General features: G+C 37.5%; 5 protein-coding genes and 1 long non-coding RNA gene across 9 annotated transcripts; 1 reads left to right on the top strand and 5 right to left on the bottom strand.

The window, feature by feature from the left end:
- On the bottom strand, positions 18,274 to 19,248 carry LOC18792731. The gene is made up of 3 exons (XR_002269756.1): positions 19,096 to 19,248; positions 18,510 to 18,556; positions 18,274 to 18,340 (listed from the first exon to the last, which is right to left on the bottom strand). It is a non-coding gene; the product is annotated as an uncharacterized LOC18792731 (long non-coding RNA).
- LOC18790319 (protein NRT1/ PTR FAMILY 6.1) lies at positions 30,989 to 36,392 on the top strand. 3 transcript variants are annotated; one of them, XM_020565564.1, is made up of 6 exons: positions 30,990 to 31,534; positions 33,150 to 33,212; positions 33,767 to 34,015; positions 34,162 to 34,379; positions 34,549 to 35,129; positions 35,297 to 36,392. In XM_020565564.1, exons 3-6 carry the CDS (start codon positions 33,778 to 33,780, stop codon positions 36,171 to 36,173), a joined length of 1,914 nt encoding a protein of 637 aa, XP_020421153.1. In that variant the 5' UTR covers positions 30,990 to 31,534; positions 33,150 to 33,212; positions 33,767 to 33,777; the 3' UTR covers positions 36,174 to 36,392. The 3 variants fall into 3 exon arrangements, with proteins under 3 accessions (XP_020421160.1, XP_020421153.1, XP_007227293.1); XM_020565571.1 differs by lacking the exon at positions 33,150 to 33,212 and having other exon boundaries at positions 30,989 to 31,534; XM_007227231.2 differs by having other exon boundaries at positions 30,990 to 33,212.
- Positions 36,837 to 38,993, bottom strand: LOC18792454 (E3 ubiquitin-protein ligase At3g02290). The gene is made up of 4 exons (XM_007223846.2): positions 38,710 to 38,993; positions 37,639 to 38,294; positions 37,355 to 37,464; positions 36,837 to 37,209 (listed from the first exon to the last, which is right to left on the bottom strand). Exons 2-4 carry the CDS (start codon positions 38,189 to 38,191, stop codon positions 37,183 to 37,185), a joined length of 690 nt encoding a protein of 229 aa, XP_007223908.1. The 5' UTR covers positions 38,192 to 38,294; positions 38,710 to 38,993; the 3' UTR covers positions 36,837 to 37,182.
- On the bottom strand, positions 39,599 to 41,224 carry LOC18788402 (uncharacterized protein At4g14100). The gene is made up of 2 exons (XM_007226043.2): positions 40,549 to 41,224; positions 39,599 to 40,036 (listed from the first exon to the last, which is right to left on the bottom strand). The coding sequence occupies exons 1-2, from the start codon at positions 41,036 to 41,038 to the stop codon at positions 39,834 to 39,836; spliced, it is 693 nt and encodes a 230-aa protein (XP_007226105.1). The 5' UTR covers positions 41,039 to 41,224; the 3' UTR covers positions 39,599 to 39,833.
- Positions 41,747 to 47,039, bottom strand: LOC18788560. The gene is made up of 4 exons (XM_007221814.2): positions 45,485 to 47,039; positions 44,322 to 44,893; positions 44,013 to 44,232; positions 41,747 to 43,636 (listed from the first exon to the last, which is right to left on the bottom strand). Exons 1-4 carry the CDS (start codon positions 46,709 to 46,711, stop codon positions 42,287 to 42,289), a joined length of 3,369 nt encoding a protein of 1,122 aa, XP_007221876.1. The 5' UTR covers positions 46,712 to 47,039; the 3' UTR covers positions 41,747 to 42,286.
- Positions 50,620 to 53,370, bottom strand: LOC18790645 (indole-3-acetic acid-amido synthetase GH3.17). 2 transcript variants are annotated; one of them, XM_020562147.1, is made up of 5 exons: positions 53,275 to 53,370; positions 52,729 to 53,097; positions 52,531 to 52,632; positions 51,565 to 52,409; positions 50,620 to 51,413 (listed from the first exon to the last, which is right to left on the bottom strand). In XM_020562147.1, the coding sequence occupies exons 2-5, from the start codon at positions 53,028 to 53,030 to the stop codon at positions 50,827 to 50,829; spliced, it is 1,836 nt and encodes a 611-aa protein (XP_020417736.1). In that variant the 5' UTR covers positions 53,031 to 53,097; positions 53,275 to 53,370; the 3' UTR covers positions 50,620 to 50,826. The 2 variants fall into 2 exon arrangements, with proteins under 2 accessions (XP_020417736.1, XP_007222041.2); XM_007221979.2 differs by having other exon boundaries at positions 52,729 to 53,370.

Here is a 71,578-nt window from a genome sequence, read left to right as displayed (position 1 = left end):
CAAAGATTTTGAGTCTGTGCATTCTCAACATGCACAGATTATGGAGAAACTTGAGTACAATCATCGATTGTCTCGAAAAGGATATGCTGGTTTGGAGGATCAATTGGAGGAAACCATGCCTGGGGTAGAAATTGATCGATCTACCTTATGAAAGAGAGCTAGACAGGACAAACATGGTAACATCCCGGATCCAAAGGTGGCAGAGAAAGCAAAATTAATTGTAAGCCTACTCACTCTGTTTTAAATTTTTATTAAACTGTGAATAATTCTTATTACGTCTTATGTTATATTTTGCGTCGTGTGAATGATATTACCACGTCGAAATTTTTTAAAAAACGTCGTTAAAGGTCTAAATCAAGAATCACTACTCTGTTTTCTGTAATTATAGCATAAGATGTCAGAGGTTCATTTTCGCGTCGTTTGTATTAAATTACTACGTCGAAATGTTTTAAACAAGGTCGTTAAAGGTGTGAATATTGAATCATCCCTCTGTTATCTGTAAATAAAGCATAAGACGTCGGTGGTTTATTCATTTCATCGTTTTAAAAAACTAACCACGTCGGCATAACTACCGTCGTGATAAATTATAATAACGTCGATTTATATGTTACTGCGTCGTCTGAAATTATATAATACGTCGTTTGTATATAAATAACCGTCGTGTGTTTTTTGTTCTTACTTTTTTATATATCTTTGTTTTAGGATGAATTGCAAAAGCAAGTCTCGGAAGGCAAAGTCACTGTATCTGGCAGCAATGATGTGCTGACCATGGCTTTGGGCCCCGAGCATCCAGGCAGAGTGAGAGGGGTAGGTGCTGGGATTTCTCCAAGGCAGTATTTCAATTTACCCAAACCACAGAGGATGAGCTTTGACGACCGTTTAAAGGACAGTTTAAGAGTTCTCCTTCAAGAAGAGAATAAAAAGATGGAGGCTAAGGCAAGGGAAAAGGCTTTAAGGAAGGAGGCTAGAACCAAGCAATTGGTAGAGGCTGAGAGGGAGCATTTCCTGAGTCAGCTTTCCCAATTAATTCCCAATTTTGATCCAAGCATGCTTAAACCAAGAATTAGCCAAAGTCCCAAAAATCCAATGTCTGACAAAGCAAGCTGCTCTGGAGGTGATGTGAGATCCCTACGTTTTGAGGATGATACTGCCAAAAATGGGAAACATCAGGAAAAAAAGGTAACATATCTGAACTTTGAATTCTCTGTTTTTTTAAAAACTATTAGATGTCGTTATTTTTAATAAAACCGTCGTTTAAAATACATACCACGACGTTTTAAAAATAAACCGTCGTTTGTATTTCAATACCACGTCGTATTTAGTTTACTTGTTTTACACGCCATTAAACGTCGTTATTCTTAAAACTTTGTGGTTTTTAGACGACGGGGTTAGTCATTCCCGACGTAATAGATGAAGAGAAGAAAGAAGAAAAAAAAGATGAAAAGGAGAAAGAAGATGAAGAAAAGCATGACGACCAGGTATGTTCACAAAACTTTGCCTGTTTTATTTGTTTTTCAAAATTTCAGACGTCGATATTTTTCTTTAAACCGTCGTTTGTTTACAACTTAGACGGCGGAATTTTGTTTAAGACGTAATAAATTATTCACCACGACAGTTTTTTCGCCGTCGTTTAAATTCTTTTCAGACGACGTTTTGTTCCTTAAACCGTCGTTTTTATTGAATTACCACGTCTTTTTTTTATTTCTTTAAACAGGTTTTTGAAGTTGTTGATTATTCAAATATGGAGGCGCCATCTTCTTTAAAATCCCTTTGTCGTTATGTGGAAACAACACTCGTGCCTCAGGATAAGACCCTGAACTTTACAATTGATAAGGAGGTGTTTGGTCTAGAGCGCGATACCTTCCTCCTGCCTGAAAATATTACACAATTTGCAGGCATGGAAGAAATAGGAGCTACGGTCATTGCTGTATATATGAGGTTTGTCATTCTAAAATAACCACGTCGTTAGTATGTACCGTCGTTATTGCGTCGTCTTAACTAACTAACCACGTCGTTAGTATTTACCGTCGTGATAAATACATTATAACGTCGTTGTCTATTTAAGTACGTCGTGTGAAATTTTATAATACGTCGTTTTGTTATACATAACCGTCGTGTGTTTTTTTGTGCTGACTTGTTTATATTATTTTATATATTTAGGTACTTACACGATGTTTTGAAACAAGCAAATATGTGCAGCATGGTAGGCTTTATCGACCCTGCTACAGTTTGTGCCAACTCTGGCACAATAGCTGACAGATCACGCCTGGTAGCAGCTCGACTTCAGAGGACTGACGGTGAACAGATTTTCATGATGCCTTACAATCCAGGGTTAGTCTCCTTAACAGGATTTTGTTTTTATGATTTTCAATAAATGACAGCGTATAAACTAACCACGTCGGTGTTTTATTTTATTGAGTCGTTTGAAACTACTAACCACGTCGGTAGTTATTTATCGTCGTGATAAATATATAATGTCGTTGATTGCTACTTTATTTCGTCGTGTGAAATATTATAATACGTCGTTTTTGTAAATAACCGTTGTTTTTATATTAATTTTGTGCAGCCGTCATTGGATCTTGCTGATTGTGAGACCAAAGAGGGAAACCGTCTATTTTCTGGATCCTCTGCCAGGAAATCGTGTGGTCGATGAAGAGGCCAAAAACATCGTGAACAGTGCTATAAAAATTTATAATTCTCACATTGCCAGATCAGGCCGTAAGGCAGTAATTTGGAAAACTCTGTCTGGCACACCAAAGCAACCCAGCAGTGTCGAATGCGGGTATTATGTGATGCGCTTCATGAGGGACATCATCATGGATCCTTCCTTGGGGTTTGAGAAGAAGGTAAGAAGAAATTACCTTCATACATTTTACGTCGTTTTTTGTATTATCAACGACGGTCATGTAAAATTACCGTCGTTGAATAGATATACTACGTCGGTTATGAAAAATATCGTCGTCTGTGATTGAATTTCTTTTTATTTATAAACCCTAATAGTCATTGTTTATGCAGTATGCCAAGGGAAAACAGGAAGCGCCATACCCCCAAGAAGCAATTGATGAAGTCCGGAATGAATGGGCAGAGTTTGTTTGCCTTCACCTGGAATAGGGGAATTATTGAACACTTGATATTTATGTATAATGCACAAATTTTGTCTATAATATATAATGTAAAAATTTGTTGAGGTTTTCTTAAATTAAAAAAAAAAACAAACATACAAATTGCGTAACCGACGTGTAATACATTTCCAACGACCTAATAAAGTCAAAAACCGTCGTTTTTTGTTGTTTCGTTTTAAACAAATCCGACGTAAAATGATATTTAGACGACGTTCTTTGAACAATTGAGTCGTTTATGGTTTACAACGTCTTCAATTTCTTAAGGGTTCAGGGTAGTACTTTGTAACAACAGCGGTTAAGTCGTGCAATATATATTTTACGTCGGATAGTTAAATATCCGCCATGGTTTCTCATTTAAACGACGTCATTTTAACAACTTAGTAATCTATTAAAATTTACAGCGTCTACAATTTATTAACACCGACGTGGTTTGTTGTTGTGATAAGAATATTTTATTATTTTTATATCAAAATATTCAAAATAAATTTAAAATAAATCAGAAAAATGCAAAGTCAACTCCTATGAAGTCATTGATATATTTTCTTCCCCCTAAACCTTGAAAAAATTCATTTTGAATAACAAAAATTTAAAATGACCATCCAAAACAAAATTGTTTTGATGAGTCATAAAATCACTTCTAGTTTTATGGTTTAGGGTTTAGAGTCTAGGGTTTAGAGATTAGGGTTGTTATTTATTGGGGTTTATTTTTAAAGTATAATTTTTGGGTAGTCTAGGGTATATATTAGGCTGTAAAACCATAAACCCTTTTGTAAACTTAATTTTTAAAATTATATAATTTAGTTTTAAGGGTTTAGGGTATTAATTTTTAACGACGGTGGTTGAGTCGTGGAATACATATGTTACGTCGTGCAGTAAAATATCCAACATGGTTTATTCTTTAAACGACGTCATTTTAATATGTAAGTCGTCTATTATAATTTACAACGTTTTCAATTTCTTAACCCCGACGTGGTTTTTCAGTCGTCTTTATATCAAAATATTCAAAATAAATTTAAAATTAATCCGAAAAATGAAGCGTCAAAATAAACGGCGTTACGTTCAGTGTTTCCGTCGTGGAATATTACATTTATGTCGGTTCTTGTAGAACTTTCGCCATGATTTTTCTTTCGACGTTTTAAAAAGCGCGCTCTCTAAAAATTTTCGCGCGCCCTAAATTTTTTAGATTTGCTCTTATTCTTATACTTCTAACCCTGAACCCTAAAATTTTCAGATTTCGCGCAACATAACATTTCGCTCTCTCACTTCTGCTCTAATTAAAAGTTGCACTCTGCAGGCTCCGTCGAATCTGTGAGCTCGTCCATCCTGTAAGTACAAACCCTATCTTCCCCTTGTAAATTCATTGAATGATATTAGGTTGTTTTGTTAAAGGGTTTTAGGTATATGCTTTGCGATCTGTTAATAATGTGCTTATAGGTATGGGTTCATGGATTTTCTGTTTAATGGGTTCATGGATTACATTATCTGTTATGTTGAATTGGGAATGGATTTAATTTTGTCGGATCTTTTAATCACCCTATGTTATGTTGAATTGGGAATGGATTTATTGTTTTCATGCTTGGTTTCATGTATATGTTGGTTTCTTGCTTGGTTTCATATATATATGTTGTGTTCTTAATGGGTTTTGGGTTCTTGAAAATAAACTGAGACACGACGCCTTTTTAGGCATACGACGACGATTACACGACTGTTTATGAAAAAACCGTCGTTGTATTACTTATACACGACGGTTTTTTCATAAACCGTCGTTTGTATTACTTATATTAGACGACGTCTGTTGAAAATCCGTCGTCTATATATGCCAAATACGTCTGTTTTTGTTTAAAACCCGTCGTCTCTGTTATGTATTACTTGCTATTAGATCTTTGTATAATCTGCTATAGTGATGGTTATTGCCTGTATTTTTACTTTATTATAGATAATAGGTTATAGTGTCGGAGATGGATAAGTCATGGATGCACTCGGATAGAAGATCGAAGGCATATGAGTTTGGGGTGGAAGCATTTTTGAACTTTGCTGTAGAAAATCTTCTAACTACAACACATATCCGTTGTCCATGTGTTAAATGTGTTAATTTGAAGTTGTTTGGGGTTGGAATTATAAGGGATCACTTATACTTTAATGGAATTGACCAAAGCTATAAGAATTGGACATTTCACGGAGAACCTTGGGAAGCAACTACTAATGCTAGTAGAAATGTTGAAGAAGATGATGGCCATAGTAGGTACAGTTTTGTGTCTGAAGAAATTGATATGGATGATAATGATTTTGGTGATTTTGGTTCCGATCCGTATGAGTTTGCCAATGTGATTGGGGATGGAGATCAACCAGTGTACCCTGGTTGTAGAAAGTACACAAAGTTATCGGCATTAGTGAAGTTGTATAATTTGAAGGCAAAACATAGGATGAGTGATGTCTGTTTTACAGAATTATTGATACTTCAAGGCGATTTGCTTCCAGAAGGAAATACAATACCAACCTCTATGTATGAGGCTAAAAAGACTTTGTGTGCATTGGGGCTGAGTTATGAGAAAATGCACGCATGCCCCAATGATTGCATCTTGTATAGGAAGGAGTATGAGGATTCAACTAATTGTCCTCCTTGTGGTATCTCAAGGTGGAAGGAAGGCAAAGATTCAATCTTGAAAGAGGGTGTGCCAGCGAATTTTTCCTCCAATTCCAAGGTTTAAAAGGATGTTTCAATCACATGAGACAGTTAAGAGTTTGACTTGGCATGCTGCTAGAAAATCAATTGACGGTCAGATGTCTCATCCGGCGGATTCCCCGTCTTGGAAACTTCTTGATGATAAATTACCTGAGTTTGGTAATGAGCCGAGAAACTTGAGATTGGCTCTTTCATCTGATGGATTCAATCCCCACAGTTCTCTAAGTAGCAGATATAGTTGTTGGCCGGTTATCTTAGTTACATATAATCTCCCTCCATGGCTGCGCATGAAACGAAAGTTCATGATGTTAACCTTATTGATTTCCGGTCCTAAACAACCTGGAAATGATATAGACGTCTACTTGGAGCCTTTGATTGATGATTTAAAATCTTTGTGGGATGAGATTAGAGGAGTGTATGATGCACATAATGGAGAATACTTTACACTCAGAGCTGCATTAATGTGGACAATTAATGATTTTCCCGCCTATGGAAACTTATCTGGTTGTGTTGTTAAAGGATATAAAGCTTGTCCAATATGCGGCGATGATACACCTAGTCACAGGTTGAAAAATGGCCACAAAATTTGTTACATTGGGCATAGAAAATGGTTACCAATCAATCATCCATATAGGAGGCAACGTGCAGCTTTTAATGGGAAACCTGAATATGGCATACCTCCCGAGCCATTAACCGGAGAAGAAGTGCTGCATATGGTTGAAAATGGTGACAGAGTTTGTTGGAAGAAGAAATCAATATTCTTTGATCTCGAGTATTGGAAATACCTTCCTGTGAGGCATGCCCTAGATGTTATGCACATTGAGAAGAATGTTTGCGATAGTATCATTGGTACATTGCTGGAGATCCCTGGAAAAAATAAAGATGGGATTGCTGCTCGATTAGATTTATTGAACATGGGGGCCAAAACTGATTTGCAACCCGAGTATGGAGAAAGACGTACTCGTTTGCCTCCTGGGCCTTGGAATTTGTCAAGAGCAGAGAAGAGAGAGGTTTACAATTCTTTCTATGGTATGAAGGTCCCTGAAGGTTATTTTTCAAATATTAAAAATCTTGTATCTTTACAAGATTCAAGACTTCTTGGCCTTAAATCACATGATTGTCATACCTTAATGCAACAATTGCTCCCTGTGGCAATTCGTTCTGTTTTGGAGAAGCCTGCAAGGTATGCAATAACTCGTTTGTGCTTCTTCTTCAATGCTATATGTGCAAAGACTGTTGATGTTTCCAAGCTAGATAAGTTGGAAGAAGATGTAGTAGTTACTCTGTGTTTGCTTGAGAAGTACTTTCCCCCTTCATTTTTTTATATCATGGTTCATCTAGTAGTACATCTTGTCAGAGAAGTTCGTCTATGTGGGCCAGTATATTTTAGGTGGATGTATCCGTTTGAAAGATATATGAAAGTGCTGAAGGGGTATGTTCAGAATCGTACTCGTCCCGAATGTTGCATTGCTGAGCGGTATATAGCTGAAGAAGCGGTAGAGTTTTGTACTCAGCATTTATCTGATGTTAGTAGAGTTGGAGTGCCTTCAAGCCAAAAGATGGGACTTTCAAAGCCATTATCAGGTTGCACAGTGAGCGTAGTTGATCAGGACCTGTTGAATCAAACACATCTATATGTCTTGGAGAATACGGAGGAAGTCCTACCTTATATCGAGTACGTATGAGTTTTATTCTTTAAGTTTCCATTTTAAATTATTTCTTATGTTTATCTTCTATATTTGGGACCGTCATGCTTGAATTTTTCGTGTCATGTAGGCAACATATGATCCACATCAAGACTGCTTATCCAAAATTTAGAAAGAGAACAAAGTGGCTGCAGGATAAGCACAATAGCACTTTCATTCAATGGCTACGCTTCAAGGTATATGTTGTTGAATAACATATTTCTCTTTTAATTTTCTTCTTATTTCTATGTTAGATTGAATTAAGATATATGATTAATTTGCAGGTTCAAAGTGAACTTGAGGAAGACAATCATGGCGTATCAGAAAATTTAAGGTGGCTAGCAGCTGGTCCAAACATGGCAGTGCCATTATATAGGAGCTATCTTATTAAAGGTATTAAATTCAATATCAAGGCACAAGATGATGTGCGGACAACTCAAAATAATGGAGTTTATTTACTTGCACATACCATGCAAGTTGCTAGTGCCAAGGATAAAAACCCAATTCTCTCAAATATGGGTTTCTATGGTGTCATTCAAGAAATTTGGGACCTTGACTACCAAAAGTTTACAATCCCAGTCTTTAGGTGTGATTGGATAGATAGTTTTGGTCTTGTAGTCGACGAACTTGGATTTACCCTTGTAGATTTGAGTAAAATTGGACATAGGAATGACCAATTTGTTTTGGCTTCTCAAGTCAAACAAATATTTTTTGTTGACGACCCGATGCATCGTGGTTGGTCGGTAGTGTTATCAATGCCTAATAGAGAATATAATGATGTTATTGGTGATGAAGTCTTAGGTGATGTGATAATTGAGTGTGAGCCATTTACTAGAGGGATGCCAAATGTTGACACATTTGATGAACTGGTGGGTGAGTTAGGTGGTCAAAATATTCGAGATGGGTGTGAAGATATATGGATTGAATGATGCTTATGTAATTGGCAGTGTATGACATTAATTTTGTAATATATTGTAATGTGATTTCTTCACTTTCTACGTTCAAATAAAACACGACGTTATTGTGAACCAGTTATTCAGCATATTTACCGACGTCTTAAAGCAACGTAACAATGAAGAACCACGACGCTATTGTGAAGCAATTATTCAGGATATCAAGTCGGGGAAGGATTAAGAACCGTCACGTAATTCAAAATAACACGACTCCAATCCCATAATACCGACGTCTAAAAAACGAGATATATAATCTGAACGTTAAAAAATACGACGTCATCATACATTTTCCACGTCGCAAGTTCTTTTATAAACGAAGAGGAACGAAATGAATTCCGACGGTAATTCATTATAACCGCCGTCTAATATCAATTAAACGACGTTATTTGTAATACGGCTCTCATCATAATCAACGCCGTCTATATGTTCTGTAATACGGCTCTCATTTATTTGGAACCGACTTTGTTTAGAAGTTCAACGTCGTCTATATTAATAAGTGCGTCGTGAGTAATGAATACATATAAATACAACGTCGACTATATAAATGCCACCGACGTTGTTTCGCATTTCAACGTCAACTATATAAATACGTACGTCGTAAATAATGACACTGACAACTATTTCCACGTCATCTTTTTTAGAAAAATCGAAGTGGAAAATTTATTTCACGACGGTTGTTTGTAAATAAGAGACGTAGTAGATTTCAATAACGTCGTCTTCTCATGTATTTAAAGACGTCATATTTTTTCTTGTCGTAAAAATTATATTTCACGGCGTAGTGTTTTAGTTGTCGTCGTTGTATGTCTATCTTGCGGCCTTGTTCTTTTAATATGTGCCATATTTTTCTCTTTTAACGACGGTGATTTGTTTGAGTTGGTCGTCTATTCTCATCCTCGACTATTTTTTAGAACTTTAGCAGACTAAACACGTCTGTTTTTATTTGTTTTCGACGTTGTTTTATTTAACAACGTCTAATATTTATCGTCGTTGTTTGTTTCTGAAAATAGGACGTATAAATTTTGTAATACGACTCTCATATATTTGTAACCGACGTTGTTTCGTTGTTCAACGTCTACTCTATAAATACATACGTCGTAAATAATGACACTGACAACTATTTCCACGTCATCTTTTATAGAAAAATCGAAGTGGAAAATTTATTTTACGACGGTTGTTTTTATATAGGCGACGTAGTAGGTATCAATAACGTCGTCTTCTAATGTATTTAAAGACGTCATATTTTTTATTGTCGTGAAAATGATATTTAACGGCGTCTTGTTTTAATTTTCGTTGTTGTATGTCTATCTTGCGGCCTTGTTCTGTTAATATGTGTCATATTTTTCCTTTTTAACGACGGTGTTTTTAGAGAGTTGGTCGTCTATTCTCATCCTCGACTGCTTTTTTAGATCTTTTTGCAGTACAAAGACGTCGTTTTGTATTTGTTGATGACGTTGTATATTTTAACAACGACGGTGATTTAGCGTCGTGGTTTATGAGGGAAAAGATGACGGTGGATTCCACGACCATTGAAAAACCGAATACACGACGGTGATTTACCGTCGTCTTTTTTCCTTTTTGTAGTAGTGTATATTTGGAAAAGCTTGTACAATGGCTTTTGTCATTGTTGGATCTTAATCAGTAATAATCATTTTAGGGGAACCTCCAGGCATGGCTTTCTTAAATTGCTCAAATAGCCAAAGAAAAGAATTAGTTGTCTCATCACTTAGGAATGCACAAGCAAACACTGTTGTTTGACCATGATTATTGACCCCTACAAATGGTGCAAATATCATACCATACTGATTAGTGTTATAAGTACTATCAAACACAACCACATCTCCAAAAAACGTGTACGCCTTCCTTGATTTTGTGTCAGCCCAAAAACAATGAGTAGTTCTATCTTCTTCATCTGACTCAATCTTAAAAGTGAAGGACGGATTCTTTTCGTGCTCTAGCTGGAAATGCTTATACAACATATCTGCATCATGTCCCTTCAACCCATTACGCAAATTCCTTTCGTTATTGTAAATATCCTTCTCTAGACATCCAACATTTTCTATCCCCCCAACTTGCATTTCAAGAAGGCTAAATTGTTGATGTGTAGGTATATTTGCTACTGAAAATAGTTGGGTTATACACTTATGAGAATTTGAAACTATACGATGAGACCTTAAAAAGTGTACTCTTTTAGGACTTGTTAATAGGTGGTTGTGACCCTCCACAAACAGGCTGACCACATAGGTTCCTGATTTCGACTTCACCACAGCTAGCTTTGCCTTACAACCCTCTCAAGTAATACCTCTACGCCTTTTTTTCTCACCAACTCCTTTAGCGGGCACTCCTTTTTTAGAACACACATACTCTTTTCGTAGGATTTCATTAGTTTCTTTATTCTTCCTACTAGAATTGATTCTGACACTGAAATCAGCTTCCTTGGCATAATTATTGTAGAACTCATGAGCATCATCTAATGACTCAAATCCTTGGCCTGATTTGGCTTGTGGTCATCTTTTAGTTGCGGTATGTAAATTTTGTCACACGAATCTGAATCTAAATTTAATCTATATTGCCCAACCCCTTCAGAATGGCCATCTAATTCTTTGGTCATGTAATCCATCTTCATGATACAATTACAGTGAAAACAATAATAATAAGAATCATAAAAACCATAGAATAATATTTCTAGAAGAAGAGACAAAGAAAAAAAACTAAGAAAATAAATAAACAATTGTCTGCTGTATAATGAAAAACGTTGATCAAGAAATCATGATAGGCAAATTGATATACGAGTAAAAAAACATAGAAATTGTAACAAAAAAAAACATAGAAATCATGGTGGCCAAGATATTAAATATTATAATCTGAGTTAAAAAAATAAAATAAATTAAAATAACACTTACTTGAATTTCGAAGTTGGAAGGATCAGTTGAGTTGTAAGGTTATGGTCTGATGTGATGGGGCTGTCAATATCAGGAAGATGTTGAGAAGATGGAGGCGTTGAACAATTAATTAAAGTAAACCTTTGGGTTGCCCTAAGCTGCCTACCTTTTCAGGTTTACAAAGAAGAAAGAGAAGGGAAAGTGTGAGGGAATCGAGAGAAAGAAGGAGAGAGAAACGTATGATAAGTTTGGTATAATATTAAATTAATTCAATAATCATTAAAGTGGCTGCCATTTGCGTGTGAAAAAAAATACCACAGCGTTGATCTGCGCGTGGTTTTAAGTTTTGTCAATTAATACATATCAAAGCTTCAATACTATTGGATTGATCTGACGTTTCACATTTAATGTCCAGATTTTAATTAAAATCCAGTCATCCTGATGTGAGCAAAATTGTATATATAGATTAAATAATAATTATTTCAAGAGATTTCATCAATTTCAATGATGCATAATCTCCAAATATCGAAAATAATATTTAGGTATACCATCACATACTATAATACACTTTCAAATAACAAAATAATGGAAATATGCACAATTTAGCGATGTAGATATAAATATATATACGCATTCTATAATCATATAAATTCATAAAATACCGTATCCCACAATTAAAACATTATACTTCCATATACTTTATTTATAATCATAATAATATCAATTAATGAAAAGTAATAACCTTTAAAGAAAATTCCATAACTTCAATTATCAATGTAATATCCAAGAATTTCTATAAGGTACTATAAAACAATCTTCTAATCCTAACACGGTTAGAATAAACTTTCGGTTAAGACTTGTTTACATGGTCATTCTAGTACTTCTTGAAGGGTAAAACTACCTCAGAAGACTCACGGTCAACCAAGGGGTCAAACTGCCCAAATTTGGTCAACCGGGCTCGTGGGGCCCATGACCTCCATTTCCAGATCCGAAAGTTCCTACGAGTTCAACTAGGTTTAATAAGCATGTCCTGCAAATTTGGTCCGAATCGAACGGTCGGATTAATCACGATCTTGCAATCGGATGGTTATCATTTAATTAAACTTCGAATTATTGAATCAGAATATTCTAGACTCCGATTCTCGATCCGCGAAGTGTCTAGATTAACATATTTGAAAAGAAAGTCGATCCAACGGTCCTAACATATCGAACCCGGATAACGTCTAATATGCGATATCCAATCAACGATCAAACAGTAACCAAATTAAAATCCGAGCATACCGTTGTGCTCGGGACGACGTGGGGAATATTCTAGGATTAAAACCCAACCTTGACACCCCGCTGATGAGCTGCCACGTGCCGCCACCACCGGTGGGTGTATTGAGTAATTTTTCGACGATCGGAAAACTCCAAACCGCCTGCCAAAACTTATACCTACGTGATCAACACATCAAGGGGAGTAACTTTATACCTTGGCTCGACGATCAATTCCACCTTTAAAATCCTCGAACGAAGCTTTCTGTCTCTTGAAAAACCTAGAAATTCTAGGTTTGGATTCGACGGTTTTGGGATGAAATCAAGTCGGGTCTTCGAGGGAAAACACAAAGGGAAGGTAGGGAAGTCTTTTGGAAGTGATTAGGTTGCTGGTGTGGTCAGAGTTAGCCGGAGATTGCGGTGGAAGTCGCTGAAAATTTTGACAAATATTTTTGGCTCTGTTTTCGATCAATTTTCTGGTTTTCTTGCTTGAATTTGGGTCTGGAAATTGGTATGTATGGAAAGAGGAGAGAGAGACGAAGAGTTAGCAAGTTGTGGCACCCGATTTGGTGGCTAGACGGAGGGGAAATTAGAGTTTGAAAATGGATGTTCGTTAAATTCGCGAGAGAGAAGAAATCTGGGTTTAAAAATCTGAACTTCGAAAAAGTTACAATTATGCCACTGAACTTCTTTGGATCCTAACCTCTTTGTTACAATTTCAATTTGAGCCCACTCAATGTCTACAAACTCATTTGGGCGTGCTTGTATCCATGCCCATGGTTTCCCGATCCTTCTTCTCAATGTCTTATTTGCATACATACTCCCTTTCTCTTGCATATTCTTCATCGTTACCTTCTCGTCAACATCTTTTTTCATGTCTAATTCAATTCTCAGGCAGACGTTTCTTGCAATTTCCGGAAGTACTCCCTCTCTTCGCCTTCGCTGCCTTTTGACCAATAGGGAATCTAAAGGCGAATCCGATGACGTTGAATCAAAGAGTGGCGTTTCGTTCAACACAATGGTCAAACCCATGGGAATAATTGTGAATTGTTTACAATTTTTCACTACTTTCCAACATTGTTGATGATTGAATGATTTTTTGCCTTGCCCAATGGCACCGAACCACATTTGTGCTTGCATAATCTTGTAAATGCAAGTAACATTACAAAAATATTGGAAATGCAAGTAACATTACAAAAATATTGAAAATGCAAGAAACATTAAAAAGAATATTGGAAATGCAAGAAACATTAAAAAGAATATTGAAAATGCAAGAAAAATTAAATATAAAAAAAAAGGAAATGCAAGAAACATTATAAAAAAAAGATTAGGAATGAAATTTAATAAAATGGAAATTACAAATAATTTACCTCATTGCCAAGATTTTCACCGTTTCTTTGGTTGTCCCTCGCTTTTGTCAACGTATCTCTCCATTTCCCCAACTCTTTATTCAAAAAATTTCACCTACTACCCAAGGCCATTTCCGTACGACCAGAACCCGATCTTTCACAAAATTGGGCATGAATTTTTCCCCAAATGCTCTAATATCATTTTTGTCTACTAACTAAAATTTTCATTTCAATGGTCCTTCAACTCTTCATTTGGTATCAAAATGATCATTCTATAACATTTTTTGTTAAATTGGATCACATAAACAGCACATGCTCCAAATTTAAAGATAAATTGGACTTCTTACCAAAAAAATAAAAACCCCCAATTCCCTCATCAAACCCCCCCCCCCCTATCTGTCCCACCCCACATTAATAGCCCTCACAAAAAACCCTAGCCACCACACACGCCGATTTGCCTAACTTGTAGCCGCACCTCCACCTCTCTCTCTCTCTCTCTCTCTCTCTCTCTCTCTCGATGAAGGGCAGGATAAGTAATGGCAGCCCACAAATTGCACAGCACTTGAGGTGAATAAAATTTGAAGGCTAATTAGCATTAGCTTTTGCAAATACATTAACTCTCCATCAATAAATAAATAACGAAAACAAATGTAAGCTTGCTACTGCATTGTGCCAAATTCCAGCACAATAAATTCGAAGAGCAGCAAGCAAGACAATGATAGCAAAGACTCAGAATCAAAAGCCACCAGAGCACCAGGAAACAGAAACGCAACAAACATGACAACATACTCCATTTGCACGCACTCACTGCTTTTAATCAAGCCTACGGTTTTGGGAGTGGGTTCTGCCGAAATGGAAGAGGGGGTTGGTTGAAAGCCAGGAATTGAAGAAATCACAATAGCAGCAAGAGATGGTGGTAGAGAGACGAGGAGGCGAACATGGGTTTGATTTGAGTGGGAGTGAATAGGTAGAAGACTGTGATGGGTTTGAGTTAGATTTTTTTGTGTGGAAGCCATGGAAGCCATTGTGCGTGCTTGCTGAGGAAGGGAAAGTCAGATATTTTTATTTTATTTTTTTATTTTTTTTTTGGGTTTTAGATAATTGGGCCTTTCAGTTTTTAATTTTTTAAAATAATATTTTACTTTTTTGCCCCTCAATTTAACGGAATATTTGACAAACTTTGACGGTAAGATCGTTTTGATACCAAACGAAGAGATGAAGGACCATTGAAACTGGGGCAATAATTGTGGGACCATTTCAATTAATAACCCACAATTAAATATATTTATTTATTTATTTATTACCCAAATATATATATTCCAAGTCCAAACCATGATGAGGCTCAACTTTGCCTTCACTAAGCTCATACCCTATTTAGTATTTTTAAAGTATTAGTGCTTATAAACAATGAAAGAAAACAACTGCATTTCAATGTAGAACTAAATGCAAGTCTATACAAACTCTAACAAAAACCCTATTCATATAATAAAAATATCAAAATGGGGATAAAAAAAAAAGCTAGAAATTAAGTACAAATATATTCAAATGACACGGTTTCTCATTCATTTCTTTTGAAGTCACACATTTACCAAAACCTATTGACCCAATACTGAAAAAAAGGTCCAACACGCTTGTGCACAAATTAGCCCCAACGTTATATGCAAGGACAAAAAATTGAATATAAAGGAAAGTTTGAGGAATAAAAAATCTTATGTTTTCAAGCCATCAGGGTTGCATTGACAATGAAAGGGGTCGAGCACCACCACATCCACACACATACAAACTTATGTTTTCAAGCCATCTGGTTCTTTTGAGTTATCTTCAAAGTTGGATAAGTGTCCTTCTGATTTCTTGGTTGTCGACATCATTTGTGAAACTTCCTTTATGACTTACTTCTTTTTTTCCAATTTTGTACGCTCTTAGTTTTATGTGGGTTATTTTTTGCAATTTTGTTTTCAACAATTTAATTGAAAAAATTGATTATTAGTATTTTATCCTCGGGATTTTGAAATGTGATTTCTTAGAAATTTAGCAAACTCAAGCTATTCGAAGGCGGTTTGAGATATTTAGTCATATACCCATTTTTAGCACTAAAATTATAAACAAACCCTACACCATTTAACTTCTATAAACAAACCCAGAAAAAATTCAAAAAATGATAGCTGGTCCTATTGAATTTAATTTTGATTATTAAATTACTTTGATGTCATATTCAGTGTTTTGGGTTTTTTTATGAGGTTTTGGGGTTGAGTTTGTTTTAAGAAATCAATGCCAGTTTTGTAATTTAAAAGAAGTTAAAAGTCTTTTTGTTATGTTGTGAATGAACTTTGGGTGTGTTTCTAAAGTCCATTTTATATAGGTTTTTTTTTATAATATAGGCTCATATATTGGGTATAATAGTGAATCTCCCTTATGAAGTTTGTGGAAGGCATCCTAATAATTTAATACTTATATTTTTTAGTTTTACTTATATTTTTAAAGCTTTTAGATACACAGGCAAGAAACATTGGAAGACTTTTGCATGGCTTAATAGTTGGGGGTCCTAACTTAATTGGTCTCTATTGGGCAAGGATTTCCTATTTAACTTGGGCTTAGGCTAGCATTTCTTTATTAGGCTTGGGTTAGCTAACCAACCATTTGTTCAGAGTTTTTGTCTGACCAAAAAAAAAAACTCAAAATTTTATTAGCCTATAATTAAGTGCTAAAATCATTGAACTTGATAAAAGAAAAACAAAAAGGTAAAATAATATTACAGTATAAATTACATGTTTAATAGTAACTTCAAGTTGCTTTAAGAGATGGGAAAAGCTCTAATTTTGTTAATCTTATAAGTTTGCAGCAAAAATAGTAGATTTAATTAAAAGCTTCTGAATTTGTTACTGTTTTCTTCCTTGATTGTCAAGAGTCAAGAGAGAATAATTATGCGTTTGAGTCTTCAAAAGAAAGTATCATTTGTCCAAGTATAGCTCACAAACCAACTTTTGCATTTCAATTAGGGCCTATTTGGTTTTATGGATTTTCAGTGGGTGGATTTGGATTTGAAGAGACCAAATTACTTTAAGTAAGTGGACTAGTATTTGGGCTAAATTCACATAGAATTTGACGAGCTAAAATTTTCCATATTTAGTCAATAAGGTTTAGTCCGATGAAAAATGCCTTGATTTTGCAGACCAATGGTCTAAAGTTCAAGTGTATGTGTGAGAAACAACCTACTCCTTGTAGTTTAGACTATCGCTTTTAAAATATAAAAATTATTTAGTAATAATTGACCTTATATTAATATATATATATATATATTTGTAAACAAAATAAATATAATTGTTATCTTCCACATTATTAAAGTTTTTATTTACTTAAAAAAAGAGCATACAAATTTTTTAATTATATTTATAATTAATTTATTTTATTTTGATTTTTCGTGTCGTACCACATAAGTGAATTCACACGAACTCATTCATTGTCACGTCACAAGTTAACACACTTCTCAAGTGTAAAAATTACGACGTATATAAAATTATAAAGAAATCAAAATTTGGGTGCGAATTTGACGCGACGAAAATCTTAGGTAATAAATGTTGAAACTCAGTAAATTTTCAGATAATAAAGTGAAATTTATCATAATTTTAATTAATCTCTCCTAATATTTTCTGATCAAGAGAAACGAGTGTAATTTACAAAATAAACTTTTTTTTTTTTTGGCCGGACAGAAGACACTATTTTGAAATTGAATGGAAGTGTTAGGTAGAAGAAAAGTTTTGTTGTAATTGGAATGATCACCTTCCCAATTTTGGAAGTGGAGGGTCAAAACCCAACTCCTTACAACAAGTATCTCGAGAGAAACACAGAACAGACCTCATCTAAGTGGAGGGTCAAACCCAATAATTTTTCTAAAATAAAAAGATGAACTCAAAGTCAACTTTGGTTGCAGCAACACTAGCTGTAGCGTCCAAGTGTTGGCACTGAACCCACTTTATTTGTTGAAGCTTTTTGGTAATGGAGTAGCTCCTATTTCAGGGTCCCATGACCTCCTCCACACTGCACAATTAATCCAGGTACCCGGAGCCCTTGGCCCAGAGAGCCTTGCCTTCGACCCCAACGGTACTATCAGTATTTCAATTCACTTGCAAAGTTGAAGTGACTTCTGTTATGTAGACGCCTACACCTTTTGAAGGTTCTTTGTTTTTTCCCGTGGTCTATGGGGCTTGGGGACTTCGGCAGAATTGACCTTCGGGCATTTTCAAGCATTTCCCTCTTTACACATAACACGGGCGCTTCAAAAGAGTCTCAAATCTTCAGCGTATCAACATAAATACCTCCTTGACAAAATGTCAAACGTTTTGTTTCTGGACAGGCCAGCAACTCACGAAATCGTAACATGCATTTCATCGCCAACTTCCACAAATATTTCATCCACCCTTTTCAAAGAGAAGCAATTAATCAAACCTTTAAAACATGAATTTGCATCATGGTATTTCATTTTTGTGCGACTTAAGAAACAATTTACGGTACGCAACTGCGCAGATGTTATCAAAATAGAAATAGAATGCTGAAATGACCTTAGAAAGTAACCAAGTTCATTCTAACCTTTCAGAATCTATGTTCACCTCTGCAAGCCATGTTGTTAGATAAACCTGCAAAATCAAATTGGTTTAGAGGTACTGAAATCCATAGCAAATACTAGGACTAAATGATATTGTCATCTCTCCAGGCAGCATATGCAGCTGCATTTAAAGTAAACATACATTCCCCATCTATATGATATTTCCCATCTTAATCATTTTAGTTACTCTCCAAAATGCTTAGGTACTGCTAAGTTTTACTGATGATGTAAGGGATGTTTTGCATTTCAGAATGTGAGGCCTAGTGCTGATGAGAACCCCCCAGGGGAACTGAATATCATCCTAACTTTTCTTGTTCGACTATAATGGGCAATTTTCTATTTCACTTAGGTAAACAACTATTTGAAAGCGAATAAGAAAACATTTTGAATCTGCATCGCTCTCAATTCTTAAGATCCATACTGGAAATTCTTTCCATCCGAGAAAACTGATTCCATATTGTATATCCTGACTAGAAAATTCCATATGTACTAGGTAAATACGAAAATAGAGGAGAACCCATTCGAGCACAAACATATTTTACCAATAGCTTAAATCAATGGCAACCATACCTGCAAAACATCATGATCTGGCTGCTGGTTAAATCGTGCAGCTGGCATTTCAGATTTCTGATCATTCAATCTTGGATAGACTGGCTTACAAGTTTCCTCAGAGTATAAGTTACATATACTCAAATCACTAAATTCTCCCGGATAAAGCTCATCTGACCAAGGCAAACTGTTTAAAGGTGGAACTTTGCAACTAATGGATAGTAAGTAGTAACTCCACCACAAGCAAACGCTGCACAAACAAAACAGCACAAACAAGTAATAAAGTGACCAAAAAAAAAATTATAACTAAGAACATGCTGAAATTACCATAGAAGCAAATATGCAGCAACTTACCTTCAAATTTAACTCCAATATAAACATCTGGACAAGCTCCTCTGCCACTTCTTCTGAGATTGTTCAAGATTCACAGTTCACAATCATGTGGAACTTATATGACAGTAGCTTTATACATATACAGATTTTTTACTTTGATGCAAAGTACCACAATCACTCTTTTGCTGACTCTTTTACTAACCGCACAGTACCAAGGGACAAATGTTGCTAGTAAGGAAAAGTTTGAATAGAGACCCCCTCATATACTATATGTTGAAGGAAAATGTGATCCTCCTAATATAATTTCACCACCACTAATTAAATAACGGGGTTTTATTATTTTTAGGTTCGACCCATTCGAGACGCAAGTCTCTTAATTACAATCCCTTGCTTCAAGGGAACACCCTTTGATTCCATCATAAAGAAACAGAACGTGTGTGTTTGATTTTGCAACTGCTCCCAAGTTCAACCTCAGGATGCCTACGTATCCCTTGCGGGAATCAAGCCACTCGTAGTTCAAAGATTCACAATGAATAAATGACTCATCGCAAAATGAGGAATTTGAATGAATTTGATTAAGGAGTGTTTGGGTGAATTTAGCTAAATAAACTAGGGATTCGATATGAAATTGTGTTTGGGATGGTTGCATCTAGATTGAATCTCTAGGTTGCCTACGTACCCTTTCAAAGGGATCAAACCAACGTAGTTCGAAATTTGGAAATTAACGGGTAAGTGCGGCCCACTAATTGAGAATTTCTGTTTGAGAAACTTGGATTTAATCTCATTAGAGTTTTCATGGGTAGATGACCCGTGGAAAATTGGGTGGTTTTGTACTACTTTCGTTGTTGTCAATGTCCAAGAAAAATAATGAGTAATTTTAATTATCCCATTAATTTTTCCTAAACATTGACAATTGCGTTTGGGAAAGTGTTTTGGCAAAATTTGGTTAAGATAAACCAGATATTTAAATTTGATTGCGGTTGCGTCTATTGGGATGTTAGACTGCCTACGTACCCCTGACGGGATCAAACCGACGTAGTTCCAAAATTTAGAAATTAATGGGTAAGTGTGGCCCACTAATTGAGAATTTGTGTCTTTGGGACAATTTGGAGGTTTCCATAGGTAGATGACCTATGGGAAAAATTGAAAATTAATGTTTAAGTGTGGCCCACTAATTGAGAATTTGTGTTTAAGAGATTTGAATTTAATCTCAATGAAATTTGCATGGGTAGATGACCCATGGGAAATATTGGATGGTTTTGTACCCTTTTTCTTTTTTCCAATGTCCAAGAAAAATAATGAGCAATTTTGATGAACCCACTAATTCTCTACAATTGACATTTGCATTTGTATACATGCATGATTTGGAGGATTTGAGATTAATGGGCTATTGTGGTTGATAAGCCTGTTAATCCATATTAATGCTCCTTTTGGTATCTTTTGAGAGTGAGCTCAATGCTCATAGCACGACCAATCATTTATTTGGAATGGAGTCTTCGACACAGTATGGTTGAGTCGCTTGACACTCCTTTCTGAATAGCTTCTTTGCCACAGTGATTGATTCCCATATTTCTTGTTGAGATTTTGTGGGCATGTTTGGTAGCCATCTTGCATTTGAATTGAGGTAGATAGACCCGAATGCCGTAAGCATTTTATTGAGCCTTCTTGACCGTCAATTGATTTAGTTCTCGTGAACCCTTGCTGACACTTTTGTGCACTTGCTTGCATAGCTTGGTACTGCAAGTAGTGAACTCATGTCTTCGTCCCTTGGAATACAAGGGAGCACAAGTGCCTGGACACTTTGTTTTCATTTGTTGCAGTCACCAAAAGTGATGTGAGGGACTTGAAAGACTTCATGAGTCTTGGTCCAAGTAGGACTTGCACAATGACAGTTGAGGATAAAACTTGGAGCAAATCATTGGTCCTTTTTAAGTGGACTTGTAAGCAAAGCGTGAGGCACTTCTGTTTTGCCTTGAGCTTTTATGCTTTCTTCGTCACTAAACTCCTTCTTGAGCATTTGGTTTGTTCTGTTTCACAAGCCCCCTTTTTTTTTCACAGCCTCACGGCTGCCTTTCCCCTTTTATTGTCCTTTCGTTGTTGTTGCTATGTATTGCTGAAGGCATCCTGGGATGGAAGCATTCGAGCAGCCAAGCCATATGACAATCTTTCTTGCCGTTTGAGATGCTTGAAGGCATAGTAGAGAGACCCAATGGTCTTGCTTGCTGTTTGGAATGATGCAACCGTGAAGGGAAAGTGGCCCTGCTTTGCTCCAGCTGGTCCCTCATAGCTTGGTGCCATTAACAAGTGTCTTCTAATTTGATTAAGACACCCAAGGATAAAAGTCCTGTCCAAGTAAAATCTGAATTGACCTCCTTCATGATTTGGAACCCCTGGATCTTCCAGGAAAGCAAACCCCTTGTCCATATAGGATTGGGCTATATGTATTTCTTTTATATAAAGAAAGACATGTGCCCCACAAATTAAGATCACCAGCAAAAAGAATGCTTTTGATATTCTTTCTTTGTTTGCTTCTCCAGACCAACACATAGCCTTGCTCAAAGCCACCTGTTGCACCATCAAAGAGAAGAGGATTTCACGTGGTAACCTGCATGCCATTCCTTAGTTCTTCTCTTTTATCTTACTTATTTTATTTATTGATTGAACTAACTAGGATTTTTTTTGGCATGGGCAGCAATAGCAGTAGCAATTGAAGAGCCTCCAATTAATTGGATGCTTCCGGGCTGACTTGGAACCAAAAGAGACAACTTCTCTTATTGTCCTTTGTGTGCTGTAACCTTCCCAAGGTCAATAACCCGAGACAAAGGGAAAGAGAAATCATCTTGCCTTTCACGTGGTAACCCACCCCATGAACTCCTTTTTTTTTTCTTTTGATTTTTCTTTTGTCTGTTTCCATGCTTCTGACCTCTTGTCTTCTCTTTTGTATGTAGAGACTGTGCTGCCAGCTTGAAGGTTTTGGAGATTTCTCTATTTGGTGGAGGAAACCACCTGTCATTTTGCTTCAGAAACCCAAGAGAGAACTTGTGGTACTTGCCTTGCCAGCTCCCTTTTTTTTTGTTTGCTGTTGCTGTACCATTGCCCATGTCCTTTTCTTTTACTCAATTCTCAGTCAGAATAAACCAAAGAAATATTCAAGAGAGGGAGGAGGGGCTGTGCGATACAACCCCCCTTTTTTTTATTTCATTACTTTTTTTACGTCCATTGTTTTTTCTTTTACAAACAAAACCCAACACACATAACCACTTTTTCTTTTGCTCCATTCTTCCTCTGTTGGCTTTTTTCGTTGCCTTGCAGGCAGCTAACACTCATGAGGAGGCAATTCAATTTCCATGCGCCCCTTTTGGTTTCGGATGCTTCATACATAGATTTTACACAGGGACTTGTAATTACAAGCTTTCGCTCTTTTGATTTTGATCCCATGGTGGGTTCATCTCTACATCCATGATTTGAGGGATTCTTTGCTCCTGGAAGAGCTTATTTGGTGGTGCATGATGGAATAGACTATGCCATAAAACATGATGATTGAAATCATCATGGAAGGCAAACTTGAAAACACTGCTGGAGTTCTTTGAGCGGAGCCAAGCCTCGGAGAGATTCTTAACCTTGGTTATGATGATTTCAATCATCATAGCCAAGAATTTCTGTGGATTGATCAAACAAACTGCTAGGTGCCGATCGTATCCTCGGAATTATTACTTGAGCGGAGCTGTCCCTTAGAGAGATTACTGACCCTTTTTATGATGATAGAAATCATCATGGCCAGGAACCCTTGAGCAAAAAAAATCAGAAAATTTGTGCCATGAAACTAATCTTTTTACCTTGAAATGGCTCTTTCCTTTCTCAAGTCTGCTTGCTAATTTTTCTTCTTGCTATGACTGTTCTCCTTTCTGCTCTTTTTCTGTCCTCCTGCTGTTTTCCCCTCCTCTTCGTCCCCTCGTGTCATGCCTCTTATATAGAGGCTATCTTATGATGAGTTTGAATTCAAGCTGATGACCACTTCTCAACCGAGATACTTATCTCTTGGTGTTTCAAAACCACTGAAATACATCTATTTTATTTTTATATGTTTTTCTTGATAAGATTGCAGGGACAAAACAAATTCAATTCTAACCCAAGTCAAATTCTTGGCTAATTGCTTTTGTGAAAATTTTCCGTTCAACACTATATTCCCTTTTTTTGTCCTAATCCGTATTGTCTTTTGTCAGTTGAGATTATTCCCTAACCTCTCAAATTAGTTATTAACAAAATGACGAGAAACTCATCACAAAATTTGAACCTCTGTACCATGCACGTGTTCATGTAACTACACAAGGTGGATTGGAATCTGAAAATTTTCAAGCAACAAAAAACCTTCCACATTGTGACAAGATAAACATAATCTTTCATAATGACAGAGCATAATTTTGTATTTTACTTGCATAATATCATCTAATGCTATTGTCATAAATCAAGATTTAGTTCTTGATTTTCTGCAACCACATGGCGATTGTGTGTATTATTCCTAAAAACTAACAAAGATAACTAATTTGGTAGGTGCATAACGGACCTAAGGAAAGCCATTTTGAATCAAATGTGTTTCCATGACCCAATTAATAATAACTAAAAATTAATTTAAAGTGAACCCAAAATTAAACTGGGTTTATTCCAGTTGAGATTGTATGAATAAGAACAAAACATACAGATACAGGCATGATCAATCAATATCATATAGAAAGACGCAGTATAGATGATCTTTAATTTAACTAACCGAAGCAAGAGATCGTCCAAAATGTAAAGACTAGAATTTCACCACCATCCCCAGGATCATTCTTATCTTTGGAATAGCCAGAAAAGTGTACAAGTGGACTACTGCTTGCGCCTTTGAGAAAGCATTTCATGGATCTACTAATGCTAACCATGTGAATTACAACTGAGACCTGGAGATTAAACAATGCTACGTCATAAAGATCCTTGCTTATTATTTAATATATAACTCTACGTCATAAAGATGATAATCACCAGAGAAGTCAAACCAAACTTATCATTCAGTAACTTTTAGGTCCAAAGTGCTTATCTGAATCATTTTGACATGATCCTGAAAGAACATTTGATGTACCAATGTGTTATTCTAAAATTAATATCCTCAATGTTGTCAAAACAAGCACTATGTGCTGTCTACTTTTAGATTAGATAATACAACTCGCTGATTATATAAACAATAAGAAGTCATATTATCAAGTAGCAGCTAGATTCTAGTTTGTTATAGTCTGAGGTTGTGAACAAGTCCAACACCAGAACCAGACTTACTGTATTCTTTGAAAATGTGGTCACATGATGTAAGTCCCACTCTAAAATAAGAACAGAATATTTTCCTCCTGCCAGGAGTTAAGCACTTGACAATTTGAAGACATGATAAACTAAGACGAAAAATGTTTCTAGTTCCTCATCCAATCTAAGTTTTCCCGAAAAAGAAAACGAAAATAAAGATGTGTAAATTCTAATAAAACAAGAAAAGAAAATAAGACTGTAAAAGAAGAAGATGAGTACCATGTGTTTATATGATGCTAAAAGTTTGCCTCGATGAAGCACCTGAAACAAAATTAAGTAAAGTAGCATAAGTTGTACACTAATCACGATACAAGAGTTGTAAAAGCAGTCAAGTAAGTAAAAGCTTGCTTGTTACTGTTACCTGCTGCTTAAACAATTTCTGAGAAGCTTTCTTTTTTATATTAGGAATATCCCTCAAGGGCCCCAACTCCATGGAAGGCATGTATCTGAAAAAATCAGTAAATATGAAGCTTTTATGCAAAATTATGGATTTTTAAGCATGAAATTGAATTCCAACCATGCCCTAGAACAGCACATGGTCTCCATGACAAAAAGACATGTATAAGAGCAAGTCCAGCGGTAGAGGCTGGCCCAGGCAAAAGGCAAAAAGGAGTCCGAGTCCAGCTCCAGCGCAAGCAATCCAGCCCGGGCAAGCTGCGGGTCCCACGAGCCCGGGCAGGCCCAAGGGCGAAATCAGACTGGGCTCGAGCCCGAGTTGAGCTGACGTCAGCGATGACGTCAGCGCACTAAAATCAAATTTTTTTACTGTTGGCGCGTGTAATACACGCGCCAACGGTAAAAAAAATTTGACTGAAGTGCGCTGGCGTCATCGTGACGTCATCGATGATGTCAGCTCCAACGGCTACTGCCACGTGTCGTCACCGGGTGGCTCCGATTGGATTTTTTTCAGAAATCCTACGGTTCTCATTTTTTTGGCCAAAAAAATTTTAAAAAATCCAAAAAAATTCGAAAAAATTCTGAAATTTTTTTAAAAAAAATACCAAAAATGTATGTATTTTTTCCCTATAAATACCTAACCATTTTATCTACTTTCAACACCAAATCTTCATACAATTTCTTCTCCATACAATATTTTCTACTCTCCACTCACATAATTCATTTTTCACACCAAATCTTTTTATCTGGAATAAGACACGTGGCAACCGAGATTCACATCCGAAAATCTTATCCAAAAATTTAATTAAAAAGATTATCAAAATTAATGATTTAAAGTATAAAAAAATAGGAAATAAAGTACAATGAATAGTAATTGCCCTAGACTTGCCCTAGACTTTGCCCTTGTGGGTGGAACCACAAATGGCAAGGCTAACACTATTCACGTGAATAGTGTCAGCCCTTGCTTGCCCTAGCTTGCCCTTGCCTTAGACTTTGCCCTAAGGGGTGGAGTTGCTCTAAGTAGAGACTGGACAGTAGTACTTCTGGACAGTATTATTACTATTAATGATAGAACTATAAACCCTAATACTAATAATACATAGGTTTAGCCACGTAGATCGCTTCCCCAACAAAGGACGCATGCTCACGCGCATTGGAAATTGACAAGTCATTTTCACAACCATCTTGCATATTTTCATTTTTTAAAGAAAAAAAAAACCAATATTTTAATTAACAAATGCTGAGATGAATCATGAAAACGACGGTGTTTGTATATATAGATGACATGATCATCTCACTTTCTAAGAAAATTTGGCCAATACGCAGCCCCAAATTAACTGATCATCACATCATGCTAGCTTTATCTCCTCCCTTGTTTTCAACCATTGCATGGCCTTCAGAGGATCTCTTAAGTCGTGATCAGAACTACTTCTACAGAGACAGTTCTATTGATCAAAGTGCAGAGTCCTTCCTTCATATCCTTCCGTCTCATCAGCCACACGTTGACCTCGATCGTTCCACTACTATTGGCGGCGATTACTCCGGCGTTTCCACAATGACGAAGAAGCTTAACCATAATGCTAGCGAGCGTGACCGTCGCAAGAAGATGAACAGCTTGTATTCCTCACTGCGTTCACTGCTTCCTGTCGATCAAGGGGTACGTACAAAATGATAATTTTATTAACATCGAACTGCATCAGTGTTTCCTCATTTCTTGAGCTTAGACCCATAAAATTCATTTTAAATCACCTACAACCCTTTCTTTTAGTTTTTTATTTAAAATACCCAATTTTTTCAAATAATACCCGATGATTAGGATCCAACTAAATAAGTTACCTAATATAACTTAAAATCTAATTTATTGTATTTTTCGGATTCCAAAACTACCCCTTTTTATGACTTAATGTGTTATGGGAGGTGTAACTAATGACACACGTTGAATTTGGAAAAATCTTCAAATGGTTGTAATGAATGTATTAATTAATTTAGAAACTTATTTGAAATTAAATATTAAATTCAACATTAACGTATTAGTAATCTATTTTAGTAATCTATATTTGGTTAGTTGTGGCACTTTGTAAACAAATTAGTTAGATCGAAGCAAGCTAAACATATGTTGTACAAAATTAACATTCCTGAAGATGTATATTATAGATCTAGAAGACCCTCCCTCCAGATGACTGGAAGGAAGAAGCATTTAGAACTTGAAGCCCCTCCTCCTCCAAATTTAGCAATATCTCAGATAATAGATTGTTGTGAGTCTTCAAGGTAGATATTTGAATTGCTACTGCTCCATCACTAAGCCGATAGGTTGAAATGGCAGATAATGAGCTCCGAGCTGTGCTTTTTATTCGCTTCTCCTCATGCATTGCAGCTTCTTGCTTATAAGCTCTTGATAAGAGCTCCCCCCTCTTTCGAATTAATCCCTCCACCTGCTTTTGAAGCTCTAGTATATATTTCAATACGCGTGCGAAATTGTATTCGGAATGCTTAATTTTTTCTGTAACAATCACTTGGAATTAAAGAAAGTTACGCCGTGTTCATAACTTTCTTGTGTTTAAAATTGAAAGTTACTAATACTCCAAAAGTTTTCCTCGTCATATAGTTACATATATTGTCAGACTGTTAATTCCGACTGCACATGCAGATTTGAATCTGCAGTCCAAACTCAGTCTACCCTGCCGATATATTATAATTTACTATATATTATATACAGGTGGAAAAAGCTGACAGATTAGAATGTGAGAATTTAAGCGAGAAGCTCATGTCCATCTATGCGTGAGAAAAGGCAAGAGAGCTATTTCCATAGGAATTTTGCATGTAAAGTACTGGTTGAAAGTACCCAACCTTCATTGGTGAACAGGTCAAAAATGGGTAGACAATTTGTTATGTCGATAGGAACTCACCGGTATCGTCTCCACATCTATAAAGAACATATGTATAAGTGTATGATTTATAAGTAATGTGTTATACATTTTAATCTAACAAAGTTCACTTGATAATTATCCTGGATCAAATTAAAGAAAAAATTAATCTATTATTAGTAATCTATATAAGAGAGCATAACCTGCACTCACATATCAGTAATTTGTCATAAAAATGTCACTGCTGACAACACCATAAAGGGAAAAGTAATAAGTTCATGACAAAAGCTGGCCTACCACTACTACGATTTACTATTTGCGCGACGGAAGTTTGCGCGACGAACATTTTTTCGTCGCGCAAAAAGCACTATTGCGACGGGAAAAAAATTCCGTCGCGCAAATAACAGAAAACTAGCGCGACAAAAAGATTCGTCGCGCAAACAATCTATGCGCGACATAAATTAATTTCGTCGCGCAAAGGTAGTGGATAAAAACCCGGTTTTTTTTTTGGCGCCAAAATCTTGCGCGACGACAAAAATCGTCGCGCATGACAATATTGAGCGACAATTCTAAGCTTTCGTCGCGCAAAGATGGATAGAAAATTGGCTCTTTTTTTTTGCGGTAAAAAAGTTTGCGCGACGAGAGTTTTCGTCTCAAAAGACAACTTAGCGCGACGAAAAAATGTACCGTCGCGTAAGAAAACGAGGAATACTTATTTTTGGCGCCAAAATGGAGGGTGGATCCATACCTTGATTGTCCGATTTGGTGGCCAGAATACGGAGATCGACGGCTATGAAATTTCGAACTAAACCGGCCGGATTTTTCCATTTTTCCGACGAAACCGTCACAGCCTAGTGGCAGGGAAGGTTGGGCTTGGCGGCGGAGCTGACTCCAATGCGATTGGGTCCGGTCCGGCGGGTCGGGGCGAGGTGTAGCGGTGGCTGGGTGGTTATGGAGGTTCGGCTGGGGGGGTTTTCGAACCAGAGGAAGAAGAGATCGCAGGGAGAGAGAGAGAGAGACTGAGGGAGAAGAGAGAGAATTGGGGTTTTAAAATTCAAACTTTTCAAATTACCATTTTGCCCCTCTACGTACTTTGACCATATTTTCTTCGTTATAACTCCGATTCGAGCCCACTTCATGTCTACGGACTCGTCTCGTCGTGCTCTACACAACGGTGTGTGTGGAATCATCAAATTCTTTCTCGGTCAAAAAGTCAATTTTTTTTTAAATAAATTATTCCAAAGGCAAAATTGTATTTTCCTCTTAATAAATTAATAATTAACTATTATTTAAGGTTTGGGTTGTTACATTAGATATGACATTCAGTGGCTAGCGGGTAATAGAATGACAAATTTATAAACTAGTGTATATAATACAATTCAAAACTTAAACTAGCTCGGTCGGTTTGTGGTTCACTATTTTTCTATTTTGGCTATAATAAATGAGCTCACCATACAATAATCAGATTTAACCAGTTTGCAAAAAGCCTTACAAGCTTGCATATTACTACATCCTAGACATAAAAATAACAAGAGGTTATGAGAAGCACCTTTAGGTACTTCAGAACTTCTGAGTGCCTTATTCGAAGGGTGAATTCCCTATTGCTCAGAGATATTTTGAATACGTTTGGCAACTCTTGCGCTCTATTCTGCAACCAACTTTTGCACCTAAGACAATTGCAATAGAGTAGGGCTCTAAAAATAATTAATCAAGGACACCTTATGGTAACAATAGTAACAAGAATATCATGGTATTATACTACAATAAAAGTAAAGGAAGAGAGAGTGAATGAAATGTGCAACCTCAGTCCATTTCACAATCGGTTTCCCAGCACGACCGGCGGAGTGACTGCATAAGCATAAGAAGCCAAAGCAAGACTTAGAGTAGGGACAAAAATTTATCCGAAAGAAGAATCAGTACAATATGAAATTCTAACCATGAAATGAAACTCACTTAAAACATTTTCCAATATTTTGACAAAATTGTCACTCCAACACTTGTTCTCCTAATTCCCTTAGCAATCTCTCCATTTTTTGAGTCTGTTCATAATGGTGGCGGAAAAAACCAAATAAAAGCAAAGCCAAATTAATTTCAACACATAATCTCTCCATTTTCTAAGTCTGTTCAACAGACATTTATTATTTACAAAACCAATAAGGACCAAGAAGAAAAAATTGATAAAAAAAACTTGAAAAAGCCAGTCAATCCAGCTTTGCAAACCGACCTTGTATGCTTAATTGTTTCATAAAGTTGTTATATGTCAAAGACGGGGAGAATCTGAAAATTTCTCGAGCACTTAAGCGGCCTTTTTTTAGCGTTTTAAAAAAATTAAGTGGCCTTTTTTTTGTTCAGCATGTTTTAAAAGACTACGCTTGTTAGTGACAACTGTCGTCTTTTAAAAATCAATCTAACACTAGTAGTGTATAAGATGATATATCATGACGGTTTTAAAAACACCGTCGTCTTTTTAAACATAACGACGGTTTTAAGATGCACCGTCGTCTATTTTGTGTCGTGGTTTAACTATTTTGTAGTAATGACTTGTGCTTTTAATCTATTTTGTGTTTGTTATTCAGTTCATTGAGCTCTAGGTACCACTTGAGGCATTTGAAGCAAAATGGTGCAAAAACGGGCAAAAACTAGAGACTGAGTTAGAAATTCGTTTCGTACTTATCTTCTTCATACGAGCTTGGATTGGGCCAAATTACATGTAGTTGGAAAGAAGACATTCTGAACTTGAAGATGGTGGGCTCAAAGTCGTTATTTGATTAAGAGAAGCCCAATTCGTGAGCCTAAAAATTTGTTCTTCATTCTGACCCTAGCATGACATAATTGATGCTTGGTCATGATGAGCTATGCATGAGGTATTGCTTCTAGTGGGATTTGTTGGTGAAGTGCAGCAGCTAAGAAACTGATTTTCAATTGTAAGTGCTGTAGGTAGAAGTCATATTGAAATCAGGTGTCCCATTTCCTTCTCCCTATAAATACCACTTCCATTCCAAACACTTTCATCAATCACATCCTGGGATTCACAATCCTTCTTCCAATTCCTACCAGATCACCTATCCCAGCACAATTCTCACTCAAACATTCATCAACCACAACCTCATACACCTCTCCCAGAAACCACTCCGTCCTTCACATTCCCATCATTTCCCAAACACAATCCACACATCCACACCATTCTTCATCTCTGACTGCAAGCATACATGGTGGAAGCTGTGAGGAACTCTTCAACAACATAATTCGTTCTTCACGGGTTTTTTCTTACCTTCTCCATGTTTTTATTATGATTCAAATGTATCACTATAAGAAAAAAAAAAAAAAAAAAAAAAAAAAAAAAAAAAAAAGGGCTACACCCAACAAGACTTAATATTACTTTTGCAGCAAAGCTAGCTCTTGGGACGCAGGGCAATTTGAACCAGTGTATGATGTGAGCATTTTGAAGGTTTTCAACCCCTTTGTCTTTCAACCAAACCAAATCCATAGCATGATCTTGTCATTTTGGATTTTGTAATCCGAAGTTTGTCATCTGCTTCTTGGTAAGCCAATAGTAAAGTTTTAGTTTTGGCTTATGGACTATGTTTCCATGGGTATCTTTGAAGTTTGAGGATCAAAACAAAAAGTTGGCTTATTTGGTGGCAGCGTTTGTTTCTTGGGTGAGTTGGAGTGCAATTGAGACAATGTTGTTGGACCAGCATGGTTGTCGCACATGATGTAAACTTGATATTACCATATCTTATTTTTATTTGGCCAAAAAAGAAAAAATTTCTGGAGTATCATCTCTGATTTTGAGTTAACCTCCTAAACACTTTTTTGGTTTTTAGATTTATGTGGGTTTTAGTTTTGAGGGCATTTGAGTCTATTTAACTGAGTTTTTGGCTATTTTTGATTTTTTTTTATAAAAATTAATATTTATAAAAATAGAGAATAAATTTTGGTTAGTTTTGATAAAAACTTTTTTTTTATTGAGGCGAAAGCAGTATGTAACTTAACGTGACACAAATTATCATATTGGGGACTATCTTACAATGTAAATTCACGATATTAAAAAAATCATCATTAATATGAGAAATCAATCATCTATTTGATTATCATCATAATCTTTTGTAGTATTTTTATCAAATTAATCGTGTGTATCTATTTATTCAATTATAATTAGATGATTTCTTCATTTATGATTTGGCTCATTTTTGTTATAAATGATCTTAGGTAGGGCATTGAAAAATAAATAATTTGAAATATAAATTACATTCTTGAGTCTGTCTGAAAAAGAATTCGAATTGTGTTAAGTCACATTTAAAATGTATTTGAAAATTTCTTACAGGGATGATGATGACTTCTTACCTAAGTATTTATTTAGCGGTAGATAGAAACTCAATTAGATTAGGTCCAATTCCAAACTTTCATAATTTGATCACCCTAGTGGAGAGCTCGATCGATCCCATTTTGAGTGCTCTAGATAGTAGAGAGATTAAAATAAAAGGAATGAGTTATTTGCATTTTTATTTTTTTTTTTGCTTGGAATTTATATTTGATTCATTGTTGATGTCACATCAAACCCTATCCTCAACTTCCATCTTCCTTTACAAAGACTCGGTTGAATTGAGTTGAAACTTGACCCACAACCTGGCCACTCTTAAATCCTGTTTGGTGGACCAGAAAGTGAACTAGGAAAAAGCAGCTTAACAGAGCAGACCATCCGGCATTTAACCATACATCAACACCTTCGAACGATATCGATGGCTACCCATATTTTTCACGTTCAAATGCCAGATAGTACAGCTCAAAGCTATGGGGGTGGTGATCAAATTCAAAACCAAGCTAACTAGGCTAGTTGGGTTTAATTGATATGGAGAAAATGAAGCTGTACGTCCTCTCATTCAGCAGCAATTGCAGTGTGGCTGTTTCACCCACAACCACCAACACAGTTGGCCATTAAATGCATCCTCTAATCTCTCTCTCTCTCTCTCTCTCTCTCTCTCTCTCTCTCTGTAATTTTATTTCAAATCTTTTTAGTACCATTTATTGCCTTTGGATCCATTTCTATAGATCTTCACGTGTTGGTTGGATCTCCTTTATTATTGCCGCTTCCCTTTTTGGTCTAAAATCTCATCACTCGCAAACCCACAAGGTTAATTCTTTCTATCTACACAGTTTCAAGCTTCAATCTTTCAGACAGTTCCTCATGTGCGCATAAGGGTGGGAATTAAAATCAGGGTATGATTCTTATGAGCATGTGTGGGGGGTGTGTTCTTTTCTGTTTTTAAATTGGTTGTTCATGAAATATGTAGGACTTTGCAAGCTCAACAGTTCAGAGATCATGCATAACATGCCCTCTGTATGACAATGAATCAGCCGTATATGATTTTTTTATAGTAGTACTTTGTTTGTTCTTTGTCGTTCCATTTGTTTGTGAGTAGAATTGATGATTAGTTTCAAAGGGTTTGGAGACCATGCGTCACATATTCACATGTTCTGTCCCTTCTCTGTAATCCACTCCCCTAGAAAATGGAAAAGATTTCAGAGTGTTCCCAAAACTCTGTATTTTCAAGTTACCATAGATTGCTTGCTTCTCTAAGTGGAGGATTATAGTATTTTAGGTGTGAAGAAATTGCTCTGTTCTAAGCTCTAGAGTTTCATGATTTCATCTTTGTTGTTCACAAGAAACTCTTCATTTTTTTTTGTTGTGTAAACCTACTTTAGAGTTTTGATACTCATTGTATATAAAGCATATACCATAAAAATATTGTGGTTGTTGGGGATTCCTGCAGGGAGTTATAAAATGGGAACCAGAGAAATTAAGTCACCTGAAGGAGGGCTAGTGACACCAGCTAGTTTAGATGGAAATCCTGACTCAAATCACAGAAAGAAGCTTGGACTTTACTTCATTGAATCCGATGACAGACGGACGGCTTTCGGACGGGGTTATACTGGAGGAACTACACCAGTTAATATCCATGGCAAACCTATTGCTGATCTTTCAAAAACGGGTGGTTGGATTGCTGCCTTCTTCATATTCGGTAAATAAGCATAATTTTCATATTTTGTTTCTGTATAGTTCTTAATTCGGTTGCTTCCAAAGTTGAGGAAAAGAAATCAGTATCCTCTTCCAGCTTAGTCCAATAGATTGCATTGATCACAATCAAAGTACTTTTAATTTGTCCAGGAAATGAAATGGCAGAGAGAATGGCTTATTTCGGTCTCTCAGTTAACATGGTGGCCTTCATGATCTATGTTATGCATAGGCCCTTCAGCAGTTCATCAAATGCGGTTAACAATTTCCTTGGAATATCACAAGCTTCCTCTGTCCTTGGTGGGTTTCTGGCTGATGCATATCTTGGCCGATATCGGACAATAGCAATCTTCACAACCATATACCTTGCGGTAGGTAGCCATATATGAACATATGAAATGTTAACAAGTTAATTACTTTTCCAATCATATGCTGAAGCTACAGAGTTCTATATACTGGTCTTGCTATGTTGTCTTCAATTAAACTCAATAGTGAGCTGATAATTTCCACATTTTTCTTTCTCTATTTGTTTTCATGGAGGGCTTGACAGGAATAACCTTATGTGCTACAATGGACATTTTGGCGCCAAAACAAGACCATTGTGATCAGCTGGCCCTCCTTTTGGGCGAGTGTGAGCCTGCAAAACCATGGCAGATGACGTACCTCTACACTGTTCTCTACATAACTGGATTTGGAGCTGCTGGTATAAGGCCATGCGTTTCTTCTTTTGGGGCAGACCAGTTTGATGAAAGAAGTAAAGATTATAAGTCTCACCTGGATAGGTTTTTCAACTTCTTTTACCTTTCTGTCACCACTGGGGCAATTGTGGCCTTTACTGCGGTAGTCTATATCCAAATCAAACTTGGTTGGGGATTTGCCTTTGGGTCACTGGCATTAGCTATGGGCATATCAAACTTGGTATTCTTTGTTGGTACCCCTCTATACAGGCATAGACTTCCAGGAGGCAGCCCTCTAACGCGCGTTGCTCAAGTTCTGGTGGCTGCATACAGGAAAAGGAACGCGCCTTTTTCTAGCAGTGAGTTGATAGGCTTGTATGAGGTTCCTGGAAAACAATCTGCTATAAAGGGCAGTGGAAAGATAGCTCACACCAACGATTTTAGGTATCTTTTCGTTTACTTTTTACTACTCTTTCTGAGTTAGATATGTGAGATCATTTTAATTCCTTGTTTGTTCCACACTAAATCCTACTTTTGGCTTTTCAAAGCAAAACTTATTATTATGTTCCGTCACCTCTGTTGTATAACATCTGATGTTTTCTGTGTTGCAGATGTTTGGACAAAGCAGCTCTGCAGTTGAAGGAGGATGGTGTAGACCCAAGTCCTTGGAGGCTTTGCACTGTGACTCAAGTAGAGGAAGTCAAGATCCTTTTGAAACTTATTCCAATACCAGCTTGCACAATAATGCTGAGTGCAGTCTTGACAGAGTATCTGACTCTCTCAGTCCAGCAGGCATACACTTTAAACACCCATATGGGTCAACTTAAACTCCCAGTAACATGCATGCCAGTGTTTCCTGGCCTCAGCATATTTCTTATACTGTCCCTCTATTACTCTACATTTGTCCCGCTGTCCCGGCGCATCACCGGTCACCCTCATGGAGCTTCTCAGCTTCAGAGAGTGGGCATAGGCTTGGCAGTCTCAATCCTATCTGTGGCATGGGCTGCAATTTTCGAAAGGTACCGAAGAAATTATGCAATAGAGCATGGATATGAGGGTAGTTTCTTAAGTGCAATGTCAGACTTCAGTGCATTCTGGTTGTTGATCCAATATTGCCTCATTGGCATAGCTGAAGTGTTTTGCGTAGTGGGGCTGCTAGAATTTCTATATGAAGAAGCCCCAGATGCCATGAAAAGTATAGGCTCCGCTTACGCTGCTCTAGCCGGGGGTTTAGGTTGCTTCGCAGCCAGTATATTGAACAGCATCATCAAATCTGTCACAGGAAGCTCAGAGAAGCCATCTTGGCTGTCCCAGAACATTAACACTGGCAGATTTGATTATTTTTACTGGCTGCTCACAGTTTTGAGTGTCATCAATTTCTGCGTTTTTCTATATTGCGCACGTAGGTACAAGTACAGGACAGAGCAGGGGGTTAAGATGGAGAAGCAGATTCTAGCCAACATAAAAGAACAATCCCTCAGTGGATAGATAGCATTAATGGGATGAAATGTCATTTTCCCACTATATTCCTAGCTTTTAATTTTGCTGCTTGTAAGAAAAAAAAACTCAGATTTACATGTAAGCAAGTGTTTAAGCAAGCAGGAATTACAGTTTGTGTTTAGCATCATAGGTTGGTTATTTGGCAACAAGTTGTACTTGCATCTATTTGTCACTATGTCACCAAAAGGTTACTTGGCTTTCACAAAATATTCAATTTGAAGTGCATATAACTATAGGAGTAAGGGTAGGAGGATGAACCAATCCCCCTTAAAGATTGGTTGGTCCAATGGACCAATCACATTCAATTCACTGCTGTCCACCCACCTTTTTAAGTACAGAATTACAGCTAAAATTTGGTGTGCATTACAAAGCAAAAGAAACAAGAAACAAGAAACCTACCATTGTCTACAAGATTTATAGGACAGCTACTTGATTATGGGAAAGTATCATTAAATTGGCAGGGCCACTGGTACCTAAAACTTTGATCAGCTAAACAATCTATTTGTAACCATATGTTATGTTTGTGCTCAAATGCCATACTTGGAGCTTGTGCAGACCAAAAAGATAACTACACCCTAAGGATCACAAACATAGCTTGCAATGTCAATGATACTATCAAAATCAACAAAACAGATCTGAGACAAACAGCTGTGGGAAAGTAAAGGGTGAAATAACTCTTGCACCTTTTTTTTCATGTAAAATCAAGCAGTACAAGCAAGAAAGAAATGGATGGCGTGAGCCCTTCAGATGTTTTCATAACAATTATGTTACAACCACTTAATATGGTTCCACACAGATCTGTGGAGGTTCTATACAACAAGTAAGATAACCAGCCATGAAGCATGGAGAAACACCACAAGTATTACAAACTAGTGACACAAAATGAACAATTGCTTCCCTCTATGCAACCCTTTATAAACATGACAACTTTTATTTACAGAAACTCATAGCCGCTCCATATATATTTGCTCTATTGCTTTGAAATCAGAGAGAAAAGTTAAGGGCTTTCACAGAACTCCATTTCCTGACAATCCAGAAATTAACAGTCAAAATATGAATTACTCAGGAAGTCTACTCTTAATTTAGATAATGTAAGATGCAAAATGCTATGGGCGCACAGTTCATAAGAGATATAATTGATCTATACTACATTTCACAGTCCAGCTTACCTTGCCACAAATTGGACAGCTCTCGCTTCTTTCCAACCATTCATAAATACAGCCAAGGTGAAAATGGTGAGAACATCTTGTTGTGATTTTAGGATTTTCTGTAGTGTATTCTGCAAGGAAATAAATTAACTATTATCAATATAGGAAAGAACCATTCAAGCAAGACGATCTTTATATTTTGCAGCATCAACATATATTATGACTCCACAATGATAACTTAAACCATATACTAGCAATGCCCACTGGTTATTAGCTATCCTATGACATTTGCATATTTAGATTACCATCCAGGCATGTAGGGCAAACATCTTCATCTTCAGATGAGGGTTGCACGAAAGTTAGTCCATATGCCAGTTTTGTTGCCAAAACCTTTTCCGAGGTCTCAGATTGGCCAAACTTACAATCTTCTTCATTATCATCTCCATTCCATTTCTTCCCAAAACCCAGGGACTCTGTGCCAGAACTGCCTCTTCTCAGTTGTTGCGCATCTTCTTGCAAATGAGTCATTGACTTATCGCGCCTAGAGACCAATCCATCACGCTGCAAACGCGAGTATCTTTGATCAGCATCAAAGGGTGATGGCCTGGACACTGAGAGCTGAGTATCGTTCAAGGAATTATTCGGGAGTGTTGTGCCTACTCCGGATGATACCAAAGTAGCTCCTGGGAGAGGTGATGAAGGTGGCCGTCCATCAAGCCTTTGAAACGGTGCACTATACCCACTGAATAACTGATGGAAGAAGTATCTTAGGCATGTGCAATGCCTATATACTGAATTGCTTGGAAGAGCATATTCTTCAAAGTCCTCACTACAAGGACAGCAGCAAAGAGCACCCATCTCTATGCTTTTCCAATAAATACCAAAGGGTCCACGAAACGAATTGCAAAGACAAATACTATACTTTCATCACCAAGGCGTCTCCTCCAATGTATATGAGTTCCTGGAGTTCAATCTCTTCAAATGTCAGCAAAATACTGAGTGATGCCAAAAAATAAGATAAATACAGCACAGGGAAGAAGACAAAATCCTTGCTTTTCTCTTCCCACACCGTCAAATCTGTTGATGGTGTGGGAACAATAATAAATACCCACTTCAGTAGCCTTCAAGCTGAGAAGCCCCCAATTGAGAGACCCCCAAATGCACCCATGCGTATACATTACATAATATAAAAAGAAAAGCATCAATCTTTGACACTTACGATGATCCAGACATAGTTTTAGCTGAAAATTGATTATTCATTTACATTACTGAACCTTGCATACGAAATTTTCAAGAATTGCAGTAGAAACCCAGAAATTTCTAGGGTTTTCAATTGGGAAAGCAAGTAAAGTTAAAAATTCAGAGCGGCAGCGTACCTTGTGTTTTGCTGTGGATAAGCGATTAGATTGCGAGCGATGAAGATCGTCTGATCAGAAGAAAGTAAGGTAGGGCTTAGGGAAGACGGAGACTTGAGAGTCCACGCAAATGGTTTTCTGGTTTTGGGAACATTATAGAGTGGTAGGCTTAAAGCCTCAAACAGCGGAAAAGATTATTTATGATGAAATTGAGAAGCTTCTTTACTCTGCTCTTTAGTATTTCTACCATATACACACAGCGATTCTACGGATTTTCAGTCATCATGACTCATGGGTGAAATGTATAGGGACCAGCCATAATTAGTAAAATACGGATCTAGAATAATACCTCATAAAATACATACATTTGATATTTTTTTATATAAAAATACGATACGCAATTACTTTAATAAATTTTATTTGTAATTTTCAAAAAATAAGCACACACATAATAATTTTTATTTGTAATTTTCAAAAAATACTTTAATAATTAGTTATGTGTATTGTTGAAAAATAAGCACACACAAAATATATATTGCACGTGAAAATACGTATGTAAGTGTGAAATTTGCAGATCTTACATTTGATTTTAAACGCCGCATATTATTAACTCACTAGGGACCAGCCTTGTGATAAAAATTTATTAACACATAACATTTAAGAAAATAAGGCAAAAAAATGTGATCGTGACTCGTAATGCAACAAAAAACTAGGGATTGACACTTGAAAATTGAGAAGAGAAATACTACGAGACCAATAACCAGTTCGTTTCTCAGGTAAGTAAAAAAAGATTGAAAGAAACAAAAATCGTCAATACTATAGAATATAAAACATTGAATAGAAGGATGGATTGGAATGAGTTGTTTTCTTTAGGTAGCTAGATATGATAAACTAACATTCATTGAACGGATTAGGTACAAAACCACGACAATAGAATACTGATTTCATAGGCTTGATGTCCAGATTACACTTGGCCAAATAATAAGATGAGGGTGACTCAATACCCCTTAAAAACTAAAGTCGAAATCGATTCAATGCTGCATAGCTTAATTAACTATAAGATAATTTATTTTTATATATACAGGAAAGGAGTACCATCAGATCACAGGGGAACAAAAGAGAAGGAAATTACAGAACAAACAGCATTACATATTGAATCCCAATTGATTTGAACCTCTGAGAAATCCAACCATTGAAGAAGCACCACCACCAGTGATGGAAAACTCTGCTTCTGGTTCTGGTTGTGGGTGAGTTTCAGTTTTCTTATCAAAGCAGTATACAGGGGCTTGCCATTTGGCATCCTCAAGCACTGCCCCAACCTCAAATGTCATCACATGCGCCTCCCTCCCTGCACAATATTGATTTCACATTATGATAGAGGAACAAGAAAATTTCAATTTGCAAACATGTTCTTATATATAGGGTTTTTGACCGAAAATGTTCCCCATCTATTGCTCGAGTATCATTTTGATTCATGAACTAAATTTTTCATTTCAATAGTCCTCCAACTGTGTCCATTCCTTCACAGCAAAATCGAAGAGAAATCCTGTTTGCAGCTTCCATGAGGTGCTTTTTGATCCAAAATGAAAAGGTTAGTTCATGAAACAAAATGATACTCGAGCAATAGCAATAGTTGAGTTTGGAGGACAACTTCAGTCAAAAGCCCTTATATATAATATAATTGCAGAAGTGGGTTAGGCAGTGAGCCCACCCTTGCATTCAAGTTCGAATTCTCTTCACTTCTCCGTAAATTAGATTAGACTAATAGTGGCATATGAACTAATTAATTATTGAAACAGAATGAAACAAGTTAGAAATTGCAAAGAGAAATTATTAGTTTATTAGTGTGTGTCATCACACCTGTGTAAAAGACCCAATGGACAGGCCTCTTGGTAGCAACATCCTCATAATACGAAATGAAGTCGGCCTTCTCCCAAACATCGCAAAGGAACCCATCCACGTGTCGGCGACCCAGATACTTGGCTCCGTCGAGCCAGTCGGGTCGGAGAATACCCACTTCTATCTGGACGGTTCTGCACTCTCTGGCGGAGTCCAATGTGTAGAAGAAGGAGGTCCCATTGTTCCACTCGAGGTCGTAGAGGACCGAACCCAGCTGGTGCTGGATGATGTTGAAGTTTCGACCGTTGGGCCAGTCGTACCAGAGGTCGATCAGCTGGAGCGTTCCGGTGTAGTTCATCACCAAAATGGAGTGGAATTGGTGGGGCCATGGGGTTGGCGATGGGTCTTCGTCTGAAATCGTTGAGTTGCAAAGAGAGGCAGTGAGGAGGATGAGGAGGAGGATTGCGACGGAGGAGGTGGTGGTGATGGCTTTGGCCACTGAAGAAATCATTGTTGTTTAAAGAAGGGAAGGACGCGTGTGGTAGGTGACGGTTTTCTTCTTGATTTCATTTGTATCATCCAATATCCAAGTGTAAGTAAAATGAGGTGACGTGGCTCTAGTTTGGGTGTGCATAGTAAAGCCCATTGGGCCCGTGTGTGTCCTTTATTTATTTATTTTTTGGGGGTTTGGTTAGTAAAAAAAATTTGACCCAAAACACAGTGAATCTGAGCAATGGAGAGTTTCTGCAAGTTTGACCCAAAAAATTTGCACACTACAAGTTTCTGTAAAACAATCGAAATGTTCCTCTGAGAATCCTTTTTTTCCTGGTTCTTTTCATCACAACCTCGAGTGAATGATTAACCACAGCTGCCACTGGCACCAGGTGTAGCAAATTCTATTAAGCTACTTCAGATTTATATGTTCGAAAAAGGTTGGTGCCTCTGAAAATTATTGTTTTAGCACTTCTCATCAAATTTGGAAAATTCTATTAAGCTACTTCAGATTCATATGGTGAAAGAAACAATTTTTGCAACGAAGTTCATGGGTCATGCAAGGATCTAGAGTCAGGTGATGCTAAGGCAATAAATGAAAGTCGATGCCGTTCCGAAAGAGAGTGTTCATGCTAGACTGGCTACTTTTGGTGGGTAAGTAAAATCATTCAGTCATTTTGGGATTTTATGGGTACTTGCTGTTTTTCTTTACCCCTTCCATGTATTCGCAAAACGCAATATGTATCCCATTATCTCCAACAAGCACATTTCAACTTATGAGAGTTTAGAACTTAACAACAATACTAAGTCTACAACAATGTCAGACTATTTCTGCAGCAGGAATAATAATTTCCCTGGTAAGGGCTCAACAATTCATACCTGCACTACTCAAAGGCAAATATCATAACAAGTTTCTACACATTGGGTCGGCAGTGCACAGCATCAGACTTTGCTGAAGCTGGTAATTCGGAGCAAATATCCCATGTCATTTTATATGTCTAAATGCATGTTACAGTCTGGCCAGATGCAAGGGCATTCAATGTGGGTCATATGAGGTGATCAAATAATTAGCACCTTCTTGCTGCATGGCCAAATTGGGAATTTACTGGTTGTGATGACTCAAGAGGCAGATGACAGTTCAGGCAAATCAGCGCACGCAAAATCCCAAACAAAGGTAAGAACAGGTGAAAAGAAGTGAGAAACAAACCTGAACTTTCACTCCTGATCTGAAAATTGCTAAAACATATTGTACAGAGTGTGTGTTTGTCTAAATATACTTTAATCCTGAGATGTACTGCTGTCTAGATATTAGATACTGGGCCAGGGAATAAATAATTCCTAAGAGCCCTAATATCCTAATCTTCAGCACGTCTGTTATTATGATAGATGGCAGATTAAGGGGCATGGTTATCAAGGGCATTGAGTCCGTCTGCTTTGTGCAAGTCCACACAAACTTGTTGAAAAGGATATGGCTGGGGAATGTAAGAACGAGGAGAGCCAAATTCTTGACAGCAAAGAACCAATCCGGACCACCAATTTCCAAGCCCCAACCCGCGTTGCCATGCCAGATGTCTTCCCATATGCCATAGAGGGCAGTCAGGACTAGGTAGCCCGTTATCACTATTGCAACAGGGAAATACCTTTGCTTGTCCCCAAATCCAGCAACAAAATCAGCGTCCTGGTTGAGAAGCAGCAAAATTGGTGCCAGGAAGAATATTGCACGATTTGAGCCACCTGTGAGATTGACATTCAAGATGAGGCATATTGCAAAGCACATCACAGTAGCAACATTACCAACTGCTGGCATCCAGGCTCCCTCAGCAGACATTCTCTTGATTGTGAAGGATGCGACAGTAGAAGCCCTACGCTGTTGCATAAATCTCATTCTTGAAGCAAAGCTAGTCGAGGTGCTTTGACCTGATTGACTATGCCTGATTCCAGTCCTTTCAGTAGCCTTTTCCCTCATTAATGAGGCAAGTTCAAACTTTATCTCCAGAGCTATCAGCATAAAAATTGCAGCATAAAGACCGAGAAGAGATGTCCTTGCCCCCTCAACAGCAAATAGAGTTGTGAGCTTCTTCTCTTCTTCTCCCATATCTCCAAATCCATTATCTCCGAGGATCATTTTAATTCTCACTTGGCCCTCCAAAAGATATGTCACAGGGAAGAGAGCTACCAGTAAAGCAAACACCCAAGGAAGCAGCTTTGTACTTGAGGCAGATGGAAAATGGGTGAAAACCACAAACACAGAAGCACAGATCATGGTGACAACAATGAGAACATGTAGGAAAGCTGTCTGAAGGAAGTACTCAGAAGATATGTAGATACCTAGAGCAATACCCATAGCTATGGAATAAAACACTCTCAACTCAACCATGTATTTAATGGGTATGACAGATGTAACAGCTGCTAGAGTAAGCAGGATTGCCACAATAAGAAGCCATGATGGCCACATAGGCTTTTGTGCCACAAAGCCATATATGGAGATGTCATCAGCAGTCTGCCGAGCAGCTTTAATTAGGTCAGACCGGTATGTCCATGATACTGGGATCGGTGGTTGCAGAAGGATAAACAGCAACCCAGTTGCCACCACCAGCACTAGGCATCTCTTGGCAGACTGCACAGAAAAAGTAGAAAATGATCAGTTTACGCGGATAGAACTTCATTGATTATTTAGACCCAAAAAAAACTTCACAGATCAAGAAAGAATCTGACCACGCATTATAGAAATCTGAAGATACGCACTATCAATAACTAATTTGATACAACAGCAGTACTATAAGAAGATATGCACACTATCAATGTGAATAAAAAATGTAACGAATCACACATTTATGGCCGTATATAAACTCTGAATGGGGAGAGAAAATACATAGCTGCCCAAAACTTTAGGTGGGATATCAGATGTAAATACTTTTATTTTCTTTCCATGCCTATGCAGTAGATTATATTTAAAGACAATGAAAGAAAAGTAAAGAAATAAAACATGTTACCAAGACATGAGAGAAGTGGAGAGCCACAATGGGTACACAAGCCAAGCCCGTCAAAACAATACAGAAACCCAGGAGTAAGCCATCAGATGGGGGTCTTCCATTCCACCACTGGAGGGCTTCAAAGATTGTTTCACGGCAAAACCAGACTGATAAGGTAACCACACCTGCATGTGCATAACCTTGCCAAGGTTTCATCTTTGAGCCAGTTCTTGACTTATCCCTGAAAACCACAACAACCAAAGAATTAATAACGTAGATGCTTTTCAGATTAAGGACCTAAGAAACATCAAGTGAAAACAGAATAAGTACTTGTAAAGAAGCAACGGTGGCGTTACAGCCAATAATAGAATAGCTGACACCCAAACGACAGACTTTGATGAAATAAGAAGCATAGCCAGCTTAGCTGAATACAAACACGTCAGAATCCATACTGCCTTTGCACCAATTCGACGATCCACAGATAGTCTTTTCACCAAAGCTAAACCCACAAATGTTGTCACTATAACCATGTAGCTTGGGTACATTACATCATCCTCAAACCCATAATAGTATATGCCAGAGTAATTGAAAAACCGATTCTCAATGTGCATAACAAGCAATGCATGGCCGATCAACCCAATCTCTATCAAAAAGTGAAGTTTTGAAGGAAGTAGGGCTAGACCAGGAATAGACATGCCCAAGACAACATTCACAATTACGAGTTTGCAGAAGGATTTCAGGGACATGCCTGCCATCCAAATATTTAGATCCCAGAAATTATGAACTACAAACCATGTCACCACCAAGCTCCCAAGCACAACAAATGCAAAATATGATGAAACACTCTTCTTTGTGAAAAACCGAGCCAAATAGAAGCCGGCAATCGAAGGCAGCGGAAGGAACTGCAAGACAATGGATGACCAAGAATTATTACTTGTTCAACGTTTAAATTAGAGTTTGGAGGCACATATTAATGCATTAAACTCATATAGTCCCCTTTCCAATAACAAGCATATTACACACAACAATACAACATTCCCGGTTTGGTGAATTTTGCCTAAATACATTACTATCATCAAGTTTGTAAGACTGCACCACCACATAGGTAACTGGAGTTTTCACATACTAATGAAACACAGTATCACTCATGCCAACACTTCATTTAGAGTGATGTTCAAAGATTAAATATTGATACACCAATTGTGATTCTTTCTAACCAAGTACAAACAGAACGCAAGCCCATACATTACAATTGCACAAAGAAACATCAAAATGGCGTTTTGCTTGTTCTGAACTATGCTGACAAATTTAACAGCACAGTGAAAGTCCCAATGACAGACTTAGTCGCTTGCAATGTTTTATTGTCTAGTCTAACCATGTATTCTGCAAACCCTTTCTCACAACGGTAGCTATCATTTTAGGCTATATAGCTAAAAATGCATGTATGTTTATAGACATGTAAAATATAGAAGCTAAGGAGTGGAAATGCATACCAAAACAGGAAACCCAACAACGATAGCTCCAGCAACACTAACTACAACAGCCAAAGCAGTGAAAGCCATGGAGCTGAAAGCATCAGATATCATACCCAACGCATAAGCACCAGCTCCAGCTGCACCTCCGAGCATCGTAGTTGTCACCAAAAGGTAACTCAATGGCGGAGGCACCTGAATGTACCGCCCAAACGAATGGAAAACAACTCTAATCTCCAAACATATCACCACAACAACCAAAGCAACGGCACCGTTCATCACCTGAATGCCGCGCAGCTGGTTCGGATTCTTAGTGACCCACCAGAGCGCGCCCCGGGTCGAGGCGTAGAGCTGGAAAAGGAAAGGAATGAAGAAAAGGAGAAATAGATCAGAGACTGCTGCCGCGGATGAGAATACAATGGAGTAGTGAGAGGCGATGTGGAAGAGGAGAGGGAAGAAGAGGACATAAAGAGTGTGGATGCAGCTCTCCAGTGGGGTGAGGATGAGGTTTTCATCAGGGACCTCACCGCCGTGGTACTTGAGGTCTTGCTTGGTTTTGAAAGAAGAGATGCGAGGAATTGAGTAGAGGTAATAGAAGAGGCAAGAGAAGGACATGAGGTAGTACGAAGCGTTGGCCATACCGACGGCGGAGATGGTGGCCCAGGTGAACAGGGAGGAGGCGGCGAATGGGAGGCAGGCGAAGAGGAGGCGTTCGAGCGCGAGAACGATCGAAGGGTTCTCGATTTGAATCCACTTGAACTGGAGCGAGACCCAGACGCCGATGAGGAAATTGGTCTCGGCGCAGAGGAAGGCGGCGAGGGCGGCGAGGGGAAAAGAGGAGAAGGTGGCGCGGAGGGAGGAGCTGAAGAAGAAGGCGATCTGGGAGAATACGAGGGAGAGCCAGACGCCGAAGAAGGCACCGGACTTGAAGTTGAGGGCGTCGACGATGTAGGAGACCATGAGGCCTAGGGTTAGGGTTGCGATCACCGGCGTGCCGCCGAGGTCGATGAGGAAGGCGGCGCAGGGGACGAGGGCGACGGCGATTCGGGCGTTATGGGCGAATGTGGAGGGCGAGAACCGAGAGTTCTTGAGAGATCTAGAAGGACCGCCTCCGCCATTGTTGAAGACTGAGTCGCTGGGGCTGTGGCTAAGGCTAGGGTTTGGGGAGCCATTGCTCAAGGAGGAAGTGCTCGCCGAAGTGGTGATGTACGGACGGAAGAACCGCGGTTGCAGCTCCGGCGGCATCATTTTCGCTCGCCCGTGGCTTGCTTCAGCTTCAGCCTCTCTCTCTCTCTCTCTCTCTCTCTCTCTAAATTTATTTATCTATTGTTTGTCCCTCTGAAGACTGTTGTTGTCTGATCTTCCTCTGAGAGAGTGTGCGTTTTTGTGTGAGAGACAATTCCGGCTTCCGAGTCACTGATCTTCACTTCATTTCTTGTGTTAGGTTTGGGGAGGTTTTGGAAATGGAGGTCGTGACGTGTATTGGGCGATTTCTGACCGTTGGATCAGATCAACCGGAGGCTGTGGCTGCGAGTGCAGGCTACAAATGGTGAGGGTGAGTCTCCGTGAATGTGCGGCGTGCGCCAGCTGCTCTAGTGCCAGTGGGTGTTAAATGGGCTTTTGGAGTGTGCCAATACGTGCGCTGGTTAGGTAGGACTTTTCTCCAAGGGTTTGACTTTATTGTTTTGGGCCAATCATACTTTGGACCCAATAACCCGCCATTTTGTTTGACTAGAATAACCCGCCAAATTGTAGTCCACCGTACAAAATGATATTTCTACTCTACCCAAATGATTTGGGCTATGTTGACCAGAAAAAAAATAATAATAATGTTTTGGGCTATTCTAGCAAAAAAATAATAAATGATTTGGGCTAATAGTATATAGGGCCGTATTATATACCTATAACCAAAACGATATTTAGTCATGATGTTCAATAATAACTAAGTAATTAATCATATGGCTATTAAGTACCCCTCATTATAACCTATTATTACAGTCTCTTTGATGCATTGCACTCCCTAGTCTTTTTCTATGTGTTTGTGTTGTTATTCGACTTGGCTCAATGATTGGCAAAGCCCAAGCCCAAGCCCAAACCCAACATGGAAATTCAAGTCCAAGTTCAAGCTCAACGTGGGACCTTTCTTCCGCATTATAACACTCTCCACTCTAGTGAAATACATAGTACATACTAATGGACGTAATTTGAAACTCAGATTGAGTTGAGTGAACTTATAAACACTAGTATTTTTTGTGTGATTGTAAATTTTACGGTTTAACCTGATCGATTGAATTCAATCCTATATCGAAGTGACATAATCCCATCCCTATTTATCACATACTTTACTATCGACCAAATTATACAAGTGAGATGATATGTGGAACCATCAAGGACCCATGCTCATAGTCCTTTCATTTTCTCAACATGGCAAAATGACATGACCTTATCCCCAAAGAGAGCAGCCAGGAAAAGTCCCAATCTCAATTCTATTTGCATGCTCTGCCATGAAGGCAAAGGGGGAGGGGGGGGTGGGGTTGCAAGGCTATAAAAAGGACGCACAACCTTATGGGGTTTGAGTCAAAGATAACTACAGAGCCTTGTCCTCTTCTCTCCCAAAATGGATCCCAACATCACTCCACCACACGTGTGTCTGGCTGGTGTGATCTTTCTTCATGGACCTCTCTCTTTACTAGCTGCCAAATGCCAACCACATTCATTCACAATATGGGGGGGGGGGGGTGGGGGGGTGGGAGGAGTGACATCCATCTCATTCTGCCTTAGACATTCATTACTGCATCTTACTACCCCGTTTTTAACAAAATACGATTACTTTGCCTGTTTAAGTGATTGTGAGCCGTTAATTCACGTGTGATTCATATTGAAATCCGTATCGTCAATCAATTATTGATTATTGCACGTTAAGTCGTTATGATTGTGAGTCTTTAGTTGGCGTGTGATTTATGTTGAAATCCATATTGTCAATCAATCGATGATTGTTGCACGTTAAGTCATCATGATTGTGAGTTGGTAGTTGACGTGTGATTCATGTTGAAACCTATATCGTCAATCAATCGATAATTGTTACACGTTAAGTCATGACGATCGACTAAAATGTCTCCTTCCATTCCTTTCCATTTTAAACATCCAATCACTGTTGTATTCTACCTTCCATTACAAATATCAATATTCTTTCTTCATTATTGCTTGCTTTTCTTTCTATTAGTTCAATTTCTTTCAAAACTTTCCAAGAACAATGTTAGAGATGTCCATTCACCACATTTGCCATATCAGCTGCTTTATGCCTAACTTGATATGTATTTAGGACAGGCAGGATTGGGTTACACAAAACAATGGTTGTCATGTCATGTCAGCTTGCTCTTGTCCATGCGCAAATGCAAGCATGAAAGACCAAGACCATGAAATGCAGGTTAGAAAATACAGTTCAAGTAAATTAAAATTTCCATTTGTGCCTAAACAAATAGTACGTACAGAGTGATTGCATCATATTTCATTAATGTGTCTCCACACTGTCCTCCTAAATAATAGAAAAAACAAAACAGAAAACACCACGTATTTAATTCAATAATTAATATATTTTTTTTAATTATAAATACAAGCGATAATCTAAATTACAAGATGATGAGATTTTTGACACACATACTACCAAGGTTCCATGAAGATTCGAACTTGAGACTACTAATCTGCAAATTACCTTTTCCGACCCTGTCGACTAATAAATTAATAATTGATAGTTTTAGCTAGCAGAAACTTTGAAATGAAAAAGAAAGAACAGAACTTTATAACCAAAGGGAAGAGGAGAGTGAGATGAGTGTCCAGGCCCTTCCCTCCTCTGCTGCAAAATGGGGTAGAGCTGGTGGTGGTTAAGACCACATGTTCCCCATTAAATGTAAGAGAAAGAGCCAAAGGCCTTGGCTTATACAGACTTATATGCCCCCATTGCTTCTACAGTTCCTTATGTCTCCTTGGGTTGCTCTCATTGTCCCCTTGGCTATCCCATGGTCGTTTTTCCAATCTCTGCCTAATTTCCCACAGGCGTGGCTGCATTTTAGCCTTATTTTGCCTTCACCACTATTTTAATACTTTTTTATTAAAAAAAATAGGAGAAAAAAGAGAAGGGGGCTCCTATTTTGTGATTAAAGATAACTTATAAGAGGACGTGGACGTCAATTCGATTGGTCATACTCGTATTGGTGCCTCTGTTTCTGGTAGTATATGTAATATGCATACCCTTTTCAAGAGCAGCCTAGCTATATTGAATTTAAGTGTTTTATTCTATGGAATATGGATGTCGATTTACTTGTCGTTTAGCATGGGAGGAACAGCCTGGGAACGCCATGATAATTGAGTTCTGTAAAAAGAATTCTCAACTGCTTTCCCTTTCCATTTTTTTTTACACAAACAATATTTTACTAAACTATGGGAGGGGGATTCGAACTCTGGTGCATAATGGAGAGTACGCCCGCTCCATGTCTGTTGTTTTCCCTTTCCATTTATGTCCATGTTTTTTAACTGAAGAAATTAGTACATATAAATTAGTTTTCCCATTAAGAAAAAATAGGAAGTTAGTATATTAGTGTGTGAAGTGATTCTACTGCAAGGAAATTAGATGATGTCTTGATTCTTGAATGAGCAGAGCACTGATTGAATCTGCCAAGCTGCCAAATTTTATGTCCATGTCAGATATTTGTAAGAATATTAGATGACAGAACACATCTGGTGCTAACTTAAGCAAGCTAATCTACTGGTTTTTTTTTTTTCTTTTTTCTTATATAGAAAAAATTGGGAATATCAGTTTGATCCTCTAAATGTTCTGTTTCATGTTATTTTTAATTTTCTTGATGTATATTAATCCACCTGATTTACTGGAAAACGATGGCATTCGAAAACGATAATTGAACTCCATTGTCTGGTCCCCTTTTCTTCATGTGAATCATTAAATGTTTCCCTGGACTACTTAATTAGCATGTTTATATATCACTTTCCTCATGTGTTTGTACCAGTCCCCTACAGCAATGGAAGTACCTGTTATGCCTGAAACTGCACTAATTTCACTGCCATGCAAGCTTCATATGAATTATGAACCAAACTTTAGTGCACAAGGGAAAGATTTGTGGTTTCACAATCAGAGACAGAAGTGTCTAAAAGTACTCTAATTTTAATCCAAATCCAACATACACAATGAGAGGGAAAACACAGAATGATATTAGAACTTCTACAGATCAAATCATAAATGGTTCTTAGTACAATGCTAGGGAAATTAATCCTGGGTGGCCCACATAATGCCAATGCCAGAGTCTAAAAGAAGACCAAAGTAAATTTCACCATTTTTTTTTTCTTGTCATTTATTTAGTCTCCATTCTAAATGGCTCCCAGAGAGGAGTTGATTTACTGAAAAATCTTCCCACCACCCTCGAATCCAAAATCTTAATGGCTTCCTCAGATTTAATGCACCTGGGTGTCTTGTATTGGTTAACAGAAGAGCCCTGAGACACAGAAAAATCCATGAGTGCATCAAAAGCTCCATGCTTCACAATTCTTATCTCTAGTGGGCCAATTGAATTGTCCTTTCTCCTGCACCTCCTATACACAGAGTCCAGTGATTCTTCCACTGTGGAGCAGCATTGCTCCATTATATTAGTGTCAAGCTCTATGAAGTCATTTTTTTCTTTGGTTTTAAGCTCCCAAAACAGTACATAATGGCCCGGGATTGAGGAAGTGTCTGCGTAGCTTGTGTATTCGATCAGGAGGAAGCCAAGGGGATCCAGGAGGAGCTTTGCTTGTGTCACTGCATTTAAAAGGTCTTCTTCATTGGTTTTGTCAGTGTCAATGCTTAAAACCACATTTCTCCTGTGCATAAATCTGAACTGAGGAGCTTTGTTGTGGAAACCAGTCACCATTAGAATGTCACCAACTCTGTACCTGTATAGGCCTGCATACAAGGAAAAACAAATAAACAAATAAACAAAACAGTCTGACAAATTAGTCTGGTGTTTGAGATAGGTTGGTTTTCTTTGCTTAAGAAATAAAACATAAAATACATGAAGCATGTGGGTCAGATCTAAAGATAGGAAGTAAAATACCTGTGAAAGTTGTGACGACAAGTTCGTAATAGTGACCAAGCTTCACATCCACTAGATCAACTGTTTCTAGATTTTCCTTTTCCTCCTCCTTTATGCAACTTTGATCAGAAACACCATTGCAAAGGGCTACCTCTTCATGGTGTTTCTCCACAGGTAGGAACTCAAAGTAGGCCATGTTAGGAAGGAGGGTGTAAGCAACATCATTTGGCTTGCTTAGTGGGTTGAAATTGATCCCAAAATAGCACTCAGAGGAAGCATACATTGTTGAAATCAAAGGCAGTCCACCAGAATAGAATTCAAGAGTTGGGATATATTGAGCCATAGACCCTGTGACTATAACCTCAATGTACTTCGTTCTAGGCCAAAGCCTCTTGACTATACCTTCCCATGACTTGTTATTAAACTCATGCTTAATCAAATTGGCCAAATCTGGATTTGGTTTGCTAAGAACTAAGGACACAGCATTTCTGCAACTGGGGTCAGTGATCCATTCACTGACATGACCTGATCCTATGTTAGAGCACAACTCCTTCCAGTGGTCCTCTAAGAATTTGATAGCCCTTAGGAAAGCGGATGCGAAAACCGCACCAACCCTCATGACTTCATCCCTCTGAACTAAACCACAGAGTAACTGGCAGTACATGCTCTGCTTGCTGTCTGAGCACAAGATGATCTCATCTGGGCTTGTGTAGATGTTGTACCGGTTGAAAGGACGGTTTCGGAAGTTACTGCTCTTGTAGTAGCTGGTTAGGACAGGCCTTGCCACCAACCCAGAAGGAGTACTAATTTCTGGTTTGATAAACAAGAGGTACATTCCTTTTCCTTGGTCCAAGCCATCCACATACCTGAAATTCAGAATAACAGAATTGCTCAGTTTCCTTGTTTTCACTGTTACATTAAAATAGAACCATCAATGAAATTTAATGTGACACAACAAAAGGAGAAAAAAAAAACTAAGCTTCTCACTTGTTCATCACAGGCACAAGGAGATTATAAAAGAATGTCTTTCTGTCCAAGTCTTCAACAGTTGAAGGCATCATCTTAGGCTGCCCTCCTGAAGTTCCAGAGCTGCAAGGGAGATAACTAATTACGACAAAATTTATGAAAAAGAAATTGTATTTTTTTCCTATATAGAAAATGAGCTGTGAACAATATTTTCCATACCTTGTGAGGAGCTCAGTGATTTTTTGAGCTGAGATGATATCTGATGGCTCTCCATTCGCAATTCGCTCGATGTAAGGCTTGACATCTTCATAATTCACAACAGGAACTTTCTTCTTGAAATCTTTCCTGTCATAGTGGCAATTGAGAAAGGCACTGAGATATTCTGTCTGTGCATTTTTTGTAAGTATCTCTTCTAACACCTGTTGCTGTACTTCATATGCATTTGTTGTCAGGTCCTCCAACAGCTTCAAACCATATTCATTGTCGTTTGGATTATAGCTGGGAATCATCCTTGGCAACATTAGGAAGGAGAATTAATATGCAAGCTTTGGTTCAGAGGTGGCTCTGGGACATGTCATTTACTGAGAGCTGTTTGGCACACATGCAAAGAAAGGAAAAAAAATTAATTGAAATTGCAGGCTGATTGATCAGAAAAGACCTTGAAACTTTTAGAAAGGCAGACTCTCTCTTCCTTTTGAACTGAATTTTATAATTTGTAAAGTTGCCTTGCAGAAGGGAAAAAGGGAAGAAGAAGAGTGAAAATACTTGAAGAACAAAGGAAGAGAAAGTGCTACATATTTGTATGAGCCATTGTCTTATAATACAAGGCTTCTGTCTGAATGTGTTTCTGTGCAGCAGCTGATAAGAGGGGGTGGAGGGAAATGATTAAATAACAGATTCTGGAGGGGATTTTGGGAAATGGTGTATATTCAAACATCTTTAAAATAAGAAAGAAGGAAATGTAAGGGAAGTTGAGGCTAGGGGAGGTCCTACACACGTGGCCTTGTCTGGTAAGCTGGTGAATATATTTATAAATTAAAAAAAAGGTTGGTCAAAACTACCTTCAATATTTTTATTACCTCTTCTTCCTACAGCCAATTATATAAAATAATTATTTTTTTAGAATTTCAAACTCAAATCAACAGCTTGTATATATGCTTAAGATAAGCTTGGTCTGCATTTAAGCATTCAACCACAACTGCTGCCAGTGCTGCCAAGGACCTAGCTATTAATTGTCTAGTTAGACAGATGGAATGAAAAATAATAAATTAATTAAAATATAAAAAAAAATTTCTCAGCAAAAAGAGAATAAAATATAACAAGAAGACCCTGCAAGAAGAATAGGACAATGCCAATCAAAACAACAATCATGCAGACGCTCACTTTACAGCTTTATCTGCTGAGAGACACAGAGATTATTGTATCAGGAAACATCTTTTCAAGAGGGTGGCTGACAGATTTTAGTCATGGTTTGATAATTTCGGCAGACATTATTTTGGTGGCATTTATACATGAAAGCTAATGATCTGCATGATAGGCTGATTATGCTCCAGAACAAGAGGGTTTTTTTCTTTGGCTGATACCATAAACTGATTTCAAGCTCACAGAAGCTGCCCATAGGGTGATTTGGAAGTTTCCACCACCAGGCATATACTTGACCCACATAAAGACTTTTGTGGCTCTAAAGAAAATAAAATGTTTTCAGGCTAATGATTTTGTTTCCTCATTGTTTTCTCAAGTCAATATCTCATTCCTAATCTAATACTAGGAGGAGGTGCTTAAGTCACAATATTACAAATATTAAAATCTATGTACCCTCTCCATCTCTGTTCTGTTTTAGCCGTGAACACAAAAATATCAGGTGTATTATGAATAGTTCAATCCTGAAGAGAAAGATAGAGAAATTAGCATAAGTGCGATAATAATGTGCGAACGTCCGAATGAGAGAATATCTGTACATGTAAGCAGACAATGTCTGCAATGGTGGTGAGTGGTGAATCATATGTCATTTCAAGGACCCTACTCTGAAATCACCAAAATTATGATTGGGCCAGCCAATGGAACAAAATTTATCGGGATCCAAATCAGTAAAGCCCCATGTTGGGATTATAAACATTGGACTACATATACGGTCAAGAAACTGTTGGCTTGCATCTGACCCACCTGGTAATTGTAGGATCTGAGGACAAAGTGAGTACTGTTTTGAGTAAATTATTGTCATGCACACAACCCAGCATACAGCTAAAATTCTAATCTTTCAGAGGCTCCACTCATGTCCCAAGAAAAGAAAAGTCTTTTTCTTTTTCTTTTAAAAGTGTAAAGTCAAAACTCGATTAACAATAACATACAGATAATTTACACACAAAACACCATACTAAATTGATGGCTTTGTAACTTTTTTTCTTCTTCTTTTTTTGGTAAAAGGAGAAGTTATTTATTTATTTATTTATTTATTCTAAATTATGAACTGGCTACGTTGGATACTTGCAGACTTGCGGGAGATACAGTTAGCTGCTTTATAAGTTAGGCCCAGAAAAAAGGAATGCAAATTCCTTTCTGGTCTTGAAACTAGGGGTGGGCACTCAAACCGGCGAATCAGAAATCCGAGCCGAACCGCACCGAACCAAACCGAAAAAAAACCGAGTTGACCAAAAAGTCAAAAACCGGTCAAAAATCGAACCGGACCGGTTTGGACCGGTTTCGGATCCGGTTTCATGTCTTCAAAAACCGAACCGGGCCGAATCGAACCGGTGAAACTAAAAAAATATATAATTTCAATATATATTTATATTTAATACTATATTTTTAATTTCACTAAAAAAAAACCTAATATTTATCCAAGTTCAATGTCAAAATATCTCTCTTTTCTCACTTTAATATTTATTTTTTATATGAAATTGAATAATTTGTTAATTTTCAAGTAAAAAAATAATATTTCAGTTGAGAATTGTATTAAAAAATAATTTTTATAATCCGGTTCAAAACCGAACCGGAACCGGAACCGGACCGAAACCGGTTCAAACCGAACCGGACAGTTTTTGAAATTTTTTTTATTAAAACCGAACCGAATCAAACCGGATGAATAGTACCGGATCGGTTCTAATTTTAGGCAAAAACCGGTCCAAACCGAACCGTGCCCACCCCTACTTGAAACACCCACGACTCACATAGATTGGCTTTGGCCCTATCACAACTAATGTACGGCCTTAACAAACTGAACTGGCTAGCTAGCATGTGACTGTCAAGCACCATTCATGTATTTTTTTGATGCAGCAATGTGACTACAGAGTCTCAAAAATATTTGAACTTCTAGATTTTCTTGCTTTAGAACCGAAAGTAGGTAAATATCTTACAACATAAGTTTAGTAAGAGAACGTTATTCTGTAACATCCTCTGACAAAATGAGTCACATAAGTAATTTGCACACACCAATTTGTGTGTGTAAGCAAGTTTATTGGTTATTTATTTTTTTGGCTTGTGGCTCATTGGGATATGGGCACACACAATGAGGCTAGCTAGCTGTGGTGGGCGTTTGTGTGAATCCAAATGAGCTTGGGTTGAGGTTGAGCTTTGCTTCAGGTAAAAGAGTAGGCCGTCATGCAAGCACATTGAGGAAGCAATTGAATATTAGGAAGCCGTTGTTCGGTAAGCAGATTGGAGAGGAAGGAAAAATGATAAAATAAATGCTAATCAGTATATTAGGACATATTGATCGGGATTTGCTAGATTTGGTTTTCTAGGTCTTCATGTTTAAGATAAAACAAAGTAGGTGTCTTATGGGGGGACAGACCGCCCTTGAAATGGGCAGGGGAAGAGGAGCAAAGTAAGGGCCGTGTGAGATATTATAGCAGAGGAGGAAGAGTGAGATCGCTCTCCACTTTCCCCATCATATATTATCAATTGTTTGACCAACCTCCATTTATTCTAATGACCAAGTCAATGACAGCACAGTGAGCTATTTACCTATATCAATATCATGCACATTATATATGCAAAATTGAAGATGCGTCCAGCTCTCTTAGTGCAATGATACTTATCTTTTTAATGTCTAAAGTGATTTGTAAAAGGTTTATTAATTGAAGTGCTTAAGAGTAATTTAGGGTTTAAGATTTATAATGTAGTGATACTTCTCTTTCTAACTCTAAATCATAGTTACTCCTACATTCAAAATCCTGTGTTCGAACTTTGAATCTCTACTTTAATCAGAAAATAATGGCAACGCACATAATTAATTTCATGCAAAAAAAATTTGCATGAGCAAGAGCAACATTTTTCTTTTGTTGAATTTTGTTTGACATTACAACTAAGAGTACATCGATCTCTGATCTCTTCATTTCAAAGCAAAGAGATTGTCAAATATGTATCACATCTTTGCATGTGATTCCAAATAGTAAACACAATTCACCTTTTTCAAGTTCTTAATATAAACCAAGCTCTACCTTTTCCACCAGAGATATTTAATTGTGTTGTTTTATCATAAGTTAATGAAGGAAGTTTCGATTTGAGGCAGGCCATAATTGTATAAGTGTTGCTTAAGCACTAATAAAAACATGTTTGTCGGCTGTTTACTGTAGCAAATACGCGCCATTGACTCGAAAGCTAACCGAAAAACCTTATCGATTAGCAAGTTGGGACTAAATTAATGGGGCAGAACATGTAGCCTAATCCTTGTTTAACTTATAATCCTTTTTAATCTTGATGTGGAATTACTACAAAAACCTTATCATATGCCTGAAGGCAAGAGGGCCGGCCTCAAGTCCTTCCTACATCACAACATTATTTTTCAATCTTGCGTCAGTGAGTGGTTTGACACAATTTTACTCTCAATATCTTAAGCGCAAGACATTGACGCAAAGCAGCAGATCCAAGACCACGTAGTAGGGCTCTCATTAAGCCATTATTAAAAACCTCCAAGTTGGAGATTACATCATATTAATAATTATTAACATGCATAATATATGTTTAAATAATTTATAATTTTTTTTTGGGCCAGAACATGAGTAAGTTCAAAAAAACCAATCCATGGAAATGGATGACATGAGATCAGGGCGGCCCATCCCATATATTAATGGGCGGAGACGGTGATGGTCAATGCAGTCCTCTTTGACATTCAAACATTGTTGGGGGAATCTGTCACACTTCCATTAATGAAAATAAAATTCAATATTTTTTGCGCATCATAATTAAAGATGGATTTATAATTAGAAGGTGATACAATCCTGTATATATAGGGTCGTAGGGTTACATAATTTTGTACATAATGTCACATGCACATTTGTTCAAAAGCCCGCATGAGCTTGAATTTGGTTTGTTTGGATGGAGGAAAATAATTCGGAATTTAATTAAAAGTTAAGAATTTAAGAGGAGAAATTTACAATTTCCTTGTTTGGCAGTATATAATTTATTAAATGACAGCCAGAAAAAATAGTGAAAATTAGGGCATCAAATTTCATAGTTTAATTTCCACCAAAATAGGCGTCATTTCACAATTTCCATAGTACCATTTACAAAATTCGACATATATAAATTCAAATACTAAAATTTTTAATTGCCAAAAATTAAAATAATAGAAATCTAAATTCTGTCATTTTAAAATTCTATATAATTTTTAATTCTTTTATTCAAACAGAAGATTAAAGTCTCTTCTGTGAGTGCATGTTTCCTTGTACTTGAGTTCAGTCCCTCTTCCAGAACATTAAAGTAGTTTAATATCACTTTGTCAACTGACAAAGGGTCTTTTTTCTGTGAGTAAGAGTGGAAGTGGCGCATTGGCCGTGGGATTGGAAGCCCTTTCATTGGGATGAAAGGGTGACCAATAAAGCTAAAGTATTAGTTTATTGGCTTTCTACTTGCATGGCCATGGGATTGAAATATAAAATATTTGCTTTGAGATTGGCCATGAGATTTCCTTTATGCTAAAATATTAAAAATAACGTTGGATTGGCTCTTTAAAGCCCTCTTTTCGCCACCATATTTGCATTCTATGGGAAAAGATATAGCAAGTTTTTCTCATTATGCTTTCAGAAAAAAAAAACAAACAAACAAACAAAAACAAAAAGAATTAGGTAAAAATCTCAATTGGGTTTTTTTTGGGGGTCAAACAATTGGGTTTGGTTGACTCGTATGGAAGTGCTTCATGGGTCCAAACTTTTTTTCTTTTTTCTTTTTTTGGTCGAAACCAAACTTTTTTTTCTAATGTAGCCAACAATTGGTTTCAAATAGGAAGCCAACTCTCGTAGCCCACCAGCACACAAACCCCACACAACAACACTCGCGACCCAAATCCAAAACAAAACATGTAAGACCAATGATCACAGTTCACACACAGGCTTTTTGAACTTCCACATAAATCTAAATATCCATAATAAAATAATGTGATCCGTGACATATGTTAATAATTGAAAAATATAAATATCACCAAATCAAGAGGCAGAAAGTTGATAGTTTTATTTTGACCATACTTTGATGAAAGCTCGGGATATACAACCTCTGTTTTATTTGACGTGTGACATAATTTAGGGTAAAAATACAATACGATCTTACGTCAATCTATTATCATGGATGTGGTGTAGGGGATGATGATCAGCCAGTGCAGTTGTCCATGCAGAAGTTGTTATAATCAATGCATTCATTATAGCAATTTTCATCCGCATCTGGTGCTTGGCTTCTGTCGGAACACCAATCCATGCATGAAGTCATTTCTTGGAAGCAAACTGTGAGGCATTGCCCCAAGGCCTCTTGACCATGGACAACTTCTTGTGCTGCAGGCCATGCTAGCAAGAGCATCGGCACAAGGGCAACTATAAAAAGCACACTCGACCTCATTGGCAAACCCATTAATATGCAAACTAAAAAGTAGTATATACCTTGTTGGTTGAAAGGTCCTTTTCTGTATATAATGTGATACATTTGATTTTTTTGGGGTGTTCATATAACCAAAAAAGGTCATGCATCCATGCGGGTATTGTTAGCCAAATTAAAGCATTTTCTTTGGAGATAGTTGCATGATTGCATCACATCCCAAGCGCATGAGACCAGTTATTCCAGCCCACGATACGTTCATGACATGCAAATCCGCAAACCATCATAAAGGAAGAATACTTGCAACATATATAAGTTAGGTCAGTTTATTAAAGTAGTGTACTTATTTTATGACACGTGCAAATCTATGCCAAGGACAAGATAGGCTACTGTCCAGGCCAAATTTTTCCAACAAAACAAATGGCTATATATGTTAGCCTACACTCATACATTGCCCATCTGACTCCCAACACACAAGGCCGTTCTTAAGATTTTGAGGGCCTTGTGCGAAACTTAAATTGAGGACTCATATAATCTAACACGAAAATACTATAAATAAAAATTTGCCATAACTTAATTTCATAACCAATTTTTTATATAACTAAAAGTCACCATCAATAAACATGTAATGACAATCAAAAATCAAATTCATAAAAATTTAAATGTTTCCATTTGATAAAGTTAAATATTAGTATGTGTTGTAAAATGAATTGGAATATGCGAGAATATTGAGCAGCACGTAAAATAAATAATTTAACAAAGTTCGGCCATGCCTACGTCTTTGGAAAGCAACAGTAGTAACTTTTCACTATGTAAAATAATTGGGCTACAACTTTAGTGTTTACAATATCTCTGGCTCATTGATATTTCTCTCTTGGAGAATTTCTCTCTGCTTTCTTTTTCTCTCCACTCACTCACCCTCTTTCTTCCTTCTCTTCTTTCGTCTCTTCCTTTCTTTCCTCTATGCATGGGCTCTCATTTCTTCTCGGATGGTGTGTGTGTAAAATGCAAGAGAAGGATGGAGTCTTTTTATAGGCAAAGTTATAGCTTCCCATGAATTGTGGTTAACTCTCAAGGGAATATGGCAGATAAACTTCATCATTATTTTTCTTCAATCAATTAGGTAGTGGGCTTTACCATTTTGGGCTCCATTCTTGACTTTACGACACTCCCCCTTGGAGACCACAAATGATATGTCGATTGCTTCATTAAAGACTTGCTTGGAGAAAACCCAGTGAGGTAGAAAACTGATGGAAGGAAGAAGAGTACATTAATCAGTGTAGCATATTTCTGAATGCTCCCCTGATGAATACATCCCCCTGATATCTTCATGACTATCTTTCTAGAGGGAAGATCTTTCGGACTGAGTGAGGGATGTAGCCAGCAACAATTCATTTAACTGAGTAAGTAAATACATTTCCAGTGAGCTATCTCTATGTAAATCATAGAAATTTCCAGAGTCCGCATATCTAGCAAAATCTGGGCTATTTGTACGTTCACTTGAAAAGAATATGCCCATATATGTTGTTATGCAGAGATAGCATCAAATATGTCTCACATCATCCCAAAGTGATGGTAATGGAGCTGAGCTTTATCTGAAAAATACCATGTTTGGTCCAGTATACTTCTAGAAAATCATTTAAGTGTCCAACGGATAATCCACATAAAATTGCTTCAATACCTTCTTAGTATAAGCAAGAATCTCATTAGCATAATGCTCGACCTTCAGGCCGAGACAAATATTTCTTAAACTCTTCAGGAGTTTTAATCAAGTACAAGAGTTGTAATGTGTTGCAACCATATCATAATAAATGTCCTCACTGAGTCAATTGTACATATTAGTATTGAGTACAAGATTTGTGCTTCAGGCACATCTCCAGGGACTTGCTTCATGCAATTTCAATCCTTCAAGGATTTTATTTAAGGGATCACACTTTATGACACATTATATAGCTTTATATCCAGCTATTTCTCCTGCTTGTACATCTTTAGGGAATCGCTTCTGGCGACATGCTTCGTGCATTTAATAACCCTTAAAGATAACATGTTGGTCTTGTAAATGTGCAATAAGAAGGCACGATTGGATATGTAAACATGGAGAAACCTAACATTCCTTGTTTGTATCAGAAACATTGTGTCATACAAAGTGAGTGTATTCCTCTTTATTCCGAACACTCAAGTATAACTTTCAGGATTAACATCTTTTGGGGTTTGTACTATGGGTTTGTTCCTTCACGTTTATTCTCATATGTAATGGAATTGCCTCTTTCTATTTTTGGCCAGTGATACTGTTGACATTTAATAATAGAACGTGGTTCTAATCAACACATCTCATTGATAATTTGGGTAGCTACTCCAAAATCAAAAAATTAACATTCATCAATTCGTGATCCCACTATGCTCATGTGCATGCGCACGCATTAATTATAGCATTTCTTTGCTTTTGGTACCCAAGCCACTCAAGGGGCTTTTGTTGTCTCTTTCCAGACAGACATCTCTTATAGGATAAATTATGTGAGAATGTGTATCTTAACCTTCAATGGAGCATTATTTTATAGTAGGGCGTGGATAATCTCCATTCAGGGAGTTGGAACATTTAGAACCCATATATCTGTCATGCTGCAGGCATGCCACAGATTAATACATAGTGTCAATTAATTATCTTTCTAGGACTTTAAATCATATAATTTGCTACGCATTAGGTGTGCACCGTATTAATATTGACATGTTAATGGATTGTTCTTTCGGGACTTCAATTCATATCATTTGCCACTCAAAAGGCGTGCATCATATTGATCACTGCTATACTCATGTTCTGTTCTTATGAGACTTTAATTTATGTAGTGTATTATCAATGTATCCAACTTGCAATCTGTGAAATTTGCATTAATAATTCATGAATACATATTAGAATGATACAAGCCATTCTTCTGGAATGGTCATAATACAAGTTGTTCTTCTGGAATGATCTATAATGCAAGTCATTTTTCTGGAATGGTCTTTTGCATGGCGTTCTTCTGGAACGGCCTTATCTCCCTATTTGGTTACCTTTTAAGGATGTTGTACAAAATATCAAAATAAGAGTACAAGCATGAAATAACACAAGTATTTCTTACATCCTTAGGTGGGAGAAACTTTGCTCAAATATTATTCAAGCTCGTATCGACTCAGTAAATACAATGTAATGCTTGATGATCTAGTTATATCCTGCAAGAGCAAAATTCACAATTCTTCTGTCTCTGTAAAAAAAAAAAAACCCTCAATGTTAGATTCACTACATGGATTGTTCTTCAGATGTTCGTTCTAAAGAAACAAAATCCCTTATGAACAGAGAGTTGTAAAAAGAAACAAAAGATACAAAGAATTATGATATTGATTGCAAAGTAAGTAATTAATCATGGAAGAAAACTAGTGAGGTAACAGACAGCAAACTCTCATTTCTCCTAGCTTAGAAGAACTTCAGGAGATTAGAGCATGTGGTTGTCCTTAGAGTTCCCTAATCTAGCTACACGTGATCAGGGATAGTGTCGCTTTCACAATGGATGATCAGAGATAGTCTTGCTTCTCAAGCACATCGAGCACTCACTAATAGGAAAAACAAATAGATATTGCATCACTAGATATGGAGAAAGCTTGAGAAAATTGGAGAAAATTGAATGTATTTTGCAAAGAAAATTTCATTAGTAACATATTTATACACAAATTAGAGGAACAGTTTGATCCGATGAATCTCGAATTAACTACAGAAAATTGTGAGGTGCTTGAGATGCTGTTGAAAATGTAACTCTGTGAAATCCGCAAAGCAAGATCGGCTTTGAGGAAAATAATCCTTGAAACCCTTAAAGTGCCGACATACATTAATGGAGGCCGCGTGAAGTTTTGGAATCGGAAAAAGAAAAAAAGAATATGGGGATTCGAGAAAATATTGAGATCCTGAAAACATTGCCACATTTCTGTCTATAGATATTGCCTCTGTAAGGCCTGATTGGAGTAATTGCGTTTCAACTCAACTTCCTTCCATTTTTTGAAAAATTCAACTTTTCTAAGACTTTCCTCGAAACCCTTTTAAAATGGCCTCCTATTCTTCTCGATTTAATTGTTGCTCCCAAAACAACCCATGACGCCAAAGTTTGGCATCCATCATTTGTATCCCAAAGTCGTCATCTCACGGTTAATGATTCTGTAATGATGAATGATACGACTGCTGTCATGGTAGCTAGGAATTTCCTTATTCCTATGGATGAAATACTGTCAACAGGAAGATCTAACGAAGAGGCTATTGATGACTTAATGGCTTTTAGCATTCAGAGTGATGTTCTATTTCTAACATGACTGATTGTTTGCATGCCAGAGCAAACGAGATTCAAGAGCTGAACATTGAAAATTCGTCTCTTCAGAGAATGCTTCATGAGTCTCAACAAGAGGTTGAGAAACTTAAAGAGGAAAATAAGGCCTTGTTGAAACTGGTGAATTCATACTCCATTAATAGGCGGACAAGGCTTGACATGCTGTAGATTTCCAATGAAAAGATTCTGGGAGACCACGAGAGGCTCATGTCTAAGCTTAAGAGGCGTCATCCTCTTCCTTTAGAGGCTTCCAGAAGATAATGGAATTTTATAGATTTTATAGAGCATGCTCCTTCCTTGCAGGTGAAAAGAATCTATATGTTGTAAGCTTATTTCCTTTTATATTAATTGGTTAAATTCTTAAACTTGCACCTGTGGTTTTTACGTCTTTTCAAAATGATGGTTTGGAACCTTGTGCCTTATAGATTCAAATAACCACATCAAATCTCTCAAATTGCATGTGAGTCCGAAACTTCTGGCCTATATCATACAATATAACAAAATATGTGGGGAGCCTCAATTCATCCTTTGAGGTTTATCCTAGTATTATCCATTTCACGGTGTATTCTTAACAACCAAAATTTACAAAATATATTTCTTTCTTGAGGTGTCGATTATAAAAAAATCAAACTTCATTAAATTCATCATTTTCTTATGCCAAAGATGACAGAACCCGACCCAAATTTTACTTTGGAATCTGGGCCGAACCCTGTGCGTGTCCGACACCTGTCGGGTGCCCGGCACAAATGACCTAATTGCCCTTTTGTTCAAGGTTTGGTAAAATACTAAGCTTGACTCATATTGAAAATTCGGCAGAGTATCCCCTGTAATTAGATCAATTTCCAAAATTTACACATGTCAAACAAGCATATATATATATAATCCAACTTCCAGCATGCGTGTGTGTATATATATATACATTCCAATAATTAAATCTAAGTTCTAGGGCATGTTATCAGAGCAATCACTAAGAATTTACAAAAAGAGTAAACTCAATTCAGAAGAGTCCTACATCAGGAAGGGGGAAGCGCAAAAAGTGGGAAACGGTTCTGTGGTGGATCACTGTGCACGCCTACTGCCTATGGGCGCAAAACATTGAAAATGTGAGTGGACCAAAAACAAAGTCTTTAGAAAATATCATAAGAACATACTAACCCCATTATAAAAATAGTTATAAAAACTAAATCAATATCCTCATATATACTTATACTTAACTCATGCATTCATATTTATACATATAACACCAAACAATATTCCTGCTGAAAGATATTGAAGTAAAGCTCAACCTACCACATAGGTAAACTTAATTATTCTCGCCAAAACCCTTAATTACTATCTATTCCTCGTGTCACTGTGGTGACACACCCTCGTAGGACTTAGGTTAGCCTGATCCACCCTCCTCGCAAGACTCAAGGGGCACTAAGCCCACCTGAGCTGCATCTCTCGCTCCCACAGTTCGAGTATCCCTAAGTCTCGTGGGGCAAAAGTCAAGCATGCTGACTTAACTAAAGACTCTACTTAAAAATAAATAAAACTATTTCCTCTCATCTTAAAACTCTGCCGCCATCCTAACCAATTTCTAAAGTTTTTACCTTTACTATACTCAGGTATTCTCATCTCAGCAGCAAGTAAATAAAATACTTAACCTTAGCAATACATGCCAGAAAGCCCTCAATTTATTGCATACTTCTACAGATCAAATTATGAATATAAATTGCATAAAATCATTTAAAAAGCAAAGGACCACTCACTCCTGGTCCGAGCTAGCTAGACCCCTTGAAGGTCCTTCCTGCGGGTCGGTCCGTGCCCGTGTGCCTGATTAAAACATCATGAATATTTAATTAATACAACAACTTGGTATAAATATTTAAATACAACCTTGACCCCCGGCTCCTAGAAGTGCATGCAGTAACTTAGAAACATTTCCTATTCCGCATAAGCTTTCCTTACACTTGGAAGGGTTGAGAAGTGCCTCAGGACTCAAAAAGCGCTAAAGTTCTAAAAAGTCAACCCGGGACCTCGTGGGCCCACGACCTCAAAATTCTGATTCGAAAGCTACTTAAGGTTCCAATATACCTAGGACACAAGTGTCGAGAGTTTGATTTCAATCGGACAGTCGGATTGACCGTGATCGTACAATTGGATAATTATTGTAAACCTAACCCTAGATTGGCTTTTTTGGAGTATCCGAAACTCCGATTTGCGATCTGTCGACTCCTATATGATCCTGGAATTATCTATATTAACATATCCGAAAAAGACTATGATTCAACGGCTCACACGTATTGAATCCGAAAATTGCACAATATGAGAGATCTGTTCGGGGTTCAAACATTATCCAAATTGAAATTTCGCGAGTACCTACGCGCTCGGGAGGACCACGAGATCATTCTAGGACTGAATGTGGTCTCCACCTTGTTGCCCACGAACTGCCACATGCTCTGGTAGCGCGTTAGTGGCTTGATAAATTCCGTTGATCGGAAAACTTCAAAATCTTAAGCCTAACTTCCTACCCTAGGTTCAAAACATGATTTGGAGCCACTTTGTTCTTGGACCTACCCCAAAAACTAGCCGAAAGTGGCCGAAATTTCAATATGAAATCCGGCCAAACTTTGGATCGTGATTTGATCTACCTAGGCTAGAAATCGTTCCTATCCTACCCAATCATCATCTAGAGCTCGAAGAGTAGATGGAAATCCATACCTTGATCGTCGGAATCAGTGGCCAGAGGAAGGAGATTAGAGCTGGAGAAATTCGAGCAAAAACTGGCTCGATTTCGGGCTGTTTCTGGCGGATTGGCGATGGCTGACGGCAGAACTGGGCTGCGGTGAAATGGCGAGGCTGGTCCGGTCCGTTTGGCTTCGGTGTCGTGGTCTCTGGTGGTCGGAGTTGGTGGTTATGGGGGTTAGGCTGGAGGAGGACGCACGCCGGGGGGGGGGGGGGGGAGGGGAAGGGGGCTGCGAGTTGAGAGAGAAAAGAAGGTTAAAAAAAAATCTGATTTTTGAGAATTACGGTTTTGCCCCTCATCATAATTTAATCGTATTTCCTTCGTTATGACCCCGATTTGAGTCTACTACGTGTCCACAAACTCGTTTCGTAGCGCTCTACACAACAGTTCAAGCGAAATTCCCAAATTCCTTCTCGGTCAAAAGTCAACTTTTTCTTTATTAAACTATTGTATGGGCAAAATTATCTTTCTCTTTAATAAATTAATAATTAAATATTATTTAAGGACCGAGTTGTTACAAAAGAAATATGTGGTATACCATAATTTGCAATAATACCTCAAGGATTGTCTATTTAACTGTTGGAACTCCATGTTCTCAATATTGTCAGATTTTGAACTTTAGGCCAAAATCGCATATTTTCATGGTATGGACATTCAATACTCTTAGATTTTGAACTTCGGGCCAAAATCACATATTCTCACGGTATAGACATTTTTATAATTTATTGTACATATTTCGGAACTTAAGGCCCTTACATAATTGTCCATGTTTTGAGGAGCTTTTGGCTTCTCATTTACTTACTCATTCATGAGTTTAAGGAACTGCAGGTTCCCTTTTGTATATAGTGACGATTCACCTAAAATGGTTAATATTTATCTATACGTCACTATTCATCAAGTCATGAATATGTGTCTATTCATGTGTACAGTACATTTACCAGTATAGTTACTATTCATGTGTACGACACTATTAACTAATACGATATCTTGTTTACAAATATAGTACCAGAGAGATTGTCAGCTTTCATATTATTATTATCATCAAGGATCTTCAGGTCCTGATGTAGTTGTATGATGAGGATCAAGGAACTATAAACCCGCACCATAATATTTTTTTTTTTTTGAGGACCTTTCCTATTGAAAGGGGCGATAGCATTTAAACTCACACACACAACACCGATGCTAGGACTCGAACTCAGGACCTTGCCTGAGGGAGTAAATACTCCAAACCACTACACTAGTGGGTCCTTTGCCCCGCACCATACTTTAAATAAAGGTAAATGTGCGGTAAAATAAACTCATAAATTAAATTGCTTGTTGTATGGACATTAATTCAGCACCATACTTTAAATAATAAAGTAAATGTGCTTGTATGAGCACTAATTCTACTCCATACTTTTAAATAAAAAGTAAAGGCAGTTGTGTGGATGATAAACTCACACCGCATTTTTTAAATAAATATTGTTATATGGGTAATAAACCTATACCATACAGTAAATAAAGTAAATATGGGGATAAAACCACCACCGAATATATATATACATAAAGTATATAAGTGATTGTTAAAATATATAATATATCATGTATGGTTAATTGTTTTATTGGTCCCCCAACTTTGACCGAATTTGCATTTGAGTACTTCAATTTCCAAAATGGTACCCACGGTCCCGCAACTTAAGTTTCGTTTGGATTACTAGTCCCACCGTTACTTCTGTCAGTTTTTTCGTTACATTTAGGAGTAGATGGGTCTTTTCATGTTGGTTTTATTATCCCCCTTCTACAACTTGGCTTCCCTCTGAAATAGACCTTCGAGAGCCTGTCGTCGAAAACCTAAAGAACCAAAAGTTGCAATCCGCTTCTGCAGCTTGCATATTGGCTGAGTAAAAGTTGGAATCGTCAAGTTTGGAAGCTTGGAGAGCAGATTAGTTCAAAGGATGGCAAGTGATATGTCTCAAACATCATCAATGGAATCTAACCAAAGCCCCAAATCGGTGAAGTATTGTCATTGTTGGAGTTGGATCAAATCAAGGACTTCATGGACGTAGGGCTCGTCAATGGGTCGGGCCGGGCTAGCCCGGCCCAAATTTAATAGGCTTGGGCCGGGCTAGGCCGGGTTTTTTCAGAAAATTCAAAGCCCAAGCCTGACCCATGAGCCGGGTTTGAGAAAACCCATCGGGCCAGGCTGGGCCTAAACGGGCCCTACTTCATTAAAAAAAAACATAAACTTAATCATAAAGGCATTTTAGTCCAAATTTGAGATTAAACTCACTTAATTCCAATATTTTCACTTCAAACCAAATTCATAAAACACCCAATAAAGTCACACAACTTATAAGATTTTCTACAAAAATAATAAAACCAAGTATTATTTTTTAGGTTATTACATAATTAGATCGTGATACGTTTTAAAAAATAATTTTAAAAAATAATAAGTATCAAAAAAATATTTTTTTAAAGGATGGTATGAATAAATATGCAAATATTTGGTGATGTGTTCAAAAAAAGCATGATTGTATTTGGTGGTACGATTATGTTTCGTGATATGATTATATTTGATGATGTGATATGTTGTTCATCTTATATATATGATTAGTGTGCTAATCATCCAATTATAATTGTTGAATTAACAATTGACACATATTAATGTACTAATCATCCAATTATAAACTAGGAATGAGTAAAGAAAAGTAAATGAAATGAAACAAATTATATATGTGATTTAAGTGATATAATCCTAAGCCTAAACTCTTATTTATACATAATTATATATGTATGCGGGCCTAACGGGCCGGACTTTTGTGGGCGGGCCGGGTCGGGCTTTCTTGGCTTAATCAGGTCGGGCCTATGGGCCGGGCCTGGCTTCAGACACCCAAGCCCAAGTCTAGCCCAGCCAAGACGGGCCGGGCCATCTCAAAGCCCATAACGGGCCGGGCCGGGCTTGTTTTCGATGGGCCGGGTAGGTCCCCATCGACCCATGAGCCTGTGGGCCAAATGATGAGGCCTACATGGACGGACATGAATCCAGGAAGACGCTTTGAGGCTTGTGACAACAACCAGGTAAACAATTTTAGATTTTTGGGTTTATGCACAAAATTGGTATTATGTTCAGATTTTGTTGTGATGAAGAATTTGATAATAACGAAGCAGAAAAACAGAGTTGGAGAGCATTATTTTAGGTGGTTGGACAAGGAGACATGTACAAGAGGGAAGAATGTGGTGCCTGGTCTGCTTAGAAGAATAAGAATGATGGAGACTAAAATGAGGGAGACAGAAGAGAGAAAAAATGTTGTGGTCAACACACTTCTATCCTTAGAAGCTCGAAACTTAAGCTCGAAACTTGAAAATGGAGGGCATAATTGAAGAAAATAAGGAGGAGTTGGATTATGCAGTCAGAGACAACTGAAGGTTTAGACTTTTTCTGGAAGACAATATGATGAGGCATCGACAAAGAGAATATAGGATGAGTATGGGTGCTTGTGTTTTATTTATGGCCATTGTGATGATGATGATCATGGTGTCGAACATGTCTGGAAAATGTATGGGAGTAAGGGCAGTGAAACCCATTTTGGAGCTAATGTGATTCCCGAAATTAGTTATGCAATCTTGTAATGTTATTAGTTATGCAAAAGGCTTATGGATTTTGAAAACTTTGGTTATTTGCAATGTTGTAATTCTAGATTCATTGACCTCAATCTGCATACAAGTCTTGTTCAAATTAAGGCATACAAATGCACATGAAATAGTAAAGCAACCTTTCACATAAGCAGAAGAGTGAAACTTACATTCATTACAAATTCAAATGTTCACAGATAGAGCCTTTTCTGGAAAAGTGCAATCATATGACATGTTTAATACATCTCCAGATCCACCACATGTTCCAAAATGATAACTTGTTACTCAAACAGAGTACAAAACACACTCAAACATGAAAATAGCCATGTTTAAGTCTCAAAATGTATCCCCAAAATAGCAGTCACAACATAGTTTAAGTCTAAAAAGGTATCCCCAAAATAGTTACAAAACACCATTCATCTTGGTGGCTGTGAAGATGATGCACCATTGGTTGTGTTCACCCGTTTTCGTGTTTAACTCCTGATATGGAAGGGCGAAGTTCCCCACTAGCTTGGAGACCACTTGTTGGTCAACAAGTCAGCTTTTCTTTGGTGTGCGAGCGTGCCACTGCTATCAATGTAAATTCTAGCAGACTCATTTTTAGAGTGGATAACCTGCGCCTCAAGTTACTGACTTCTAAAACAAACGATTGTGAATTTGGGTGAGGAATATCTCCCAAGTAAGTTCTTTTCTTGCCTCAGACTGGTGAGGACTTTCACAATTTATCTCAGTATCAAGATGGTTGTTCTGGCCAGAATAGATAATAATAAAGTACTGTTTCAGGCAGAACTGCCTTTTACAAAATTAAGAATGGAGAAATCAACTCTGGAAAGGCAAAAAGATGGCTGGAATCTCATTTCTGCCTGGGTAGAAACTTCTGATCCGGGCTGGACTGGGTATGTCTATGCTGGACTGTACTGTCAACAACTTTAGCTGCTTGGCTTCAGTTGTAAATCGATACCAAAGTTCAATTTTGGCAGAGCTTTAATCTACTTCAAGCCTTGGGAGACTTTTCGAGCGGGCAGAACTGCGACTTCTTCAGTTTGAAAGGACAGAAGTGGCTATTCTCGAGGATTTAACAAGCTGGAACTATGCTATAAAATTTGTTGAGGTTTTCATATTTGTGAAAACTCAAGCTGTGTTTGTTTTGGCTTTTGCTGAACCAAATTTGTAACGAGAGGGATCTCGCTTTCAGAGGACTTATTTTCTAAGTCTGAACTTTGGAATTCTGATCTAGAGCTGTTTTCCTGTTTGTATTTTTTGATTGATTGATGAAAAGAATGTCCCTTTTCTTTCTTGCCTGTTTCTGTTTTTATAAGAGACCCTCCTTTTGAAGGTGGTTTTAAATTTTAATAATGGGCGGCAAAAGATTTCTCAAAAAACGTAAAGCAGGAAAGATTTTTATCAATTATGGCAGATAGACTCCCAGTGGTCATTTCCTATAGCGATCCCTTCCCTGGTTTCCTGGCTGACGGTTTTTTTTTTATTTTAATGCCACCGTCTGTGTGAGCTGATCCTATGGCGGTTTTGATTTTTCTTTTGTATTTTCTGAACAACTCCCTGTCTCTTGCTCTTGAAAACG

This window comes from Prunus persica, chromosome G1, assembly GCF_000346465.2.
Source record: "Prunus persica cultivar Lovell chromosome G1, Prunus_persica_NCBIv2, whole genome shotgun sequence".
Classification (NCBI taxonomy): Eukaryota; Viridiplantae; Streptophyta; class Magnoliopsida; order Rosales; family Rosaceae; genus Prunus; species Prunus persica.
The sequence above is the reverse complement of the archived record's forward strand: the minus strand, read 5'-3'. Positions and strand labels throughout refer to the sequence as shown.

Excerpts from the sequence above, each read along its gene's own strand:
- LOC18790319 (XM_020565571.1), top strand. The coding sequence starts at position 33,778 with ATGGGAACCAGAGAAATTAAGTCACCTGAAGGAGGGCTAGTGACACCA. Across the intron at positions 34,016-34,161 it reads TGCTGCCTTCTTCATATTCG|GAAATGAAATGGCAGAGAGA; the intron begins GTAAATAAGCAT and ends TAATTTGTCCAG. Across the intron at positions 34,380-34,548 it reads TCACAACCATATACCTTGCG|GGCTTGACAGGAATAACCTT; the intron begins GTAGGTAGCCAT and ends GTTTTCATGGAG.
- LOC18792454 (XM_007223846.2), bottom strand. The coding sequence starts at position 38,191 with ATGGGTGCTCTTTGCTGCTGTCCTTGTAGTGAGGACTTTGAAGAATAT. Across the intron at positions 37,465-37,638 it reads TTGCCCTACATGCCTGGATG|AATACACTACAGAAAATCCT; the intron begins GTAATCTAAATA and ends ATTTCCTTGCAG. Across the intron at positions 37,210-37,354 it reads GCTGTCCAATTTGTGGCAAG|GAAATGGAGTTCTGTGAAAG; the intron begins GTAAGCTGGACT and ends CTGGATTGTCAG.
- LOC18788402 (XM_007226043.2), bottom strand. The coding sequence starts at position 41,038 with ATGATTTCTTCAGTGGCCAAAGCCATCACCACCACCTCCTCCGTCGCA. Across the intron at positions 40,037-40,548 it reads CCATTGGGTCTTTTACACAG|GGAGGGAGGCGCATGTGATG; the intron begins GTGTGATGACAC and ends AATATTGTGCAG.
- LOC18788560 (XM_007221814.2), bottom strand. The coding sequence starts at position 46,711 with ATGATGCCGCCGGAGCTGCAACCGCGGTTCTTCCGTCCGTACATCACC. Across the intron at positions 44,894-45,484 it reads TTGTTGGGTTTCCTGTTTTG|TTCCTTCCGCTGCCTTCGAT; the intron begins GTATGCATTTCC and ends ATTGTCTTGCAG. Across the intron at positions 43,637-44,012 it reads TCCACTTCTCTCATGTCTTG|TCTGCCAAGAGATGCCTAGT; the intron begins GTAACATGTTTT and ends TTTTCTGTGCAG.
- LOC18790645 (XM_007221979.2), bottom strand. The coding sequence starts at position 53,030 with ATGTTGCCAAGGATGATTCCCAGCTATAATCCAAACGACAATGAATAT. Across the intron at positions 52,633-52,728 it reads ATCACTGAGCTCCTCACAAG|CTCTGGAACTTCAGGAGGGC; the intron begins GTATGGAAAATA and ends TCTCCCTTGCAG. Across the intron at positions 52,410-52,530 it reads CTTGTGCCTGTGATGAACAA|GTATGTGGATGGCTTGGACC; the intron begins GTGAGAAGCTTA and ends TCTGAATTTCAG.